The sequence below is a fragment of the Ambystoma mexicanum genome, chromosome 4p (genome assembly GCF_040938575.1).
Source record: "Ambystoma mexicanum isolate Mex_15411 chromosome 4p, UKY_AmexF1_1, whole genome shotgun sequence".
Classification (NCBI taxonomy): Eukaryota; Metazoa; Chordata; class Amphibia; order Caudata; family Ambystomatidae; genus Ambystoma; species Ambystoma mexicanum.
The window spans coordinates 1,254,788,368-1,254,860,456 of record NC_090927.1 but is presented as its reverse complement, the minus strand read 5'-3'; the positions used below and the strand labels follow the sequence as shown (position 1 = coordinate 1,254,860,456).

At 45.6% G+C, this 72,089-nt stretch overlaps 1 protein-coding gene across 1 annotated transcript; it reads left to right on the top strand.

Moving 5' to 3' along the window:
- The first annotated feature begins 14,976 nt into the window (after positions 1-14,976).
- On the top strand, positions 14,977-62,830 carry RHOU (ras homolog family member U). The gene is made up of 3 exons (XM_069606927.1): positions 14,977-15,432; positions 27,989-28,047; positions 61,430-62,830. The coding sequence occupies exons 1-3, from the start codon at positions 15,180-15,182 to the stop codon at positions 61,883-61,885; spliced, it is 768 nt and encodes a 255-aa protein (XP_069463028.1). The 5' UTR covers positions 14,977-15,179; the 3' UTR covers positions 61,886-62,830.
- Positions 62,831-72,089: the final 9,259 nt, after the last annotated feature.

Sequence of the window (72,089 nt, the reverse complement as noted above, 5' to 3'; positions counted from 1 at the left end):
CTCTGTATCCAGATGATGCTAAAAATGAGAACAAAGGAAAAAATAAAAAATCTGAACCAAGAAAATGATATGGTTAAATTAGCATCCAATGTCAATAGTGGCCCTTTTATCTCATACTGGATGGACCAAACTACAAAGTCGAAATACATTGATGCCCACCCTAATAGTACCATCATACGCAACTACTTGCTATTCAAATTCGACCTCTCTGAGGTTCTTGAAATAGTGGGTGCAAAGATGGGTATACAGCGTGATGAGCGATATTGCTGATTGTGTGGGGAGATCACTATGTTATTGTGTGATTGCAATACCCCAAATCTTTTGAGAGCAAATTTTATCCAAGCATATTGAAATACGCTAGTTGATGACAATAAGCCTTCAATGTGTGTCCGATTAATGGAAGGTAATAATGCAAATTTAATACATCATCTGATGAAAGGTTATCCAGAATGCATGAAGATTTTAAGAAGAATAAACTAATGAATAAGGTGATTAAGTTTTAGTGATCAGGTTGTAATTTCTATCAGTGATGAATTGTAATGATAGAAGTTTTTGTAACTGTTCTTAACTCAAGAATATTTTAAGATGTTTGTAAACCGTGTGTTTTATACAAAGTCAATGTTGGCTACATGTATAAAAAACAAAAAACATATTTTAAAAGATTTCTTGAGTTTGCGGGCGACTCTGTTTTGTTGCATTTTGTTGCATCTCTTCGGATTATGTGAGTACAGTATGTTGGAGATGACACAAAGCTTGTAGGTGTTTGGCTATTTGACCACTCATTGATTGACCATGTGTATAAAGTATTAGGTATTTTGCAGGCACTGCTAGAACATGCCCACAATAGTCCAAACTGTTGGCATTTCCAATGCTTGTTATATCTGGCTATGATAATTGAACTTTGCCAACTACTTGGTAAGCTGTTTGTTATTCTTAGATCCTTAAAGAATTTAGTCAGACATTTCTGGCTCCTCCCTAAATAGATCAGTCTGCAAGTAATCTGAGCCAGGGGCTTTGATAAGTTTTTGCTGTTTTAAAGCAAACTCTACCTCCTTATGGTTAACTACCATAGCATCTGCTAAATTATGACAGCCTACCCTCACACACATGAGTATTAATTACATCTAGACAGCAAATGGGAAGAATGAAACATGGACAGAATGGCACTATACAGTCGAAAGGAAGCTGAAAGAACTAAAGAAACAAGCTAGGGACATGAACCAAGGCATGAGAGGAGAATGAAAGAGCAAGAACGTGGAGAAGAACCTTCAATTACACCACAGGAACAAAACAAGGAGAGTACCGAGACAGGCACATATATACAAAGGGAAGATATGAAAATGCCAGATAGAACGAGAACGGAGAGCGAGGACAGACGGTCCCTGAGAATGTGTCAGGTAGGCATGGTTGGACTGGGACAACAAATAGGCCCAGTCACCCAAAAAAAGTGGCCCACCCCTCGCCTCACGGCCCTTGACCTCTGATGACATCACCGGAAGTGATGTCATTTGACCCCACCCCAAAGTGACATCCCAGGAAGCGATGAAACATGATGTTTCACCCCTTGACAAAACAGGAAGTGGCATCAAATAGCATTGTTCCTAAGTACACTAAATTAATGGGAATCCAAGCAGACGTCCAAGGCCAAATGATAATATGTTATTGTATAGCACTTACGCTTAAGCTCTTTTTTATAGAACAAACATGCATACAATATCACTCAACATGTGTTGGTACTCATTTATCGACCTAAGAAGGATGAAAGGCTTTTTGAAAAAAAAATATTAATCATTTGAAGAAAAAAAGATATATTTTTTTCATGTTTTTTCTTCCAAACCGGCCCAGGCATGACCAGAAACCGGTCCCCACTGGCCAGGGATGTTTTCGGCATGGCCACGGGCTGAAAGGCTGAGGGGCCAATCCGACCCTGCAGGTAGGAAGACCTCCAGGGAATTATAAAGACTTTATTATGGATTGACTAATTTGTTGTTTACAAAAGGCAACAATGCAATGTCACTGAGACACTTCTTCAACGCGCATGAACGCCTGAGCTCTTCGTCATCATGCAAGGGGGGCATGAGAGACTGCGGATCAAGGAAAGGGGCCAGAAAGTAGCCAGCGAGTGTAGGAGCAGGAGCTCCACACGGAGTTCTCTGTAAAATCGTGTGTCTGTCTATAAATGTGCACATGTCTGTGCACATATGTATACTTACATTGACATTTATGTGAAAATCTAATAAAGAAGACCTCATCCTTCTCCAGTGCTTGTGAGAGTGTTATTGTGTGACAGCAAATCCTATAAGTACGCCATTTATATGAAACAAATCCAAAAGACGCGCTCTCAGGCACTACTTTACAAATTCCCATCATAAGCGTCCGCGTGTGGGGACATAGTCTTGCGAGACCGGCTCCAGCCATCTTTTTGTAAGACTTCCGTTGATGACATGAGAGGGAGAGCGAGGAACGCGAGTCCCTGCAAGAAAGGCGAGCGCAGCAGAGGCAGAGGAGATGTATGAAACAAAAGGTCTGCTGCTCTGGGGTGAAAAGGTGACACCTCCCGTGGGCATGAGGAAGGTCATACTATGCAGAGCTCACTTAGAACACCTAGGGAGCAACATGACGAGCCATAGAGGGAGAATGTCGTACTGGTGACCATGCATGGTCCAGGATATTCGGACAATGATGGAAATATGTCACAAGTGCAGAAACAGCAACAAGAGACTTAAAGTGAGGCAGGCAGCGCTTATTCCCAGGGAAATTGCAAAAAGGGTATGGCACAAGTTAGGGCTGGATTTAATCAGACCATTAAAAGCTGTTAGAAGGTATGTTAGCTGAACATAGGTAAGGTGGTGATGGTTGACTATCTCTCAAAATGGGTGCAGGCGGAATTTGTGCCTGACATCACAACAGCAACTGTAGTAACATGCTCACATCAGCCTTCAAAGAGCAGGGCTGCCAAAAAAATGTTAATGGACAATGGGGTCCAGTTGGTATCAAGGGAAATTGAGAGATTGATGAGAGACAACAACAAGAAGCAAATAAAGGTGTCCCTGTATCATCCATGAGTCAATGGGCTAGTTGAAAGGGCAAATAGGTTCATCAAAGGTGCCTTCCAACTGCAAATAGGTTCATCAGAGGTGCAACGGGCCATGGCCTCAGGAATGGATCCCCACAAGACAGCGAAAGAAGCAGTGGCTGAACACAGACTGATGCCTAATAGAACTACCAATGTCTCCTCATTTCACATGTTGAGAGGAAGAAGAGCTGCATCCACGCTATTACCTCAGTGATTGTCAAAAGTAAGAGAGGATGACTTCATAAGCATGTAAGACGTAGTGTGGAGAATTAAGAAGAATAAGGAACACATGAAGAAATTCTGTGGCCAACATAGAGTAGCTCAAAGGACTGAAGTAGAGGAAGAAGACATTTTGAAGATTTGTCTGCCACATAAAGACCAGGTTACAGGGTCCAAGTACAGTCAACCCCTCAAGGTTGAGCAAAAAGGTACCAATCATGTATGCATGCAAGATGGGAAACAGTGGAACTTAGAAAGAGTTGCAATGCTTGAAAAGAAGATCCAGGATGAAAGGGAGTCGCTGACACCAATAGAAGCACTGTCAGAAAAGGGTGCAAGTAAGGAAAAGGACACCACTGCAAGAGAGAGTGAACCAGAAATGGATGAGGAGTCGAGAGGGGTAGAGGAAGATGCAAGTGGAGAACAAGATCTATGGGGTGGGGAATGTTTCGACATCCATGAGAAGTAGAGGGCTACGAAGAGGATCTTCGTCATCCTGTGCATCGACTGCGGAAGGGGCGGCCACAGAGGGAGCAATGGTGAGGTTGTCACGGAGTTCCCCCCTTCTCAACTGAGCCCGATCTTTGCTGGATTTCTTGGTCGATGCCTTCTTGCGGACGGATCGGGTCTTGAATAAGGCTGCACGAGTCTCTTCCGACTCCAGCGTACGTTCAAAGTTCCGGGATGCAACGATCCAGGAATTCGGGAAATGAAGAAAGTGCACTACTCAGCACACGAGTCCAGGAAGTAAGAAAGAAAGGAGAGGGACTAGGAATGGAGTTAGTAGGGACAGAATCAGGGAAGCAATACCGCGAGCTATGGAGCACATGTCTGGTCGCTACTTCGCAATAGCATTGAGACGCGCGGAGCCGCGGGGGGCGTGGTCTATTAATAGAACACGCTACGTCCAACGTGTAGAGCGAGGAAGGTGTTTCACACTGGACGGCCATGTTGGGAGTACCAGGGAGTGCATGCCCCGTTGAGATAAGGACCAGGAAGTCCAAAAGGGGCGCGTTCTGTAGGTCATGACAGCATGCCTCCTCCGAAGACCCGTTCCTCCAGGTTTGTCTGGGTGTATGAGGTGAAATTTTCTGAGCAGTCAAGGGGCCTTGAGATTAGAAAGTGGTTCCCAAGTTCTTTCACTAGGAGGATATCCCTTCCATTCAACCAGGTATTGAAGCTGACCCCGTTTATACCTGGAGTCGCATATTCAGGACACTTCATATTCCAGTTGGTTGTCGACCAGCAGAGGAGGGGGTCTGCAGGATTTCCGGGAGGATTGGATGTAGGGTTTTAATAAGGATGTGTGAAAAACTGGGTGAGTTTTCTTCCAGGAGTCTGGTATTTTGATCCGGTATGAGACTGGATTTATAATTTCCTTGATGGGAAATGGACCATAGTACAGAGGGGCCAATTTGTTTGGCCGTAGATGTCGGGGTAGTCATTTCGAGGACAACCAGACTTCATCACCAATTGCATAAGAAGGCCCTGGTCTTCTTTTGGAATCCGCATACCACTTAGTCTGTGTTCTGGCCTTCTCTAAGTATTCCTTTGCCTCCTGGTGTACATTGATGAGGGTTTCGATCCAGGAGTCGACAGTAGGTACCGGTGTGGGATGAGGGAGAACAGAGGGTAGAACCGATGGATGGAAACCTTGGCTACAATAAAAGGGACTGGTCTTAAGTGCTGAATGATCGGAATTGTTGTAGGCGAATTCAGCCACAGGTATCAGGAGCGACCAGTCAACCTGAACCTTGGTGGCGAAACATCGAAGATACTGTTCCAGGGTCTGATTAGCACGTTCTGTGGCCCCGTTGGTTTGGGGATGATAACCTGATGAGAGGGCGCGTTGGATTCCCAAAATGCGACAGAGATGTTTCCAGAATTGTGAGACGTATTGAGGTCCTCGATCAGATATGATCTTGGAAGGAAGTCCATGCAGACAGAATATGTGTTCCAGAAAGATTCCAGCAAGTTCGGATGAGGAACTACCAGCTACCAAGCTTACACAGGGGTGTAAAATGATCCATATGAGTGAACAAGTCAATGGTAACCATGATGGTCATGTATCCTCGGGAAGGTGGTAATTCCACAATGAAGTCTGTAGCAATGAATTCCCATGGCCTTGTTGGCAGTGTAGATTGCAGTAGAAGACCCGCCGGTCTCTTGTTATCATGTTTATTTTGACTACAGATAGCACAAGCTTGGATGTACTACTGTACGTCGGTCTTCATTGGAGGCCACCAAAACTGTCTTTGTATGAGGCGGAGGGTGTTGGTTATGCCATGGTGTCCGAAGTGAAGGGTATCATGACACAGGTTTATTATTCTTTGTTGTAATTTCTGTGTGGGAATGACCAGTGCATTGTCCTTGAATAAATATCCTTCCTTGACTCTTAGATTCCATTGATTCTTCCTTGAAATGTCCTTCCACAGATCAGAGGATTGGGTTTGCACTCCAATTTCTTCCAGGAGATTGGCTGCTTGAGCTACAAAGATCGTGTGGGGAAACATCTTAGGATAGGCCCTATCTTCAGTAGTTACATAGTCAGGACGTCAAGATAAGGCGTCAGCAATCAGGTTTTGTGATCCGGGAACATGAGTGATGTGGAACTGGTACTGGGCAAAGAAGTAGGCCCAACGCGCCTGATGACTGTTCCTACACTCCAATGACTGTAGAATTTGAAGATTCCGATGGTCCGTGCGGACCTGAACTGGATGTCTAGCACCCAGAAGTAGATGTCGCCATTCAGTGAAGGCTTGGCGGATGGCTAACAGTTCCTTTTCCAGGACGGAGTAGTGTGTCTCACTGGGAGTCAGGGTTCTTGAAAGGTAAGCAATGGGGTGTTCCAGTTTATCCTCAAATTCCTGCTTCAACACCGCTCCTATGGCGTAGTTGGAGGCATCCGTTTCCACTAGGAATGGTCGATTTATGTCGGGTTGGGCTAAGATGGGGGCTTGCGTAAACTCTGCCTTTAAACGTTGGAATGCCTTATCTTGCGGTGTAGACCAGATAAAGGGGGTGTCTTTCTTCAAGAGAGCAACGATCGGCTGAACGATCTCGGAAAAGGTGGATATGAACTTCCGGTAGAAATTGGCAAGCCCCAGGAAGGATTGAACTTGTTTCACGGACGTGGGAGCGGGCCATGCCAGTATGGCCTTTACCTTTGAAGGGTCCATACCAATTCCTTCTGGACTAAGGATGAATCCTAGGTAGTGAACAGAAGTAACGTGAAACAAGCATTTTTCGGGTTTGGCTAAAAGTTTGTGTTCACTGAGTCGTTGTAATACTGCCTTTACATGTTCTTCATGCTTTAGAGGATCCTTGGAAAAGATCAATATGTCGTCCAGATAGACAATGACGAAAAGGAATAACATGTCAGAGAACACCCTGTCGATGAAACGTTGAAAAACTGCGGGAGCATTAGCTAGTCCAAAGGGCATGACTAGATATTCATAGTGACCAAAGGGTGTTCTAAAGGCTGTTTTCCATTCGTCTCCTTCCCGGACACGGATCAAATGGTAGGCACCCCGGAGATCCAACTTTGTGAATATTACCGCGCCTCTCACAGCTTCCAGGATATCTGAGATCAAGGGCAATGGGTACCGGTCTTTGAGGGTGCATTGATTTAAGCCACGATAGTCGAGGCAAGGTCTGAGTTTTTTGGTGTCCTTCTTGGGAACAAAGAACAACGAAGCACCATCTGGAGATTTTGAAGGTCTTATGGTGCCATTTTCAAGGTTGGTATCCAGGTATTCTCGGAGGGCCTTTTTCTCAGGTTCGGAAAGAATGAACATTCTGCCGAAGGGGATCACTGCTGAGAGATCTGTATCTATGGCGCAGTCTTCAGGTCTGTGAGGCGGTAAGGCCTGGACTATGGCAGTTGAAAATACATCAGCATATCCCTGATAGGCCTCAGGGACTTGTATGATATTGGAAAGAATGAGTGGTGTTTGCTGGTCTCTTGGTGGTTCTTTAGGTGGTGTCAAGGAGGGATCCAGGAATAGACAGTGAGACATACAAAACTCTGAGCCTAGGAATAGTGATCCTGCTGTCCAATTGATATACGGATTGTGCTTCTGTAACCAGGGCATACCCAATACAATGGGGTAATGAGCTGACTTAATGATGTCGAGTCTAATCCGCTCTTGGTGATGGTTTATATAAAGCTGGATCTCTTTAGTCTGCAGGCTTATGGTCCCTGAAGTGAGGGGTCTTCCGTCGATTGCTTCCACCAGCTGCATGGTGCTTCGTGTTTCGTATGGAATGTGATGACTAACAACCCAATCTTGATCAATGAATATTCCCATAGCTCTGCAGTCTACCAAGGCCAAAATGGAATAGGTCTTATTCTTGGAGGGCGATAGGAAGGCCTGCGGTATCACCAAATTGTTTTGACCAGGAGAGTTCAAGGATGGAATTGATGTGGAGCAAAGGTCTCTCTCCCTAAGCTCTTCTCCATCTAGGATCGGGAACTGGTGTTTCCCGAACGCCGAGGAGGGGCTAGAGGACATTCCCTAACCAAGTGTTTATCTGAGGCACAATACATGCACAACCCCGTATGAATCCTTCTCATCCTTTCTTGCGGGGATGTAGGTCCACGGAAGGCTCCTATCTGCATGGGTTCTGGTTCAGTGACTGAGCCTGGTTTTGTGTCCGTCTTGGTGGTGCTCTCAAAGGACACTTTCGGAGGATTTCCTATGGATTTCTTCTTCTCTGCCTTCCTTTCCTGGATACGAAAGTCTATTTGCATGGCAAGGTCCATTAGTGCCTGTAATGAGTTTGGGCGATCCACTCTGGCCAACTCATCCTTAATCTCCTCATTCAGTCCTCTCCTGAAAAGGGTAGAACTCGCCTCAGGGGACCAATCAGCTTCCTTGGCCAATTGCTTGAATCGGGTTACAAAGGTGAGCATATCCCGGGATCCCTGCTGAAAGTCTAACAGGCGTTTGTGGGCACTATAGACCTGCTCTGGGCGGTCAAACATGGTTTTAAGGGCCTGTATGAACCCATCATAGTCATCTAGGAGAGTATCGCCGGAATTAACGAGGGGCGTAGCCCAGGTTAAGGCATTTCCTGAAAGGTGAGAAATTATGAAACCCACCTTAGCCCTGGGAGTCAAAAAGTAGTAGGGCTTAAAAGGAAAGTGGACCAAACATGAATCCAGGAATCCACAAAGGGTTTTTGCGGACCCATCGTATTTGTCAACAATGCCGCCCAGCAACACACTTACTTTTGTGGCAGAATCACGGGATAGAACTAATTGTTTGAGAGCAGCGTTTTCCGCCTTTAGATTCTGTACCTCGGTTGTTAGTTTCTTGCATGCCACACATCACGTCCTGAACGGCCACTTGCATGTCCATATCGAGTTCGGTCGGGTGGCGTCTCAAACTGTCACGGAGTTCCCCCCTTCTCACCTGAGCCCGATCTTTGCTGGATTTCTTGGTCGATGCCTTCTTGCGGATGGATCGGGTCTTGAATAAGTCTGCACGAGTCTCTTCCGACTCCGGCGTGCGTTCAAAGGTCCGGGATGCAACGATCCAGGAATCCGGGAAATCAAGAAAGTGCACTACTCAGAACACGAGTCCAGGAAGTAAGAAAGAAAGGAGAGGGACTGGGAATGGAGTAAGTAGGGACAGAATCAGGGAAGCAATACAGCGAGCTACGGAGCACACGTCTGGTCGCTGCTTCGCAATAGCATTGAGATGCGCAGAGCCGCGGGGGGCATGGTCTATTAATAGAACACGCTACGTCTAACGTGTAGAGCGAGGATGGTGTTTCACGCTGGATGGCCATGTTGGGAGTACCAGGGAGTGCAAGCCCCGTTGAGACAAGGACCAGGAAGTCCAAAAGGGGTGCATTCTGTAGGTCATGACAGAGGTATGAAGACTTCATAATGGAGTAGAACAATGCTGCTCCAGAAAAGGAGGTATGTGGGGACATAGTGTTGGGAGACCAACTTCAGCCATCTTCTTGCAAGACTTCCGGAGAGGACATGAGAGGTAGCGCGAGGAACGCGAGTTTGCGGGAGAAGCCAGCATAGCAGAGGCATCCTGGTGCTCCTCCTTGAAAGGAGCTAAGCAGCCCAAGACTATAATGAAGATCGAGGACAGAGATATTAACTGTCTTGTGTAAATAAAGTGCAGGATTGCTGAGCTGAATTAAACTAGTAATCAACATTTGTGTGTGGAGTTTTGATTAGAAGGGTGCGTGATTAGATGCTGAGTCGATAGTTTTGATTAGGTCGAAACATGTCTGGTGTTGCTGATGGTACTCCCTCCAGAGGAGATTTGCCAAGCATTTCGGTGCTGGGCTGCCCTTGTGGGCGGGACAAATACAGATATGCAAATAGATATTTCTCCTCTGTGAAGGGTGCAGTAATCTATAACGTGGTTTGTTGTATAATAGTTGTAAGGATGACAGGAGGCGTCTTAGTTATTGTGATGTCCTTTATTCAGCATACGACATCAGTTGTCACTTATAGATGTATATGTGGGGAAATCCAACTGGGCAACGTGCCTCTTAACTAATGTGTTGCAGCTGGGAGGCTGTCTTGTCTCTTGTTAGGCTGAGGGCCTAATTCTCGGAGGAGCTGGGAGGACACGTCCTCACGCGTCCTCTGCTGCTCCCGTAATGCGCGCCGAGCGCGCGGGGGCGGGGGCGGCCCTAGTGGCCCCCTTGCGAGTGTTGCGCTCTCGCGATATCTCTACACACCTCCCCCTGATAATGCAAAGGCAGTTCATTGCAATACATAGACATTGTATCTCACCGGTCTACTGTGTTCTCTTCTTGGCCAGTCACTTTTCTCGCTGTGGGCATCCTGATGTTCCAGTTCTCGTTTCTTTGTCATCATTCTCTGGCTCACGTTCTTCTTCTCGCTCGTAGGCCATTCCTCCTTCCGCTTCTGATCTCTCCGGGGTCCTTGCTCTCTCTTGTCTCTTTTGGAATAGGGCTACTCTTTCCAGGTTCCAGGTGAGCCCGTCTTCGGTGCGGACGTGGTTGGTTCCTCTGTGAATCACTTTTATGGGTCTGCTGAACCGAGAGCCTGTGATTTGATCCTTTGTCGGACATCGTATTTTGATCCAATCTCCCTCTCTAACGTCTGACGCTTGTTTAGTCCTTCTTCTTCTGTCACTCCATGTTTTCATGCGTGCTTTGCTGTTTTCAATTCTCCACACCACCTCTGACATGTCTACTTCTTCATCTTCTCTTACTTTGGTCAACCATGGTGGTATAAGCGTTGAAGCTGCTCTCCTCCCTCTCAACATTCGAAACGGGGATATGTGAGTGATCCCGTTGGGAGTAAGCCTATGGGCCGCTATGGCCTCTTTAGTTGTTTTGAGCGGGTCCATTCCGGAAGCGGTTGCTAGCTGGATAGCACCTTTTATAAACCTGTTGGCTCTCTCTACCAGCCCATTGGCTTGGGGATGATACAAAGCTGCTTTCTTCTGGTGTATGTGGTGCTTTCTCAGGAATTGTTCCATGTCCCTTGAAATTAGTTGTACTCCATTGTCCGTTACTACTTCGTTGGGGAGTCCTTCCCTTTGAAAAATGTCGGTGAGGACTTTGATTACTGTCACGGTGGTGATGTTTGGAACAAACTCAGCCTCAACCCACTTTGATAAGTAGTCCACTAGCACTATGCCATAGCGATGTTCGGGCGCCATCGCCTCCAAGGGTCCTAAAAAGCCTATACCTACTTTTGACCACACCGCTTCTGGTACTTCTGTGGGAATCAGAGGCGCCTGTCTGACCTTTAAGCGCTTGTCACTGTTGAGGCATTCATGACATCTCTCTATCATGGTGCGAATCTCTTGATCCATGGACAGCCACCAGTAGGCTTCTCTCACTCTGCGACGGGTCATAGTGTTCCCTAGGTGGCCCGCATGGGCTCTGCAGAGAATGGTCTTCCTCATACCTACGGGTGGGATTATCTGGTCCGTTTTCAATATTATTCCATCGGTTTCTGATATCTCATCTGCCACCTTCCAATAGGGCCTCATGCCTTCTGGCATCGCTTTTTCATTCGGCCACCCTTCCTTGATCCACTCTCGTATTCTCACCATGGTTGGGTCCTTTCCGTCTTCTTCCAACCAGTGCTTCTCACTGAGTTCCAAGTAGTCTGGTGCTTTGAGATCTGTGATGGATGCCACGATGCATTCCTCTTGTAGAAACGTGGTGGCCTTGTCTTTACCCTCTGGCAATCTTGACATGCAGTCTGCCTGCGAATTCTTCCATCCTGAGATGTGCTGTACTTCAAACGTGTACTCCTGCAGTTTGGCTGCTATGCGTGCCAATTTGGGTGTTGACACTTTAGTGCCTCCTGGGCTGAGCATGTGGATGAGGGGTTTATGGTCGGTTACCAACCTAAATTTTGTGCCCCACACATATGTTCTGAAATGTTCTACCGCCCATGCACACGCTAACATTTCCTTTTCTATGGTGGAGTAGTTCTGTTCGGCCGAGGATAAAGCTTTTGAGGCAAAGGCTACCACATGTTCCGTGTCACCTTTCTTCTGCGTTAGGACAGCTCCTAATCCGTACGCACTGGCGTCTGTGGTGATGACTGTACCCCATTCGGGGTTAAATGGTTGTAGACACGGGGCTTCCATTATGTGGCATTTTATGCATTCTACCGCCTTCTTTTGGGGTTCTTGCCACGAGTACTCCGACCCTTTTTTGAGGAGTTCGCGGAGGGGTGCTGAGGTTTCCGAGAACTTGGGGATAAATTTTGCATAGTACTCTGCCAGTCCAAGGAATGACCTTACTTCATCTTTGCTGGTGGGTTCCGGTGCTTTAATTATGGCTTGCATTAAATTTTGTTTGGGACTTATCCCTTTCTCGGATATTTTGTACCCTAAGTACTCAACTTCTTTCACTTTGAATACGCATTTCTCGTAGCGTAACCTCACCCCCGCTTCTTGCAGCTTAGTTAGGACTGTTCTCAATGTGGCATTGTGTGTCTGTTCATCCCTTGCATAGACAAGGATGTCATCCTGAAAATAGGCCACGTTTTTGACTTTCCGTAGTAGGACATCCATCATTCGTTGAAAAGCCGATGCTGCAGAAGATAAGCCGAATGGCATTTTTGTGAACTGATAGGTGCCAAACGGAGTGATGAATGCTGTGAGGGGTTTGGATTCCTTGTGCAATTGTATTTGATGGTACGCGTTTCTCATATCCAGTTTTGAGAATATTTTGGCTTCTTTCATCATAAGAATCAGTTCATTTATGCTCGGTAGCGGGTAACTGTCCGTAATGACTTCCAAGTTTAAACTGCGAAGGTCAATGCAAACCCTTAGCTCTTGTGAGTTGGGTTTCTTTATGAGCACGACTGGGCTCAGCCACTCCTAAGCTTCAATTTCTTCAATGACGCCATCCATCCTCATTTTGTCCAATTGACTCCTGAGTGTGTCTCTCGCGGTTGCTGGTACTGGTCTCACGTGATGTTTGACTGGGACCGCATTCCTTTTGAGCATTATTTTGTGGACCAAGCCTTTGATATGTCCCGGCTCCTCCGAGAAGAGTTTAGGATAATCGCATTTGACTATTGGCACACTCCTCCCGCAGACAGAGAGTACCTGATCTTCTGTGCTGGGGTCCAGTTTGATTTTCAATTTATCTTGGTCGTCCCATCCTAATACTGCAGGGCCTTCTTGGCTGAAATATACTCTGGTGGTGGTTTATCTTCCTTTAAACTCCACTTTCCCATTGATATAGCCCAGTAGGTCAACTGACGCCCCTCCAAAAACTGTGGGTTTGTGCCGTGTGGTGAGCACTCGAACCTTTTCCGTCCCCAACATTTCTTTGTATGTGCGTAGGGGTATTATGGTGAGGTCAGAACCTGAGTCCGCCATGACTTTTGTTTCCACCCCGTCGATTTTGATTATGCAATGGGGTTTTTCTCTTCTGGCCCGTGTACTGTTCACCATGATGACAGTGGGTCTCTCTGCATCTTCAGAGGACGAATCTCACTCCGTGTAGCGATCAATGTTGACGTTTGCGACTTTCTTGTTTCTCCACCGACACACAATCGAGAAATGGCCAATACGTTTGCAGATAGAGCACTCTTTATCTCTGGCTGGGCACTCCGTGTCAAACGCCAAATGTTTCGTGCTTGTACACCTGTGGCATTTCAGTGGTTCTTTCTTGCTCCATTTTTCTTCTTTCGTGTTCGATACCTGTCTCTCTTTCTTCGGGCGAGACGCCACTGCTTGTATTTCAGTGGAACTATGGCTTCCCGTGAGTTCTTTTAGTCTCCCAGCTGTTTCTTCGACTGCTCTGGCAATCTCAATCGCTTTCTCTAGCAGCAGTTCCTTCTCCATAATGAATTTATCTTGCACTTTCCTGCTGTTGGTGTGAACCACCAGCATGTCGCAGATGAGACTCTCGGCATTGTTACCAAAGCTGCACAGCGCTGCCAATTCCCGCAGCTTGGTAACGTAGTCGTCAACGGGTTCCGAGGCTTCTTGTTTGCGGCTATAGAAACGTATTCTGTGCAGAACCGTGTTCTCTTTACTGGCAAACTTTTTTACAATTCTTCTTACAGCTTCCTTGAAGACGTCATTGTTGTCACCAACCACCGGGCTCGGGGTGAGACTTTCAAACACCCTCTGTCCTTCTACACCTAGGGCGTTAAGTAACATTGCCCTGCGCCGTGCCGCCGAGAATCCTGCACCGCCCACAGCCTCTACGTACGTCGTAAATAAGGGTTGCCATTGCGGCCACGGGATGGCAGGTCTACCTGGAGTTTGTAGGAAGGGCGGTGGTGGTGTCGCGCCTTGCATGGTTCACGTGGGTTGTAGCGGTGATCCTCGTCGCCAATTTATGTTGTATAATAGTTGTAAGGATGACAGGAGGCGTCTTAGTTATTGTGATGTCCTTTATTCAGCATACGACATCAGTTGTCACTTATAGATGTATATGTGGGGAAATCCAACTGGGCAACGTGCCTCTTAACTAATGTGTTGCAGCTGGGAGGCTGTCATGTCTCTTGTTAGGCTGAGGAGCTGGGAGGACACGTCCTCACGCGTCCTCTTCTGCTCCCGTAATGCGCGCCGAGTGCGCGGGGGCGGCCCTAGTGGCCGCGGCCGAGATCTTGCGAGAGTTGCAGCTCTCGCGATATCTCTACATGGTTGTAGATCCTGAGTGGAAGAAATTCCATAGTACAGGTATTTGCCCGTATTTGACCCATGTTCGTTCTAAGTAGAGGGGCTCCCACACTCCTTTTTAGAGTTGGTTAGAGGGTTGCGTGATTGGATGGAGCAGACAGTCGCAAGTACAAGTACTGTAGGATTTGTAAAAAAATACGTGCAGAGCTGCTGCACATTCCTTTGCTTCGTCTGTCCTTCACACCACAGTCCTAGCGGCGGCTACGGTGTATGCAGGCGCCCTCATCTAGGTTACTCTTAGGCTGCACGCAACGGTCTGGCCGTTTCTAGCCTATTTCCCACCTCTTCTACTGGCAGATGTGCCGACAGCGGCGGGGCAGGGCCAGATTTCGTTTTCCTAAATGAATCCACAAAGCCAATCAGGCGGCTCGCCGCAACCTCCATCCCTCCACTGGCAGCAGGGGATTGGCGGGGAAGATGAGTTATCTCAGCGGTGGGAGCGGTGTAGGATGCATATCGGCACGGTGACGTCAGAGGGGCTGCTGCGCGCGCCCTGCCTGTGGTTATGTCACCGCAGTCCGCGCAGCGGGGCCAGTCAGTCTGCAGCTGCGCGCGAACCGCCGCACCATGCCCGTCGCCGGCGCCTGGGCCCGCGAGAGGAGGAGGCGCAAGAAAGCGACCTGCCGCTGAGGGAGGCACCCGCGAGACACCCCCACCCTGACAGAAGCTTCACCCCCTGAGGATAAGCGTGTGCGCGGCCCCCGGGTGGGCCCATGCCTCCGCAGCAGCCGCAGGGTGCAGCGGCCGCCGCGAGCTGCTACATCAGTGCGCCGGGCGAGGCGCCCCCCGTGCCCCCGCGCAGAGTCAGGAACCGGGCGCAGGGGAGAGGAGGGGGACCGCCCGAGCGTCGCCTGAAGTGCGTGCTGCTGGGGGACGGGGCCGTGGGGAAGACCAGCCTGGTAGTGAGCTACACCACCAACGGGTATCCCACCGAGTACGTGCCCACCGCCTACGACAACTTCTCAGGTAAGGCCCCGTGAACAGCGATGGGCACGCTGCAGCCCTTAGGTGGCATCGTGCTCAGTGGGTGGTGCCCCGGGGAAGCCGTCCGTGCTTTGTGCGGATGTGATCGCCAGGAGAAGAGGGGTCTTGGATCAGTGCCAGGCAGGGCTGGTGTGCATTGAAGACCGGGCAGCATGAAGTACCCACACAGAATAACTAGGCGGATCGGATTCTTGGCTGGCCTGGCGCAAAGGAAGGAAAAAGGGCAACACCGGTCAGCGCGACTGGTCGAACATTCCAGCAGGGCTCATCATTGCTAGAGCTCAAGTTGTCCGCCCGATGGATCCCAAAATCGGGTATTTCTCCCAGCACTGACTTCCAAAGTCAAGAATGACCGCATCTCTTACAAGAGGGAAGGGCGATTGGAGGAATCTGCAGGGGGGTGACGTGTCTTAGTTTTGCTATAATAGAACTGTATCACGTTCAAAGACACTGTCCCTTTTTATCCACACCACTGCATGTGCCACCGTTTATGGCACGCGTGGTCTCCGAGTCCTACATCACTGGCACCTTCTACATAGAGTACCAAGTGTTTGTGGGTGTATCACACTCACCCCGCCACGTCTGTAGTCCATCCTCCCTTCTTGCTTTAGCAAATTTAGTCTTGGGACTGTATGCACCCCTTCCCTATCCATCATTAAAACAGCTTGACTCTGACTTCTACACCGGCACCACGTGAGTTTGACGGGAGATGCTGCTAATAGGTGTAGCTAAACCTACATTTCGGGGGTATGGGGGGTGCTAAGTGGTGATGGGAGAGGCCACTTCAGAAAATAGGCGGGGGAAACTTGGAGGCTCCACCTCACTGTTCTGCCCCCTACCCTCCATGGTCTGTTGTGGGGACCAACTATCAAATAGTATATTTTAAAAAATGCAAAAGGCAAAATATCTATTTACACGCTTTATTTTCAGCGCTTTAAGAAACACAATAAAATAAGTTGTGTAATAAAATCACAAACCTCAAGGGTGTTATGTATGGTTTTAAGAACATTCAACTAAGGACATCAAAGCAAACTTTGCTTTTTAGCACATCAAGCATTATGGGTATGAACACATTTTCAAAGGGTGCTTTATTGTGTTGCTTGCTTTAACTGTCAAAGATTTGCAAGGTGACTATTGGTCTCTCAGTTGGAAATTCACCATTCTGCATAAGAAAGACTATGCTGCTGAGGACAGAAGAAACGTGTTGTCGGTTCATTACGGCACTGGCTGCAGAGCCATTCACGCGGGGGCCAGAAAGCAATTCAGTTCTGTAGTGTGCCTTCTACAAGACCTTAAGACATGCCATTAACATGGCACCAGATTCACACCCATTGGCTTCCTGAGACTAGTGTGTGGGGCCTGCCGTGCGTTATTGTGTGAGTAATGGCAGGTTTCCAGAACTGTTACAGGGCCACAGGGGCGTCCACGATGTCTCTCTCTAGTCTTGTGTGTGTTAGGTGGCGTATTTTGGTCTGTGTCCTCAGGAAATGTTCGTGGAATAGACCCCTCATGGCCTTGACCTTGAGTCCTTTAATACGTTGGTTCTCTTCCTCCTTCTAGTCTAAAGAAGAGCACATTGTAAGCTCTTCCCCAGCTCATATTAAATAATATAGGCCCATCTGGGTGGATGACGTAAATGGGTGGTACCCTTGCACCTGTCTTTCCTATATACTCCTGCCTCCATAGTAAAGTGCATGCACCATTGTCGGTGTTCTGCACGGAAGTTCTACAAACTGCTGGAGTAACCTTGGATTGGCGAAAAACTGTTACCAGTTGACTTCTGCGTTTAACCCTGGAAGAAGCCAGTTTCCTTTTCGGTTTTGGGGTTTATGCTGGTACCTTGCCCTGTCCCTTTGACCCAGCCTTATCGCTTTGAGCCTCTTGCAGAGGGTCCCTTCTGTGTTATCAGCGAGGGAGGTGGGGGGGGGTGAGGGCCCCATTTTACATGTAGGCTTATTTAAGGTTTCTTGGCTTTGTCGTTTGCCTACCTTTTCTCTGTGGTACTTTGAAATGTTCACATGCCTCTGGAAATCTTTCTGTCCTTTCCACTCTCAATGTGTTTTTTTCACACTTCCTGGATATATTTAGGGTAGTTGGGAACTGCATAGATGGGTTGCTTTTTTCATGTATTTGCATCCTTGTCATAGAATCCCTCCGTGGAACCTTTAGTTGATGGTGATGGCTCAGTCTTGTGCAGTGTCAATCCCACCAAAAGGTGCGCATGCTTGGATTGATTGTCCAGTTGACATGTGGAGGTGCATATCAGTTTTGAGCTTATCGTTTGATGCTGGAAACGGGTCCTATTAAATCTGTAGCTGTGGTCCTCTTGTCCTCGGTGCAGCATTGCAATTCTGATATGTTTTGATACATTAAAATGCCCATGACATAAGCCACCTGTGGTTTATCATTGGTCATTGTTGCTGCTTGATATGACCTCAGATTATGACTGTGAAGAAGGCTGAACAGCGCTGGTCATTGGGCCGGATCCGAGATCCGGCACCATATGTTTCGCCGGATCTCGGGATCCGGCCAGAGTCAGCCGCCCCAAACCCCTGCTCTGTGCTGGGGAGAAGGGGGGAAAAAAAGTGCTGTGAGCAAACTATAACTTCCTCTGGTGACCCCATGCAAGAGGTCACAAGAGGAAGTTACAGTCCTCAGCCACGGCCCGGTCCTCAGCCACGACCCGGTTTATTTATTTATGCAATGTTTGTCGGATACATGGACCCGGATTATTTATTTATGCATTGTTTGACGGATACCTCTATCTGACAAACATTGCTTAAATACATAAATATACAGGTATCCAACACACATTGCATAAATAAATACCCCTATTAACATCACACACATGCAGCCACCCTACTGCTTTCAGAGGGGAGCTGCAGGAGCTGTGCTGGGTGTGGTTCAAGTAAAAGAAAGCGTTGCTTATGGCAAACAGCAATCACTGTGTTTGAATAGTACCCATGGGGAAGTTTTTTTTTTTATATAAAATCGGATGCACATTGAGCATTTTAAAGAATATTTACTCAGCAACAATGTTGGTCAAAACTATTATCCGCATAGTGAAGTAACTCATCACCAGTGCCATGGAAGTGGTTTAAAGCGGAATTGATAATGTAGTTTGGAAAAGAAGCGGCATGAAAGAAATAGCGTCGTTTGAAACTATTATTTTAGACATTTCCTTTGATCGGAGGTCAACTGCCAGCTCCGCCCCCCTTTAACCTCACCTCCTCGGGCACTGCCATCCAAACTCTGCTCCTACCCCGGCCCTTGTATGATCCCCCACCAATTTTTTTTTTCCATTTCCACCACTGAGGGTGAAGTAGTTATGAATGCTAACCTTAGGTAATGGGAGTGTTTGTCAAAATGCAACAGTTGCAGACCTGTCTAGGCCGAATTTACAAATATGTGTAAACCTGGCTCGGCATCACTGCAGCATCCTACCACCTGACATTAAGAACATTCCAGTAGTGACTTGATTCACGGGTGTTGTGCCGTCGCGCTCTTCTGCCATGATCCCTAATCACCTTCGCCATTGGATTGCATTCCAGTTTGTATCCGTGCACAACCCTACAGATAGTATTTGTTACTTTTACTCCCTAAAAATAGGCAAATATTACAAAAAAAGAAAAGGGTACGGAGAAATAAGAGCATGTCCCTTTGCAGTCACCTGCACAGCTACATGGCTGTTTGGACTAGTGGTTCAGGTAGCGTCACATGAAGACACTTCTGCTATTACTGTCTAGTCTACCGAGGTCACATTGATCTTAAGTTAGGCATGAATGACTAGATTACACACATTTATGTTTTACAGTTAAAACCTACTTTACTTTTACTCGCTTATAAAATACACCAATTTTCCTTCCAAAAAATCATTTTTAGTCTCGGCGTTAAAAAATAGAGTAAAATAATCCCACTTCCACATCTTACCTCGACCACTGGCTGCACAGAGTGAAGAAGTATTGGTCGCCATTAACCCGCTCTATGACCGGCCACACCACCGAGCCGGCTTATATGTTCGATATCGTGACTTTTTAGAGGTTTGTGCTGCTCGAGCAACCACTATGGTTTTTGTATGCTGCTTCTTGGTGAAACGTTTTTGAATTTCAATAAATACAAAGTGCAAACGTCCAGCAGATCTGTGCCCTCCACTCTCGCTGCAAAATGCTGTGATGTTATGACACGTTAGTGTCATTTTTGCGCATGTGCTCGGCGTTTAAAAAAAAATAGGGTGAAAGTTCATAAACACATGACTTCTGAAGCCAAATTGCACTGTTTGTCTCCCAGGAGCCAGGCTCAGGGGTGTACCGCCTAAAGGGCGTGATAGTCGCACACTGGGTTGAGAGCCCAAGTCCACTTGAGGGTTGCATCCAGCCATGATGCCAGTGCCTCCTCTCGACCTCGTATGGGAACATGGCCAGCATTGCTTCCACCCACAGTACATGTTGAGCCTTCTCTGCCCGAAGTGCATCCTAGAGTGCACCAGTGGTGCATACCTTTCTGCATCTCCCTCATGCCCCTCGCCAGAGAAAGCTCTTCCTACTCCAATTAGTGGAACAAGTGGGCGAGTTAGGGGAAGAGGAGGCAGGTCAGAAGCAGGTGTATATTCAGCACATAAAACATTTTTATGTAAAATTCCCCTACAATTATGGACTTGACAATGCCAGAAAGTATTCTTACCCTGGCAGGTGGACGAATAGCAGTCGTCAGATAGCCCCGTTCTTCCCTAGGCATCCGATATCTGGCAGCCGATTGGGTGCTACATTTAAATAAAAGATCGTAATCTCTTTCCCTTAATCACAAGACTACAATAGTAGTCCATGTATGCCGTTGCGCCAGCCTCTGAACAGCATCAGGGAAAGGATGCATTGTGTAGATGGCGCCATTGGCTGCAGTTGCCACGCTGCTGTGAGTAGTTTAGAATGAGCAACTGTAAAATCTTTTTAAAACCAGATTTATGTTGATTACCAGTTCAAAAAGTCCAAACAGCCCAAACCCCCGCTGTGGTCAACATTTACTCCTCCGTGAACACCGAGCACAGCGACACATGTGGGATTTATTTATTTTACTGGGACAGTCATCCCTAGATAATTTCAAGTTCTTTGGGATATGATGGAAGCCAGAAGCATCTGTAATGCAACGTGTCATTCGTGGCTTCTTTCTGCACAATAACGAACGAACTCTGAAAATGTCAGTAGATGGCAAGCCTGTCTGTTGCGATATATTGTGTTGCCTGGTATGTGTGCCACCGTGCGTGGTGGCTTCAGGTGTTAGAACTGGCAGAGTAGTTATCTGCCGATATTTTCTTTATGCTAAAGAGATTCGTCGTGAACACGTACACCACAGGAGTTCTTGGTGGCATGATGATTAGAACAGAGGATGCCCTGGGGAGTTTGTGCAGCAGAAAGCCAGAGTATATTGATTCAATAATTGTCCTGCAGGGACTACAATAAGTGGGAATTGCTGGGCTCCTGCGCATGGCTTGCATAGGAGTGGTTAGCCAACGCATTCTTCAGCATGGAGCGACATTTGACTCTCACAATAGCAGGTGCCATGCAAATCTATTTTAAGATTTCCTTTTTTTTCGTGAAGCTCTTCACACTGGATTTTTAATAGATTTATAGCGCTATCAGAGGAGGGGATAAGGCAACAGAACGGAAGTTCAGCAGGATGCAGGGGCTCAATGCTATGGGATAGGGCTGAGGACTTTAGACTCGCTGGAGGAAAGGGTCAGATTTAACAACTGTACTCAGAATATGTTAATAGTACCTTTTACAATATTAAATTACTGGTGCTATGATAGGGAGGTTCAAACAAGTTTGCCTAGTGCACACCTTTTAGTTTAAGTGAGGTGAGAGCATTACGATACTTAGTGGGGTGCAGGGGAGAATATCAACCCTGACACTGGGTTGTATCAAATTATGTGAAAACAGCAGGTTTCCACAACCTTTGTGGAACACTCCCGTCCCCTGCACACCCTTGTAGTTGAAAATACAACCAAATTCTCTTGAGTAATTTCAAAAATAAATCTTTATGAAGGGATGATATCGTCATCCATGAATTGTGTGCCCCTCATGGGGTTAGTTTAGACAAATAATAATTCAACATGCAATTTGTCACAGTTTATAATCAACATATAAAACCTAAAGTAAACTGATTTTTACAATACATGGTATTCACAGTAACTATTTTTCATAGTCCAGACAACTGAATATTAATATTTGTAGTTCAAATGACTTATAGTAGACAATTTGTACTTGATTTGAACTCCCAATCCAATGTGTATTAGTAGGCAGAGTCCAAGTTTTCAAGGTACTGTATGCTTTACGCGTTTCGGGGCGAATAGAACCCCTTCTTCAGAAGATGTCTACTAAACGTGTTTTTCTTCAATTTATCTGTATTAACAGTAAAAAGTATATTGTTATTTAAATCATAATGATACATCATAGTCCCTGTCTGTCATGACTGGATTTTTCTTAATGTATAATCACCTGTTCATTTCTTAGTGTGGTCTCAGTTGGAGATACAAATTCCATCTTGATCGGTATATCTTTGTCAATCCTAAAAAAATATTTTAAAAAAATTATACAAAAGGGGGTTGTGAGTCCCTATCATTATGAGAAGTGAAGATGTAAAATAACTGCAACCATGTTTGCATTCTCAAACATGTCCATTGGAGAAAGGGTATAGATGTTTACCTGATCAGTAGGTCGTAGTCGGGATTTTGGGTAATCTCCCGCTTTGTTAATGCTCTACGCTCCTATGGTGGATCTTAGAAACGCGGTCAATGACAACGTGGGCCCTGTAAAACGGAAAGAGGTTTATTAGGGGCTAACTTTATCAATTACCGAAATCCTATAAGATAATTCTATGTGGTGAGTGTAAAGTTCTAATTTAGCTTACCTCAAAGAGGGACGTCTTTGTGCATGTATCGTATGTTGAAAATCATACGCACGGCAACTGAACAAAAATGGCCGTTCTGATGTTTATATAGCGTGATGATGTCAATGCGTGTCAACGTCGTGACGTCACAATGTTTACTTTTGACGCGATATGTGGTATAAGCAGAATAGGGTAGAGTCTTCAGTGCGTGTCAACGTCGTGACGTCACAAAGTTTACTTTTGACGCGATACAATGTGTGGTATAAGCAGAATATGGTAGAGTCTTCAATGCTAAGTTAGAATCTATATTTTGAACATATATGCTGGTCAGTAATGTGGGTTCCTTGTTTTTTAACATAAATCTAGAATAATATTGAGAATTATCGTCGACTCGTGATTAGAGGAAAAATCCAGCCTGCTCACAGTCTATCTGTTGTTGAAACTGAATGTCTTTCTTTTATGTCAATTAATTACAAACGTGTAGCATTAATGTGGATGTGTGTATACATTTCATTATTTCAAGACCCAAAAAAAATAAAACAATGAAAATATAAGTCCTATCAAATATTGGTGGTGTTCAGGACACAAACAATCTGGTGGTCTAGGAGTAGAACTCACGGACCAACTGTGGGGGAATATGTGCTCCCACACTAATAGAGTCTCCCTGAACTTTCGATATCGCACCATCCAGTATAAATTGTTAAACAGGCTATACTACACCCCGCGTAGGATCTCCAGGTTTGCCCGCTCTCACCCACGGCTTTGCCCTCGCTGTGGTGCGGAGGATGCGGGCCATTTGCATATGTTCTGGGTTTGCCCGAGGCTAGCTGCATTCTGGAATGAGATCCTGAAAACCCTGTCAGAAATCTGTGATATTGTTATTGAACCTGACCCCCTGGGAGTGCTGTTTGGGGCATGGGGGGCAGAGGAAGCCAGAGGGGCGGCTACATTCCTAAATGTGGGCTGTATAATTGCCAAAAAGTGTGTTCTGCAGAACTGGAAGTGCTCTACCCCTCCTACCTTCCAGAAATGGCTGAATCTATTGACATGTCCCGGAACTGTGAGGAGGACTACCTCAGCACCCTCCTGGCCTGTTCTCGGCCTAAAAACATCTGGAATGCCTATCTTAACGGCCTGGATACCCCCTCCTCGGCAGACAACTCACCGTAATCATGTCTGTTATGGCCACAGCACCGGATGCTCTGCGCTGCTGTATTCCCTTCCCGGCTATCTTTCACAGCTCATATGTACCACTGTATTCTGTTGCTTATTCAGTTTGTAATGCTTGGCTGCTCTGATGTGTGTGTATGTTATTTGCCTCTGCCAACACAAATAAAAATTAAAAAAAATAAAAAATGGGTGTTAGTACGGCACCCATTGGCCTGGGAGCCAACTGTAGCTGTTGCAGGCAAGCCAACCAGGCTCTTTTATACTATAAACAGGCGCTAAATGGCACCCAGCAATTTCGAATCCTGAAGTGTGTTAGAGACTAGACACAAGGTCTTGTAGCAGGCACGTTCCTTTATTGGCTACCAATGGAGGTACTTAAGTGCTGCTGTGATGTCATTGGTCATTTTAGGACAAATGTAAGCCTAGCAGCTGTGCTTTTAGACCCTTTGGAGTTTTCCCATATTTGGGTTGGACGCCACGTCTATATGGAAGCACTCTGAAGCATGTGTCAAGAATGTTGTTATTCTCGATTGGAAATATAGCGTTGCTTGAATCTCATTTTAAGGTTGGATTTACTAATGCACTACAAATTCCATATTCTCCAGCAATAGCTTCTGCTTTAACAGCATATCAGAGCCTTTTGCTGGCTATAGGTTTGCCAAACGGGCATGTAAGATAATCATTTTGCATTGACTTTTCCCAAAATTCAATTGCTGGTAACTTTTGACCCGCTGAATGGATGTGGCAGACATTTCCCCCAAAAAACATCTGCCATGGGGCCCCAAAACTGTAAATGTTGGAGCAAATTTGGGAGAGCAATAAAGCTGTTTTCTGCCTTTTCCAATTCATTTTCTCATGGAGAAAAAATGCTGCCATTGAACACCCTTTGCTTAAAAAACTGCTGGACCGATTTGCACCAAATATGAAACTGGTTGTGCAGAAAGCTTCGCAAAATGCATTTTTTCATTTAGTATAAATCCGCATAGTCATAAAAAATAGATGGGGAAGGGAATGCACCTGCCCCAAAAAACATACTATAACTCCCATGGTGCATTGCAGCCTTGTGCTATTTTAGAAATTAAAAGCTGCTATTTTGTTTTGCTAAATGCAAGAACTTCCTGTTGGAAGATGAACAATTGAAAAGGGTACACAATGATATTAAGGGAAAGTGGAGGTTTCACATGTGGGGAGGGTGGAAGGGGACCACCTAGCTAATTGGAGAGTGTGGTGATGGCTGGATAGCCCGTTTCAGGTCATTTTTGTATCTTACCACTGAAATCTCGCAGGAATGTTGCAACTATGCTCAACAAAATCATCCAAGGAACTGGCGTGTGAAAGGGGGCCAAGGGAGAGGTTCGGGTAGGATTTAAACAGCGGGGCCAAGAAGGGAGTCCAAGAGTGGAGGAGTGGGACACATGGACCGTGGTAGTGGGGATGAGGAAGACTTTTACATGTTCAAGACGTTTCCCATTTCCCCTGTAAGCAGCAAATGCTATGTTGGCTGAGGAATGATTACTGCGATAATACAAGGCGACATGGGGGTGCTGGAATTGTTCGGGGGAAACAACAGTGGAAATGAAAGGAGGGGAGAAAGAGAGGACCTTTGTCTCTGTCCCTGCTCTTTTTATTGCATTGCTGCTGCACTGACAGTGGCCAAGGCCGGTGTGCTCTGGTTATTTACTAGTTGGGGGATACGGGCCATGCCAGTAGGCTGTGGCCACTGGCCATGACTGGTAGGCCCTAGTGACGATCTAACAATACAAAAGCCTTGAAATGCAGTGAAAAAAACTTTAGATAAAACAGAGCTAAAATGATCAGATTAATCGCAACTAAAGCCAGGAAATTTGGCAGGTGTGGAAAATTCCCTCAACCTAAACTCTGAGTCTCCTGCCTGCCATTGCTCAGTCCACAAGCACATAGACCAGGTCACAGCAGGGGCCTACAGTGCCCTAAAAAATGACTCCATAAGAGACGTCAACGAGGGAGGGGACTCCAGGTTAAGATTTGTGTAAGATAGTAGGTACAAAGAGGGGTGCGTAGATGCTTACGCCTAGATTGCTAGCAATCCATTTGGATCTAGTTGGATCAGTTTGGATAAGTCTTTAAGGTCTATGATAATGTATTGCAAGTTTCTGTGAAGGCAATCTTTTCATCTCTTAAGTTAAATGAGTCAAATGTCCACCCAACACAGCATTGCTGTAAACTAAACCTCCGTTTTTCTTTGTGTCGGTATGAGAACCTGAGTAATTGCATTTAAGAGTCCCTCTGCTAAATCCTGGAAGGCTCTTCCTTGATGCTATGTGCAATGGTGGTGTCTTGCCTGTCGCCGCCCTGCACCTTCTCTCAGCTTTGAATTAACAAATCGTTATTTTCTAGTAATGTTATTGTTTTACAAACTGCTCTTCAGTTAAACCGATCCAATTGATCTTCAAGGATTGCGCTGGGAAGTCCAGTCCAGCAAAATGTAGATGTGGCAAACGGGAACTAAGCTGGTGCATGCTCACAGGCCGGCATTTCTGTTTTACCTGAGACATCCTTTAACAATCATTGGCAATGCCAACAGTTTTGGCATTTGTGTAGGTATGGGTTAGGCATTTACCTGCCAGTGCCATAATGGTACCAGCAGACCATTGGTGACAGCAGTTGCAAAATGGAGCGAGTACAGGACATAAAACTGCAGTGCTTGGCAAATAACTAACACCTATACTAATGCCAAAAACGTTGGCTTTGCTAATGCTTGTTTTTATCAAGACTTCAGTGCTTATAAATCAAGTGACTGAGGCTTTTGAGGAAGACTGAAATACCCAGTTGCTACAGAATGCCGACACGGCCCAGTGTAAAGAAATACACATTTTCACTCTCCCGTGATGATTTATTTATTTTTGCATTGATATTTTTATTAAGGCAAAACGTATAAAAATGCCTCTAGTACTAGCATTTGGCAGAAGAGTACAGTTGTCCTGTTAACTGCTGACTGACTGCCGGGTGCTCAGTCTCAAAGGTCCCTGGCACCCCTGCCAGTCCTCCCGCACTGCCTCCGGGCCTGCACTTGCCTCATCGCTACTGCACTGGTCAATGGGCCTCATTCCGAGTATGGCGGTAAGGGATAGCGGCCACCGGTAACGAGACCGGTGGCGGTAATCCCTTACCGCCATACTCCGAGTTCCCTCTGCGCCCTCGCCCCTAACGCCTACTTTGAGCAGGTGTTAAAGTCGAGGGCGCAAAGGGGCCTCCAAGCCAATAACGGTGACCGTAATGAACGGTCACCGTTATTTGCATCTTCCCCATTCCCATTGAGCCCTATGGGGGCTCATTCGGGAATGGGGAAGAGCCTTGGTGAATGGGGAATTACCGCCCCGCCAACCTTGGAATGGGGCGGTGATTCCGCCATTCACCAAGGCGCTGCCGGTCCGGGTACGGCGTCAACCAAGACGTTAATAGCGCCGTACTCGGAATGAGGCCCAATGTCCCATGAGAGTGGCATCTCTCTGCACTTACCTGAGCTACTGACTGGGCATACTTGAAACCACCCTGCCCTTGCCCCCCTCTCCTTTACCATCTGAACGTGCCATGCCTTGAAGATCGTCTTATGTATCGTCCTTGTCTCCCCTCCTTGCATGGTGGAGCCTCAATGCACTTGGAAAAAAACTGCAGAATCGTTGGCAGACCTATTTCCTGTTATCTACACTGTTAATTGTATTATATGCACTTACTCTGCCTGTGCAGACTTGTGTCGTTCAGAAATGAAAGGGCTCTGAATGACTGTTGTTTTTTCCCCCTTGTTCCCTCTCTCCTTGAGCGCCTTGACACACCTTCCTTGTGTATAGGCGCTTTACAAATAAACATTACCATACAATGAATGTCAAAACAGTGACAGGAAATTCCGGTAGATATTGTGTTTTTCTTAATGCAATTTTTCACATTTTATACTCTGAACCTGAGGGCGTGTCAACGTGTTTTTGTTTGAATCTTGCTCATGAAACGTTACTGCTGCCAGGTTATTCCTCTTTGTGGAATTACCATAATTCACACAGTCATTAATAATTAAATGCTCCCCGAGCCGCTGAGACGGCGGAAGTAGAGAAGCGTTATGAGGATATGTCTGTCTGTGTATTTTGTGACTCACCCGTTGGGTGATTCCTTTCGCAGGCCTCTGGGAGGGCAAACGTGACTAGAAAGCCAATGCGGGGGAGCAGCACCCCCCACCCGGTGTTTGTGCGTGCGTTCAAAAGCCCCTTCTCCTTTCAGTTCATTTGTCACTTCATGGGTTGGGAGAAATCAGTCGTAAACCCCCGAAGCCGGCGCAGCCGAGTGTTGGCGACTGATCTGGTTCCAGCTCTCCAGGTCATTAAACCAGAATTAATTGAAAGGACAGAGAGACGAGAGGGCTGGGGTGGCGGGGTGCTATATTCTCACGGAAAAATGTCATCCAACCAGGCCACTAACTTTATTTATTGTTTTCCTTTTTGTGTCTTTCTCTGAAAAGCTGTCGTGGCCGTTGATGGCAAACCGCTGAAACTTCAACTCTGCGATACAGCCGGACAGGTCAGTTGGAAGGTTTCGTAATCTGTGTGGCGCACATTGCCCTGGTTTACTCAGTCAAGCGTGTGATTTGATGTTCTTCATTGTGTTAAGCACATGCTGGTAAAGTGTTTTTTTTGCCAAGCAATGGGAACCCCCTAGAGAAGCATACGCAGGAATGTAAACATTAAACATTTCCTTCAGCCTGAAGATCAAACCGCATTAATCTTTACAGTGCGTGCCCCAAATATTAGAAAATCAGTAACATTTAAAGTAAATGAGAAGACATTCAAGGACGTTCTTCCGCCCATGTACCAATGACATAGCCCAGTTTGTTAAGGTAACTGGTAGAGATGACCCCTGCCCTCCCCTTTAGGCCACGCTAGCACCCACACTGCATCTCCTTGTCCCTCTTCGAAAATCATGGCCACCCTGACTGCCCTCTGTACTCATAACCTTCCCTACTTCCTCTTCCTTCCCTGACCCTCTCCTAGCCATATTGCATGTGTCCTCCAGCCCCTCTCCCAGACTCCATGTAATGAACTAGTTCCCATCCTCGGGGCGAGCACCCATTCTGCACACCTATGGACCCCTTTGCAACACCGCTGAAGGCCTTGCGCCCATTAGCTGCCCCTTCCTCTCCCCACTCAAACAGCCCTCTTGCAACTGCGGCCTTCCCTGCCTGCTACAAAGGGACAACTGTCCATCACATTCTCAAAAGCATCTGACACCAGCCACACTGCCAGCTAGCAGGATGTCTCCCTCGCCTTCCCCACTACTTCACAAACTTTGATCATGTTGCGTTCAACAGAATCATTGGCTGCCTGACTCGATTGAGAGGTCTTGGGTTGGGTGTGATCTTTCTTATCTGTGATTAAACACTGTTAAAAATAAAAATGTGTGGGAAACCAAGGCTTCCCTTAACTTTGGTTTATCCACTTTGCCATTTACTGAGATGCTTTATTAATGCAGCACAACCCTGTACACTTTGCGTCTACTCCCTCAAACATTCACCAGCGTCCACAATAACACATATTGTTGCCCTTCCACGCCCCCTTCCCCTCTAACCTCATCTTTCAACCTCCTCTGCGGAATACAAGCCGTTCCTGCGAGAACATATCAGTAAAGATGGACACCCCGTCCCAGCATTTGCAAGGCTGCTGTTAAGGCATGGGAGCCATGACACGAGACTCTCGTTCTAAAATGACGGGGGACAAGGAATCTTAAAGTGTAATATCAATGTTTGTGAAGAGTTTTTGGGACCGCTAATGTCACTGGTCACGTGTGCCTTCCACTCCCTCTTTCCTCCTTCAGTTTGGATTTCGTAGCAGGCAAAGCGTTCCTAGACGTCGCCAGTTTCAGCCGCTTTTCACAGCGCTCCTCTCTTCGAATTCTCCTTGCATTATCTGCAGCCTTTGGTGCTGTTTACCACTCGTCACCTTCAGTGACCTCATCCAAGGCCTACCACTAACCTGTGTTGGAACTCGGGTGCCTCCACAAAGGCACACCTGCTGTCAGTGTCTCCTCCGCGTTCTTATGTGGGCCCACTTCTTTTCACCCTTTCAGTTTCTTCTACTCCCGTTGTTGACACCCGAATCATTTTCATTTACCACATACAATGTTCCCACGTCTCAGTCTTTTTGCCATACTCGACTAGGCAATCTTATCTCCCCCGTTTCAATGGCCTATCACCTTTCCTTTCCCCTTGCTTTCTCTGGCTGGCTTATGCCATCTCCCAAGACTTGCAACTCCAGGGCATCTTTGACAAAGCTAGGGGAACCTTCTAAAGAGCAGGACAATCCACTCCTTTATCACTCCACTAAAATCTCGATTTCTGTTGGTCTCAGTTCTGGACTTTTGCTCTGGCCTCCTCGTTGGCTTTCCCATCTACTTCTCAATAAGATACAGAACTCTGGTTCTCGCAACCTCTAGAACATGCCTCAATGTTCTCCCAGCTCCCCCAATGGTCTCCATCCCTGGATGGCAGTCCTTGTTTTATCTCTCTTCGAGTTCCTCCTCCTTGCCTTTCAAATCTATCCACGGGACTTCCCTCTTGCTTCTCCCACAACTCTCGCCATTCCACTGAAACGCCCCATTCATAGAAATGAAAAACATGGCCGTTGCCCAAAGATTTCAGTAGTCTCTAAAGAGACTTCTGCTTGACCAGGAAGGTGCACCCTTACCAACCACTAAAAATCATTGCGACCTCTTGGTTCCAGCCCTTTCTTCCCTATATAACCATGCAATTGAACATTTTGTTCTGAAACTTAATTGCTACCCTATATATGGTGCCAAATGTACACACCATTGTGCCTCCACCCCTCGCCTGCTCCTGTTGCCATCTCACCTTATACCCCTGCCATTGTGACAAACTTTTATGGAAATGCCTTGTTCTTGGTGGTTACATTTGCAAAGTGTTTATAGTAGGAAAACGGCTTGCCTGTCTCTATGTAAATGCAAATATTTGTATGCAGTCAACAGGCCAGAGGATCACCCTGAGCCGTTCGTCTTTTTCAGGGTAATTAAAAACGTCACTGGCCACTCCATACACATTCTACATGAGTATGCTTAGTTAAGGATGGGCATACTTTGTAACTGTCTGTGGGCAGTGGTACCTGCTGTGTGACCCCCTCCCAGCGACCTTTGCAAAAGTCTCAAGCAGCCGGAATAGTTCTAAAAGGTACTGTTCATTTGAGGTATAGTAACACTGCGTTATTTACAGCGCTGCGAAGCCAGCATTTTGTAAGGAACTAGGGCGTTTTCTCACTGACTAGAACAAGTGCAGTGTTTGTATCCGAACACATTGTTCTGGTTACTAGTGCTCTATTCTGAACGGCGCCACAGCCGCCTTATGCGTGTGCAGGAAGGAAGTCCCGAGAAACTGTAGACAGCACAGTGGAAGATACAGTCTGTTGGAGGGGCAGTCGCCTCATTCACGGGTAGTTCCCAGCGGCTGCTGAAGCGAAGGCTTTGTTAGCTTGGCCTTGGGCCGCGAAGGGTGCTCGTGTGAATCAGCTGAGTTCATCTGCTGACCCCGAGCCGGCCTGTCATTCTGGAAAGTCAGGGTAAATAGATTATCGTCTGGCGTCCAAAGCATGGGAATAACACCAGCATGCCGCGCAGGACATGTCACGTGTCTCCTGCTTGTAAATGGCCGTTGCTACAACCTCAACCTCCCCTCAAAAAAACAGGCCGTAGACGGGCAATGCCAGAACGTATGTACTGTGTCGGCCGGGGAGTGGCCACATTTGAGACATTCATCAGAAGTGTCACTGTTACATTTTGCGAGTTTTGCTGGCCTATTGATTGAAGAGCTTAGACTGTATTATTCTGTACCGAGAACACAAGGATACCTCGTTAGTAGGTGTACAGCATTTCTGCTACTGAACATCCGTAAATTGGATGCATGTCCTGTTTCCATTTCTGTCTCATAGTTTTTTTTGTGGGCTGGGCTTTCAGAACCAGACCATACAGTTTGGATACCAGTCGTCTAGGCTCTTTACACATAACTGTTGTATCGATGAGCGGATGAGTTTCAGGCTCATGTGGGAACATCAGCCGTTTTTTTACTCCAGCCCGTAACCTCTAATATTGCAGAATAACAATGGAGCTGCTGCCAAGCTTGTCATATCGTTTCACAAACAACCCACCCGAAAAAAGATGGCCCAATGAACAACCAGTGATGTTGCCCCAGGATCTCTGCAAGTCATTGTTGCGTGTGGGCGCCAGCCCCGGGAAACTCCAGAGTGGTACATCCTTATGGTAGAGAAGCATAACCTCCAGCCTGTGGAATAATATTGCCCAAGCGTTATCAATCGTATGGACTGAATAGAAAGTGCAGGAGTCAGTGTATTTGTCGCTGAAAATGACTGCCTTGAGATTAGTGGGTGAGGCTCCATATCTTTCCAGCTCATATGCACGACTTCAGGTCCCTGCGAGAACCAGTATCCTGCATATAGGGCATGGGATTTATTTATTTACAGTTTATTTATACAGTGCTTATACACAGGTGACGTGCTTCAAATCACTTCAAGGTGGGAAGGGAACAAGGGAATACAGTTGTCATTCTTAGGCCTTGAAGATTCCCAATGATCAAAACAGAGATGGAAAACTAGAATACTAGGCCTCACAACATTTCTCTTAGTGTAAGTGCGTGAAGTGTTATAGTTGCGACCAAGCTCGGGAGGGGGAGGTGAGAAACGGTGGGTGGATGGGGGGGCAGGACAGACCATTAACTGGTTCTAGAACATTTAGGTAATGTATACTTGCATACAGTGGTGCGGAGAAGGGGAGGGTGGCAACAAAAACTAGTCCGGTCCAGCAGGGCCCTTGGTTAAGTGCAGAGAGGTTGCCCCACTCATGGAGTGTAAACTGAAAGTGCAGCGGCCTAGAGGCAAGTGCAAAAGACTGGCGTGGGAGCCTGGGACCTTTTGGGCACTGGAGGTGAACCAGTCGACCAGTCAGCAAGCTAAACCTAGGTGAGAGATGGAGGAGTGAGGCCGGAGAGAAAGAGAGAGGAGGTTAGCAAGGGAGAGGGAGAGAAGAGGATGGTCTTGATGAGTTTCTGGAAGTTAGGGAGCGCTCAAGGCAGAGAGAGGCGGGAAGGCTGTTCCAGAGGGAGGCACCTGCAGAGGATATGGATCTACCCCCTGTTAAAGTAAATGCCTGAACCACGTGACAACAAAAGCAGTGTTACTTACTCCGCTGGTAAGATACTGTGAAAGGAAGGAAAATATAGAGAAACATTGAAAAGTAAGTAAAACATGCTGCTTAAAAGTTGAGGACACAATACAAGAATAAATAAATGTGGAAGGCTCACAAAGTAGTCAGAATGCCATCTTAGTTGACAAACAATCCTTGTAAGCAGCAGCGAGGTTCTCGAACAAGGGACGCAAGGCCCCCACACTGGGTAAAGAAGGCATTCTATAGACGGGCCTTGCAAATTCTTAAAAATCCCACTAGACCTGGAGGGCGTGTGCCTTGGTTTACATGCTCGACCTAAGAGAGGGAAGTGCATTTTCCCCATGGTGAGTGGTGACAACATATTTACCAGTGCTTTCTGTAAAATGGTGCATGCCACCATAAACACACTGTGTATCTTGTAAAATGCTGCCACCGTCAGGCCATCCATGCACAGTGAAAATGTATTTACCATTTACTGCAGTTTGTTTTGCAGTACATTTAAAATAAAAGTTTCAAACATCCCCCCCATACTCGCTAGCAAGGTCGGTGCTCGCCCTTCATAATATCTCCTGGCCAATGCGAGTTCCCTAGTAGATTTATGAGCCCTGGCATGTCTTCCCATGCAGCATAAGTGTGAATATGGTGCGGAATGACACAACGAATCTGGAATGCTTGATTAAAAAAAAAATGTACGCTTTGAGCAACAAAGAACAGATGTACTAACGAAAGAGTACAACAGAGTAATAGAAAAACTAGTGCAAAAAAAGTTTAAATAATGGGAAATGATAGGAAAAACAAGGTCCCTTGCTAAATGTCAACCAATGCAATGGGTCATGATCTACATGGAGAATTGTACGACTCGAGTCGAGTACAAATGGGTCATAATAAGCATGCATGCAAAGCAAGGATGTGTGTAGGAAGCTGTGAACGCATTCTACATGTAAAAAATTGTAACAATGAACCATGCACATTGAGATACAAATCGAAATATTTACAGTCCTTCATATTCATGATTTGCTGAAACATAAGGAAACTTCAAACTGTCAGACTGCAAAATAGCTATAACATGATATAAACACGAATAAGCTGTGCTGTGAATGGCAATTACCAACATTTTTTAAAGGAACTGTTTCTCCAGACGGAATGAACGAGGAATGCAATTCATTTAGAGTCCAACATATCAATCCAATATTCCAACTTCCTCTGAAATGTCTATTCTCGTGAAAATGCTCGGCTATTGCTGAGCTGGGACCGTTGCTGATTCCACCTCAATTTGCCCTTTCTTAAAGACAGCCTCTAATGGTACAAACTACCTAAACAACGGATTGAAGAAATGTTTGCAGTCTCACAAGTCGCAGTGTCTAAGATATACTTTTTCACTGGTTTCGGGATGAACAACTGTTTCCATTGGTGACATTGTTACAGTTACTACAATGTAGGCAATGAATGTACCTGGCCTCTTATGTGGGATATTTTTCCTTGGTATATTATGTTGTCAGTACATACTAAACAATCTTTGAGATCACTGCATCGCTTGTAGTCAAAAACCGGTTTATTGTGGAAAATATTTTCTATTTTTACTATCCCATGTTAAAGAGTACCAATGTTTACATGTACCTTTTCGGTTTCTATTGCTCTGCATTGAGTATTTATATATGTAGACTAATGATGGTTGAGTGCATGCAGCAACAGATGTCTAGATTTTAGTGCTACTTTATCATTGGCTGCTGCTAGTTCATCTGTGGGGTAACCGTGGTCAGAAAATGTCTTCATCGTATGGGGGGGGGGAGTTAAAGTTGCAATGTACTAACCAGCCAAAAAAGTCACTCGCCACCTCAATTCTATACATACACACAAGCACACCATTTCTTACTCGCCAAGAGCCTTAAATCGCCAGCCAGTGGCGAGTGCACATTTTGCACCCTGGTCATTTTATCTACTACTTTATTACACTGGTCCTCATCATTAACCATCCTTTTCACTCCAAGCAGTTGACTATATGGCAAACCTTTAAGTATCTCTGGTGGCTGAACACTTGAACGATTTAACAGATTATTCCTGTCTGTCGTTTGGTGAAAGATGTTGGTTGCAAAACCTGATGTCCACGAATAAAGTACACATCAAGAAAACGTGTATCTTTTATGCCTGTGATGGATGGGTTGCGGCTTGGTTCTGCAAGGTGTGGGTTGCTGCAACACAGAGGCAGCAAATCTAACTGGGGATGAGGTGAGGAGCAACACGACCTGTTGGTCAGAAAAGTGACAGTCCAGGAAGCTGGTGGGTTCCAGAGCCAAAGATTGTCAAGAGATCCTGTCTGACAGTGAGTGGCATGGTATTTCGGAAAAGCTATGACGGATGTCAGTTGACTTGGGCTTCAGAACCTGTGGAAGTACACTGCAGAAAGCAGAGTGCCGTGATGCTGTGAGAACCATATTGAAGAATTTGCCGAGAACCCACTGCACACGCCGAGTGAAGAGGACCGATGAGCTGATGCTGGTGGTCTGGTTTTAAGAACAAGGCCAAGGGACAAGTGAAAGAATACAACAATGTTTAAGAGCAAATATTGAGTGAGAAGGCAACATTTTTCAAACTTCAAATCCTTTAAACTACTCAATGAGTTTACAAAAATAAGTTTGTTTTATGGGATTTGTGAATTTACAGCTCCACCAGAGTGCATTGCAAGGATTTGTGAGAAGTCGACGGCCACAGAAGCTCTGACCAATCTAACACAGCACTGCTTGACCAATGGGGATTGCAAGGAGATGACAGGGCTACCTGCAGAGGCACAGGCGAGATCACTGCTTGAAATTAAGAAACAGTATGGCTCCAGGAAGGCTTCAAAGATCATACCCTACATTTGAAACCAGATCATGCCTTAATTTACTGGCATTCGGATTGGCTTGATGGAGGAGGATAACACAGGAGCATCATATATTGGAGTGGACAGACACGATGGGTTGGGGAGGCTTACAACAGAGAGGATGAGAACAGTAGAACTAGAATAAATCCATGGGATAGGCTTTAGCAGATCTGCTGCGAGACAAGGGGCAGTGCTTCTACTTTCACCCAGATGAAACATTCAGAGTGAAGTTTGTTTGAAAATGTACATTTATTCACTCTCTCCTGTCACAAAATGTCCAACATCAATAAAATATTGATAGGAATACGGACGAGGTGATGCGCTACATGGGGAAATGGGAGGATAAACTAGGATGTAAGATTTTACCGGCATCCTGGGAGACCATATCAGCGACCCCTTCATAATGTTAATTAATTCCGACGACTACTGTTCCTTGATCCCTCAACAGCGGAAGTTGTTATCGTAAGTGGGGTACATGATTATTTGACAGCATTCAATTCTGGTTGGATTTGATTTGTATGAACTTTATTCCAGACCTGATGAACTAGATCTTGATGATGTACCTATATGTGCATGTTTCTCCACTGTTTCTTGGTTCTGAATTTGTGGACACATGACATGCTCTCTCCTCGATTGTTACCTTTTCCTCTATTTGAAAATCAAATATAGATACCTCCATCCGGTGATGGCAAGCATGACACACAACACGGGCAAGATAGTTCAAGGGTTTTTATTGTAGCATTGTGGGGCCTAGAGCCTGGGATGGGTGCGGAATTGCGATTCAGGTTTCCTTAACCCCCAAGTTAGCATCAATAGCCTGGTAACTCCTACTGGCTAGATCTTCCTTCCCAAATGTTGGTCTTTCTAAATGCAGGCTAACTTACCTCCCTCTGTGACTTCTATTCGCCGCTACTCTAACCAGGTGTTAGCGTTCTATGGGGAGCTGGGATAGTGCCTTGCATTTACTCAGTGGGGCACAGGTTGGCTTTCGTGCCCACACTCTCCTTACCATTTCTACCTACTCCTCCCCTTCGTGTCTCCCCTACCTCTCCCTTCCTCCAGTATCACTCCTCCTACTCCTCTCCTCCATCTTTTGATTTTACCATTACTTCTCTTACTCCCCTCCTACTCTTGTATCCCTCCTACTACTCTTGCACCTCTCCTCCTCTACTATGCCATCTCCACACTTACCACTCCTACCACACAACTACTTCTTCTCTTACACTACTACAACTCCTCCCACACTACCACTACTCCTTATCACTCCACACGGACTCTTTTACAGCACCACTTTCTTTTCACTCACTCACTCACTGCACGCACTTTCATGATTTTAAACTAATTTTATTTGCTGCACAGATTCACTCACTCATTCTGCAGTACCATTGCACTCAGTAAACCAATACTTCACCTTCTCAAATAACAGCCTCACACTCCACTGCTTCCTCCTTACTCCTGCTGGTGTTTTACTCGTTCTCCACTCTACTGCTGACCTCATCTGGGTAACCCATGCTTCCTATTTCCTCTCCCCTGCTTAAATGTCCCTCCCTCTTTCACAGGATTGGTCCGGTTTTCGTAGCCAATTTCATTCGGTCTTTCTGCAAGGTTGGTGCTCTCCTGCAGGACCGCCGCAGTTTATCAATGGCAGCTCGGGAGTCCAAGGGTTCCACTTCATATTAGGTGGCCAATGTTTGGTGTCCCTGTGGTAAGTCCATTGAGTTTTGGGTTCAGTTCCCCTTCCGGTTAGACTAGGGACTGGGGTATCAACATGCTCTGCAGGCAGACTGGAGGCTTAGAGTTGCTGCCGGGTGATCTGGTCTTCAAGAAAGTGGGGCAGTAATGGCGCTTTGAAAGGCATGCTGTTCCACGTGCTCTTCCAGGCTCTAAAACAAGAAGACACAGACTGACGAGCATCAACATATAGAGGCATGGTGTGAGTGCTCTAGTGCTGAGGAACCAGGAGCGAGTAAAGGGCACACAGCAAATGTACATGAGATGCACACTTTAACTTTTTACCCATTACGTATGATCCGTTATATTTCAATGTGTCCTAATGCTTCTTTATTTACATTCATGAACGCTCAAAGTTAATGTCCCTGATGCGTGTTTGGAAGGCACCAGTTGGCCAGAGCCAAAAGTGGCTCCTAGTAACTATTGGTTTTAAACTAACCAGGCTCTTCTGGGAGAAGCAGGAGCTAAACAGCTCCCACAAATTCCAAACCCTGCAACTTGTCAAATAAAACACACGGGTGAACCTTACCTTGTCCGCACATCGCACCTGCACTCCGATCTGTACTGCTTAATCTGTAAAATCCAAAAGTCAAACTCTTTGAAAAGGGATTAAGATTACTGTTTTTTATTATAAAAAAGGCTTAAGGTGATGTCTTTTTATAGAAAATATGAGCAGTAGAAAATCTGCTTAGATTTGAAAGAGCCTGGGGCCCCTCTGGACCTCCTTTGGTCCCAATAGGGGGACTAACCCCTAGGTGGGGGGCACAGAAGCAGTATTTTTACTTAAGAGGGGGTGGGGGACTTGGTATGAAAAAGTTTGAATACCACTGTGTTAACAAATTATTTGGCTTGCATTAGTTCTTGGACCTCAAGGAGCAGTTAGGAACTAAAAACGTAACAAAGTTCCTATCCTAGCAACCTCGCCATTGATAATTGAATCTTGGCGAGCAAGACATTGTGTGAGTATGTGATGTGAAGAACTGAGGTGGATAGTGACTTTTTATGCGTGGCCTTTAAGCCGGAAATGCGACCCCTGCATGCAATTTTTAAAAAGTCTGTTTTTGGCCCTCGCCTTCATGATGTTCTTTTGCTAAGTAGTCTGGCATCATTCCACCAACACGTGCCTACACCCCACCTCCTTCCTGCATCCATTCTAATGCGGTGGTACAGGTGCCCAGTTGTTCACGGACTTCATAGCAAACACCTGCACCAAAGGGTTTTGAAAACAATGGGGCTGTTAAAAAAAAAAGGAAAATGCTCCCAATGGGGGGTAGTACATATGGGATTGTAATAACTTTTAAAGGATTATAGCACTTCTTCATGAGCAGTGATTCAATATCTAAAATGTGATCACATTAATTGAATCAAATGCAACATGATGTCTTTCTGTTTCACTTCCGTAATGTTCCCCCCCCCCCCCAGTCCGCCTTCATCATTTCTGCGTGAGGAGTCTGAGGTGGTCAAGAGGTTCTCTTTCGTAGCCTCAGCCTCTCATTGTGCAACCTTTTATCTCCCAGAAGTGCTTAGTCCTTGTCTCCTCCATACCTTCATTCTCGCAATAATACATATACCTAGGTTCCCAATTGATGTTATGCTTTGCCACAATGCTCTCTACTCTTGTATAAAACTTGTTTTTGAACAATGACTCATAATTAGTTAACAAGGCTTCTTTTGTAAGTAATCATTTTATATTAAGACTTGATTGCCAGAGCAGCCCTTAGTCTTTTGTCAGAGTGTATGCTAAGTGTTGATAAGGCTGTGTTCAACCAACAGTGGCCCTTGGAACCAGTCTGTTTCTCCACATGCATCAGTTTAGAGCCTCACATTTGACTCTTAGTACTTTAATATTTAGAAGCCGCAATAATGACTTTTGCTCTTCGGTAGAATTGGTTTCAGCATCAGGTTGTCTTAGGTTTATTTAGATACTGCTTCATTTCACAACACGCATCATCTCGACTTGGGGCCTGATTCACAGTGCGTTTTCCTGTGGGATTGTGCCATTATACACCGCTCCTGTGAACCAGGCCCAAGTTGTGTCCTCGGATACATTTGTATTAGTTTAAGGACTTAGTTTCTCAGAAAGCCTAATTGGCATGACTTAGTTTTCATCATCACATTGAACTCTTGGTCTTGGGTAAAGCTTTGTTTTTGAACACCCGTGACACTTCACTTCGGAGACTTTATTTCCCAGCATGCATTGTGTTTTTCTTTTTTGCATGGATCAACTTGATCTGGGCAGTTTTGGTTTTATTGCTCAGCTCATAGGGAATGTTCAAGCTCTTACATATAGCTGAGCTTTCTTACCAGCATACATAACATACATCGGTCCTCCTTGCTTACTCAGAATTGTCTTTGGTATTTAGACGTCATTGTTCAGCTAATAGCAATTCTTCAAGTCTTTTGGTTTCCTCTTTTTCAGTGTACAGCTGGGTTTTAGACTACGTATCCCAGCATGCATTAGTCACTTTCACTATTGGTATTCCTCACAGATCACTTTCTATGTGGTACTGGACTTATTTCCTCTCTTGATACCGGTGTCCACAGCATGCAGTCCTGTTTTGCGTTCTCAATCATGCATCTAAGCCGTCATACACATGCCTGCTCTAATATAGCCAAGGCAGCCATGATTTAGGTTGTGAGTGCTAACGAAGCCTCCAATGTTGGATCAACACCCAAAACTGTTCATATGTGTCTCAAAGAAACATTGAACCTCAGTCAAAAACCACACTAACGAGTCCACTTTTATCTATGCTCAAGCCCCTAACAAGCAAAATGAAGAGTTGAATTGAGGCTGCTCTCAATAAGTATCCATACTCGCACAAACCGTGCTCGAAAAAATGAGATGGCACTCGTGGTAACTGAAAAGAGTTTTGTTGAAGGACGGGAGGACAGCAGTAATTGAAGGCGCCTTGTGCTTGTGTTATTTTGTCTTTGTGAGTGTGCCGAGAGAAAAAGCAATGGGCGTGGTAAATAGAAAAGTGAGAGCGCCAGGTTTAAGAGACGGGGCGGTAGCGCATACAGAGTAACACAGTTGAGCAGTGCATCTACACCGAGGTCAGGGAAAAACATGCAGTGGTACTTCATGCAGGTCTAGTGCTCTGAATATGTTAATTGACCATTTGTTTATTTTGCGACATTTATGTGCTTTCTTCTGACAGCCAACTTCCACACTAGACATCCATGCTTTTATGAATACTGCAATCTCCACACAAAGAATGCTCTCATAATACCATCTACCATTATTCCTTGCAGCGTTTATCAGTGGTAAACCTCCTGCCACCTTCTCTGGTTGTCATCTGATTGTATTTATCATTTGTACAGTACTTGCGTCTCTGGGGCTTTTCAAAACTCTAGTGGATAATAAGGGGTAGAGTGCAAAGCAGTGGGTGTTAGTCTGGTTTTCATAGGTGGTATGGAAAGGGGAACTTTTTTGGAGATCTTCATGTGGTGGGACTGAAGGTAAAAAAGGAGCACATTTCTCTGGGAAGAGCCGAAGTGGTTTTGGCGGTTTCTTCCGCCATGTGGTTTGATGAGTGGCAAGGTCATGTGGACGTTTGATTTTAAGCATTTTGTGGATTTGTAGTGAGTTAACAACATTGGTCATGTAATGGGGCGCTTGAACAAGGCTAGGATTGTGTACCGAACATTCGTAAGGTTGAGCATCATTCAAGCCACTTTTACTCGCTATGATAGGTAAATAACACTTACGAATAGGGGTTAAAATACTCTCAACAAAAAATATATAAAACAACTGACCCAGGTATAGATATGCGTTTATAAATGTACATAATCAACACACAAGTGACACTTCCCTGCTTCGACCCACACAGCACCACATTCTTCTTGAGTGCTACCTGGGGAGAGAGGTCTTGAATCAGTTTTTAATTGAGCTATATAAGCAGCCTAAAAACTGACTAAATGTATCTCTGTAGATGGAATTGTAGGAGTGGACTAATTGAAAGTCAACATACAAAGGTTTCTCTCATTTTCCGGATTTCATCTATACGACCGTACCCACCAAATATATCAGGTAATTATTTATCTGATATTAGCCTAATAGTCAATTAAGACTTTTAATAGTAAATTGAGGCTTCATAGCTCACACTATTACGTGTGCTCTACTATCAACAGTTCGCAAGAATCAAAACAAACATAGCATTGAAAAGGGGAGACCTCATTGGATCTTCGCTATAGTCAAGTGACAACAAATTCTCCTCCTGATGAATGTTCCTTATTCAAACAGTGAACAGAAACATGTTGAGCCTTTTCCCTTATCAGCTGTACTAGGATTTGAAAAGAATAGACTATTACTATCTCACTCTTTAGGATAACTGGAGTGTTTGTGCCCATCTATCCTCCTATTCACTCTTAGTCAAAAGAGCTCCACCAATAGGAACAACAAGTCACAGACTATTTTTAGAATAGTTTTTATGTGTATTAAGATATACATTTTTCAACAATTGTATTTTTTAAATTGATTATAATAAAATTGAAACACTTTTGTAATTTGTGTTTGTTGTTGAACTGTTGAATCGCCCATCCACCTTTTGAATCTATCCAATATATGCGAAAAAAAGGTAGGGATATCACTATCCAAATAGTGAAAATCAGGATCCCCTCCTAATTTAGTGTGACCGGCAGAACTGTGCCACAGGAATGAGGTATAATATTACTGCCTGTTCATCCTCCTTATCAGAAGACTTTATTCTGAGCATAAATCCCATTAAAGCAGCATAATAAGACATGTACACATTATAATTGCAGATAAACCCACAAAATATTTACATCTAAGAGTATTCATTTTATTTATTGGAAATGTGTACACTGCCTAAGTGTTTTCAGGCGCCACAAGACAAAATGGAAGGCAGGGAGGCGGAGGGGGGGGGGAATAAGAACAAAACAAAAGACAGTTACATTGGCCATGTGACAATCCTATCATGCAAATGCTTGAGAAGGTGGTGAGTGCAGGGGGTAGAGGGAGAAGTGCAGGAGTGGGGCACCCCCAGGGAACCAGGCAGGAAAGTGCCAGGGGGAAACGGAGGATGAGTGCAATGGACAGGGTGGACCAAGTTGGGTAAGTCTGGGAAAGGGAACCTGAGGGCAAGTGCTGGCAAAGGATGCAGACGGAGACTGGTTGGGGATGGCCTGGCCCCTGTAGGACTCTAAAGGGACCAGTCCCCAGTCGTAGCGTCAGAGGGAGAGTTATTGGGGGGGGGGGGAGAGAGAAGGAAGAAGAGAAAAGGAACGTTTTTAAATTTTTCTGGAACTTTAGAAGATCTGGCTCAAGTAGGAGGGGAGAAGGAAAGCCATTTCAGAGGGAAGAGCCGGCGGCAGAAAGGGATCTACCTCCCACTCTGATTGGAGAAACGTGTGTCCTGCAAAGAGTTGGAGCCAGAGGACCAAAGGACTCTAGTTGGGGGGTATTTAGGGAGGGAAAGCTGGATGTAAAGAGGTCCCAGGCCCCAGACCGCCTTGTGGATGATGCAGAGGGTCTTGAATTTGATCCTTGCGGTCACCGGGAGCCAGTGGAGAAATTTCAGGGCAGGAGCGATGCAGTCCCTGGGCTTCAGGCCAAGGATAAGTCTTGCTGTCCTATTCTGGATTAATTGGAGGGGGCGAAGGGAGGAAAGATGCAGATTGAGGAAGAGGCTGTTGCAGTAGTCAAGCCTAGAGAGAACCGGGGCTCTGGAAACATTGAGCTTCTGGGGGAAGGTGAGAAAAGTTAGAATGCCCCTGAGGAGGTGGAGCTGAAAGTTGGACTTCTTGGCAAGGTCTGTGATGTGTGGAGAGAAAGAGAGAGAGGAGTCTAAGATGATCCCAAGGTTTTTTGCCTCACAGGTGGGTGAGGAGATGGCACCCAAGGTGTCTGGCCAGAGGGAGGGGGGAAACTGGGAGCACACATTCCAGTGAGTAGGATCTCTGTTTTACTGGCGTTAAGGGAGAGATCACTGTCAGAGTATCATGCCTGAATAGCAGTCAGTCAGGTATGAGGCAGCAGGAGGAGGTCGAAGATAGCAGCTTGAAGGAGAACTGTGTGTCATCTGCATAGCACTGGAAATGAGTATGATGGAATTCATGAAGCTCAGTATTACCATTATTTGGACTCCTAAAGTATATGCAGAAATGTCTAGACCGATTTTATCTTTTTACAGATTTCTGAGCCCACATTCCAACCCTGCTCCGTTTCTTCCTAATCTGGTTTTAGACTACACCTCAATCCTTCCCCAACAGCATGTAAATCGCAGCACAAAAGCGTGATTCTTGATCTGCGGCGCATGGGCGAGAGAGGAATGGTTATTTTTCTGCCTTCTGTAGATGCATGAATGGGATACAGAATTGCTTTTGTGTTTGCGCTGTATGTGCATACTTGTTTAGAATGTATGGTGATTGATTTGTTGCGTGATCGCAGTCAGGTGGCTTCTGTTCCTTCTAATTTCAGAAGAACCTCTGTCCGAGTTGTATACTTCACTGACCTTTTCAGTGCAAATTTGAAGCAATGCCCTCTGTGAAGGCCTCCTGTCATCCTCCCTTGTGCCTCTGAGAAGTGTCTTACACGCTGCCTCATAAAGGGTCTATGCAAATATGACCACATGACCCTAGCCCTCATCGACCTTCACTAGCTCCCACAAATCACCTTCAAATCTTGCTGAATCATCTATAAGGCAGCTGCCCTCAAGTCACCCATCTACCTCTCTGAGAAACTGAGCATCTCCGACAGACAGTGCACCACCAGAAGCCAGGACACATGCAGACTTGAAATCTGCCGCTGCTAAACAAGCCTTCTCTGCCTACGCCCCAAGACTATGGAACCTCCTCCCCATCAGCATCAGACTCGCCCCCATGTGCCTATAATTCAGAAAAGAAGTCAAGATCCACCTCTTCAAGGAGTCTCTCCTCAAAACCTAGGCCATCACTTTGCCCCTGCACCACCTGACTTGCTAGACACTGCCTGCCCCTCTCCTCCCCACCACATGTACAGCTGTACCCATCCTCTGGGGCCCTCTGTATCCTACCCCCCACTGTATATCTGTTCTGTATTTACCTCTGAATATCACTCTGTTGTCTATCTGTATAGACAACAGAGTGTATACCTCTGTAAAGCACTCTGTTGCTTCTCCAGCATTGGATTTTTCATGGATTCACATGCTTTGAATATTCCCCGCCGACGGGGCTAGGAATCCTCTAACATTTTATTATAGCTTTTAATAGAGCTTTTAGGCTACCTTTAGGAGCGCATCCATGTCATTTTGGGTGTATTCTGCCTCAGCCAATGGGATGTCGAGTGATGAGCCTCACCCAGGAAGTTATCTTCAAATTCTAATCGCACATTGGGCTCTGGAGTCCTCGAGGCTTTCTCTCCTGGAAAAAAAGGCCAGAAAGCAGCTTATTTCTTCAGAACTTTAAAACACCGACATTGATCCAGATAAGTGCTTTTTTACTTTCAAAATATAGAAGAAAAACAAAAAGCTCTTTTCAAGGCATGTCAGTCATATGGAATAAATAATGTGTATGAGGGAGACACGCATTCTGAATGTATCTACTGTCTCTATTCACATCACATTCAGGAGGATTGTGAAATTTGTGCAACCTTTAGCACAAAAACCCTCAAGGATAGAAAAAGGACACTAGCCATTTGGCTTACTGAGGGCAGATACCCACCTTCATAAGATGAATCATCTAAAAGTGTGGTGGAGGACAGAACACACAGGACATTACTCATAAGAGGGCCAGGTCAGAGGTGAGGATGTCTTTTTCTACCTTCAAGAGGAAAAAGGAGGGAAAAACAGAAAAATCTGTCAGACGACCTCGATGACGAGGGACCCGCTGAGAACAAAACACACAATGGGAGCCGCCTTAAGCAATCTAAATGAAATGATATTTTATTTATATCGCGCTCGTACACAAGTGTTTCAGAGCACGACCAGGCAAAGGGAGAGGAACAAAAACAACAATCTTACTAGGCCCAGTGACATTGAGAACGCAAAAGTGCATGGAAGGGGAAAAGGGGTAAAGTGCATGGAAGGGAAAGAGGAAAGTGCGGAACACAGGAGAGAACAGAATAAATAAATAAAAATAAATAATTAAAGGTGGTAGTGCAGCCAGCAAGTGGCAAGTGCTAGGTTCGGCAGATAGGGTGTATCTGATAAGTGCAGAAGAGAAGTGGGTGGGGGACTGTATGGGTACAGATAAAGACCCCAATGCAGGGGGTGGCCAGTAGGCAGTGCAGGAGGGTGGCAGGGTGAGTTAGTACCTGTGCCCAAAGGACAGAGGGTGGCCAGGTGAATGCTGCTGAGAGAGAAAACAGATCAGCAGGGGAGAAGAGTGGAAATGGCAGAAGCGAAGAGGGGGGCCTTGAGGTGCTTTCGGAACCAGAGGTGGTTCCCCTCAAGTTTCAAGGTGGCAGGGAGGCTGTTCCAAAGGGAGGCCCCAGCCAAAGGCAGAGATCTACCCCCAGCGTGTTTCTTTGCAAAACAACTGACACTAAGGGAGTTGGAAGTAGAGGAGCGAAGTCTCGAAAGGGGAGGTATTTACGGAGGGATAGTTGAAGGTATTTTGGACCGAGGCCCCATAAAGCCTTGTGGACAATCCAGAGGGTTTTAAATGTAATCCTTGCATCCACTGGGAGCCAATGAAGGGAATTAAGAGCGGTAGAGATACGATCCCAGGGCTTGAGGCCAAGCACAAGTCTCGCAGTCCTATTCTGTATTAGTTGAAGAGGGCAGAGAGTGGAGGCAGGAAGATTTAGAAAGAGGCTGTGTAGTAGTCCACCGTAGAGAGATTCAGAGCGTGGGAGACAATAAGCTTCTGAGGGAAAGAGAGGAAAGGCAGAGTACCTCTGAGGAGGTGTAGTAAGAAGTTTGATTTTTTTTTAGAGATGTCTGAGATGTGTGCAGAGAAGGAGAGTGTGGTGTCAAAGATGACACCAAGGTTCTTGGCCTCGCAAATAGGGGTAGGAGGTGGGCCAAGGGAGGCCAGCCAGAGAGTGAGGGGAACGCATGGTGCAGGTGTACCAATGAGTAGGATTTCGTTCTTGTTGGCATTTAGACAAAGGTCGTTGGTGGCACACCAATTTTGAATGGCGATTAGGCAAGTTTTCCTGATTTTTGGCCCCTACCCAAAAGCCATTGCTGACGGCTCCACGATCGTCCACAACACAAACTTCGTCATAGTCGACGGGAAAACCAAGGGAAATAAAATCTTTGTCAACGACAACATCGTCAACACGATCGTCGACAATAATGCCCTCGAAGACCTCTTCATCGGCAGTATCGACTCCTTCTCTGTCGATGCCGACGGTACCGTCCACGGAAAGCCCGACAACAATGGTACACATAGTCACCAACACCGTTGATTTCTGCTCCGTCAACCGGGGATGGGGGATGCCGAAAAAGGAGATTAGAGCGTCCTTGTCTATGGGCATGCAGAAAATCTCAAAAATCAGCAAAACTGAGGGAAAATTGGAAAAATGAAAGCACAAACATAAATCTGGAGACAAACAGATGCCTGATAGAAAGGAACAAGAGCCGATAGAGGACTAGGACTCTACACCAGTGCAACAAGAGCCAATAGTTATTAAGCTACCTCTCAGGCCTCTGCACTCGCCCAACGTCATGGAAGACCAGGCCATAATATCAGGAAGTGGGGAACATCACCTCCTCATTCACCCAAGGGAGACTCTGATCAGCCTATAGCATCCAAAGGTCCATCCCTATCTCCGGTCCCGTCCAATCGACCGGACCAGATACTGGAGCACTATATTGATTCAGAATTTTGAACAGGGATACTCGCTCCAGTCCTCTCAGGAAGACCAATCTTCGCCACAGGAAACCCCAGGGGGGCAGAGGTTGCAATAGTTACTGGAGCCTACGTTGCCAGCGCCGGTTGCACCTCCCCGACCAACAGAACCTTTACTCAACCCGCAGTCCCTGTTATCATTACAATTCTTATCTACTCTCCAATCTCTACTTCAACAACTGGATACTAGGCTACCAGTGAGCCAGCTCCACCCACAGGTACCAGGCCCCTGGGGGGGAACCCCGTAGGCCTGGCAGAACAGCTCCATGGGGCCAGGTGGATGAACCAAAAGGTAATACCCCCACCAGCCGTACACCGTCGCTGCAAAGGGAGCCGCCTGTCAAACCTATGAGGCACACAAAACTGAACAGGACCAGCAGCCCCACCTGTACAGAAGGGGTTTCCCCAAGGCTGCAACATTCCCCATACAGTCAGGAAGGGGGAGACCTCCAATCCTCTACCACGGACGATGAAGGAGGTAATAGAGACAGTGATACCTCTACCTCAAAATCACCGCAGCCAGATAACTGGGAGGACATGGGTCTGAACCAAGTCTCGGAAGAACCATCGTGCCAGTCACCACCCGGCGACATAACAGCATTCACAATACGGTCCAAAAGGCATGTGATGCATTCAGCATAATACCCTCTGAGCAGAAAAAGGATTGTTTCCTTTTCGATTTAATGCACAAGCGCAGAAAGGTGGTAATGTCCACTCCCATTCTAGACCATGGTTGTGAAGAAGGACTGTTACCCATGAGAAACCCCTTCTCAGAGCCAGCATTAAAAGGCTGCTTGGAGAATAAATTTAAGATGGCGGAGGTATCCCCGAAATGCCTTACATCCCACCAACCCCTGACTCCGTAGTGTCAGCAGCAGCCTGCAGAAAATCAAAGGTTCAAGGTGAGAAATGAGCATTACCACCTGACAACGACATATGCTGTGCACCAACATGCGCAGTACCGCACAACTTTGTCAAGCATTACTGCATGGAGAAACAAGGAGAAGCTGAAGCAAGGGTCGGAAGAGCCGTTGTTCAACGCTTGTTTCAATGGTTCGATGTGTTAAAATTGCGTCAAAAATGGCTGTGGACACAAAATATTGTGGCAAAAAGGCTGTGGTTTTGCCGCCACAATCCATGTAAAGGATGCGGGGAACACGCCGCAATCCCCGGACCCATACTCCATTTAAGGGGAGCAGTGGTCCCTGCTCCCCTTAAATGGTGTAATGGGGTACACCTTTAACAGGTCAAACCAACTTATTATAGGTTATAATAACATTTTACTGAGGATTATTCAAAAGCGTGTGAACCCATGAAAGATACCAATCCCGGAGAACAGGAGTTACTGGTAAGGAGTTACAGGTAAGCAACATAATCCTTCTCAAAGCTTGGTCCGTGCTCAATAAGTGCCATAACAGTAATAATAATAATACAAGTTTGTTTTGTGCCCATATTGCAAAAGTAAACATTTTTTTGTGTGTGCAGGATATTTTTAGTCATGTCATTGTGACCTTTGTGTGCATATCTTTTTCTTCTTGTGCATGCAGCTGTGCCCACTTGGCATTCCTTCTACTCCTAGGACAATACTTCATGTGTATGCTTCTGCCCAGCAGCGTGAGGGGAAAATAGGGCCCGAGAAACTGTTGCAGCGTTGTTTCTCATCTCAGAAAATATATATATATTGTTGCAAACCATCCCCTGACCCTCGCACACAGGACTTCAGAACTCTTTTGGAGCATGTCCTTGAAAATATCTTTTCAGATGTTAAGAGCTATCTGTGGACAAGCAGTTTTCTTCGCCCGAAAATAGTTTAAGAATATTGTGAGAGTATTGCTCCATCAAACAGAGGGCAATGGCTTTTACTATCTTCCTGTTCTCCAGCTATTTTCTTCTGGTCTGAGGATTTAGTCGCTTTCACAGCACTATAAACCATGCATCTCCATCCTCTAAACATTGTTCATTGCTTTTTATGTCTTGTGTTCACAAAGGTCAAAAACGGAACCTTCTTAGCTGATGAAGGTGCTGAATCACACAAGATGTGTCCCATTGATGAAAGCAGGACATGGAATTTAAGGTTGACTGGACAGTGATGTGGTTGTGCAGAAATACATGTTATTCAGGCATATCAAGGCTCATATTAATTTATTTCTTAATCGTTAAGGAAAATCAGTCAACAGCACTGTATTTCAGTTGGGCCAATGCCCTAGATTTCGCCTTACACAGATTTTAGGGCAGGCCCCAATGCACCAGGAAGGTTTAAATTCCACCCAACGCCATCTTGTTCCCAGTGTTCAAATCCCAATGTTGTTCGCTCAATTGGTGTCCACTTTTTGCACACATACATGTGCAGGGAGATATTATAAAGGTTATTTCATTCATAACTTTTCTCCCTAATGATAAAAAGACAATTGTATGAAATACATTTCGATACGTATGCCAGTTACCATATTCAATGGTCTTGAAACTGGGTTTGACCAGAAGGCAGGCCCAGACTCTTTGAAAAGGGATTAAGATGACTATTTTAATATAATAAAAAGGATTAAGGTGCCTGCTTTTAAAAGAAAATAGATGCAGTAGAAATTCTGCGTATATTATAAAGAGCCAGGGGCCCATCTGGACATACTTTGGTTCCCAGAGGGGGCCATCACCTAGGTGGGGTGCCCAGAAACAATATTACTCAAAGGGTGTTTCGGTATGAAAAGGGTTGAATACTGTTGCCATAGGGACATCTGATTTTTGTGCAACCAGTTAATCCTTAAAAGATATAGAAAATCACATACAGCCTATTTAGCAAATAGGAAATCATCCTATATAAACAACTTAGAATAGAAAATCCCCCCTCATAACTCATGAATACAAATCTCTCTCTCTAGCTCTATCTCCGAGTCACTAAACTTCATCACCAGAAAAACTGAAATTTAAAACTACGCCAATTAGAGGTATGAATGGTTTGTGAGCAATTCTATTCGCGAAACAACTGCCATTTGCACCCTGGCTAACAGCTTAAAATTTGGATTTTTGCAACGGAAGGTCTGACTAGGTCCCAAAAGTGTATTATGTTAACTAAGGTGGGATATTTCAAGGTGGGTAAATAACAGGTGTGTACATGAGTCGTCAAGACAGTGTGGTTTACCATTGTTTTGTCTTGGGCAATTTATAGCACAAGACGGCAGTGCATGTGCTACCCAAGTAGCCGCCATAGTGTGACATGTGATATATTGTGATCTTGTCGATGCATGCTACTGCATTCTGAGATGGGATGGCGAAAAATCATGTGCAGAACCCAGGTCCATTTGGACACCACATGGATTGTAAAAGAGCTCCATCTGCCATAAAATGAACGGTTTCTCAATAAAAGTGCTCTTAAGCATCGGGGCTTTTACTGTGCTGGCTGCGGTAGTCTGTCTGCACTTCACAACCCAGTATGGTCTGCTTCCCATTTTTACTAGAAAAGTGTCTTGGATCTATTAGGTCAACATCATATGTTTTCTGTTACACTGGATGACAGGCTGTCTTTTTAAAGAGACGTTATGTTTCATCCACTGCTTTCACTGTTCTATAATTACATATGGCATTGGTATAGTGGTTTGCATAGTAATGGTAAACTGGCCGGAGACTGCTCAGTTATGTTGATTGGTTTACAAGGGGAGGGCATCAGGTATAGGCATCAAGAGAAACATAGAATAACCACCAAATACTTGTAGATGTGAAGGCTGTTAGCAGAGGGCGGCAGAGGCTCAGCAGGGAGAGGGTGGGTTTGCGTGGGCATAGAACACCAGTGTGTGTTCTGTCTGCTACTGCAGTCTGGGAATCACATGTTCTTTATTGGCACCTAGAACGAGGGAAAATCTATCCTAAAGAGGCCCTGGTAGAAGACCTCTGGCAGAAAGACTAGTAAGAATTATGGCTGAGGAGGGGGACATATTAGGCGATGAGCATGGAGCATTCAGGTAAACTCGGATCATTCGCGGGGCCCATGGTGGGCCATTAAATAACCTGTTACTAATGCACTGTTCAGTGGGCCCATACATTCCTGGTATGCCAGAGGTATTGGAATTACTCCAAACCCAACCCAATGACGAAGTAGACAAAATGCAAGGCAAAGTTCAGCTTTATTATCATCTAAATAAAGCAGGGACAGCATACAGTCTCTACCCGAATTCATACAAAACAACATCTTCAATACTGTTGATGTGTCATCTCTTGCGTCATACATCATCACAATTTCACAAAACCTATGTGGATTGGTTAAGGGATGTGGCTACATATAGAGTTTATAGGGGTTATACAGTTCATTGGGTAAATGATATCTGATGGCGCCTGCTGAGACCATCCAAATATTGATAAAAGTACAAATATATTACTGGGTGGCATGGCCCTAAGGGATTTGATTGATTGGCTTCTTGCTAACCAACCTTGGACATTTTGAAAGGTTGTCAAGATGTGCGATGGACGGGTAGTAAGCAGATAGGCCCATGAACTGTCTTCTAATCATTAAAGAAATTACCATCCGTCATTCCTTAGACCATGAGCTCAGGCAATCTCTGTCTGTCACGCTCCCATCTGGCCGTGATCATTCCTTTGTTTCACCCTCTCCCCGGCAGACATGTTCAGTCCGTTTCTTCCAGTCTGGGGTCTCCCTTCTTTCGGTGTTGGAGATTGCCATGGCGATTCACTGCCCATGGAGCACGTACACGCCTCTCCACAATGGTGCTTTCCACTGCACCACGGCTTGCGGTTCGGAATGGTCATGTGACCGCCCGCTCCGCAATGCAAAGTCTCCCCCATTTCGCTCCCATAAAGCAACTTCCGTCATCAAGCAAGATGCTTCTGATTGAAGTTAGTACATTCATAGAATTCCGCCTGAGATTCAAGTTTTCTGATCCTGCATATTGTCGCTGTGGACTGCCTCTCCCTTCTGAATTGCTCTTTCTGCTTACCGCACGGTATTGAACCCTACCTACCTCCCTGTCCCACGGAATGCCTCTGCCTTCTGAATTTGCTCCATCTGCTGACCGCACGGTATTGCACTCTACCTTCTTGTCCCACGGATTGCCTTTGACGTTCCCACTAGTGGTGCACTATTATTTACCCTTTGCTGGAACCCATATGCGAGAACACTCTAAGTGCAGAGAACTATGGACGCCTTGCAGTAATTACCTTGTGCACCTTCCCATTCCTAGTGCGTACCTCGTGCTGCCCGGGTTTCTAGTTCCTTACTAACCTTTCCCTCCTTTCCTTAAGTATTCGGTTGCTACATGGAAACCTGGACACCCTTCGCCTTCCTACTAACTGCTCCTTCTACGACTCTCTCGGTAAGACCCCATGTTTGGTCTAACTTTCCTTCTTTAATTGATGTCATAGGTAATTATATAATTTTCCTGTCCTTGTGTTTCATAGTGGCGTGAAGTATGGCTTACAACATCCATAAATAGACAGTTTGGTGCATAAATTAGTAAGGTTAGTTCCCCTGCCATGTATTCCGGTTATACTTGATTCTGTGACTTTCATTCTAGGGTCTGTTCCTTTTTCTTGCAGCCTGGCACACGTCTGGTGGTGTTTGTACTTTCCCGCTCTTTCAATTGATTTACTCCTCTGCTCTTGTCTATTCCCAATGAATAGGGGCATATCATTGGAAAGCTCTCCCTCAGTGAGGAGACTTGGGCCAGCTCTGGTTCAAGTTACACTACACAGCAGTACCCCGTCCACCTACCTCCTGCTCTAGCATTGGTGAGTACTGACAATGTCCTTGGCTGTGGGTCTGTGTGCGCTTTTAGGGTGTACCACAGGTGTCCCCTCTTCTGCTGGCACCTAATGAAAAGCCAGTGGTTTCCAATTGTAAGTCACATGTTAGAGGACCATGTATGAAGTGGAATTGCCTCCTACTTATTGAGATTTTAGCTGTTATTAATTTGTGTGTGCCATGTTTTCTGTTGCCTCTGGGAACGTTCTTGAGTTATTCTCCATGGGGTCCTTTTGGTTTATTGTGCTGTTGCCTTCGGCTAACAAAGGTCAGTTGTGCTCTTGTACAAATTAATTAATTGGGAGTATCCTGCCTATGTCCAGGGAATCACTATCTTGTGCATTTAATCCGCCGTTCTCATCCAATCTATCTCCTGACCTTGGCACTAACTGCCAACTAATGCCTGAGCACTGCAAAGTTCTGCATTTCTGCAGATACGGCCGTTTGAGTTTTTGAGGCTTTTGTCTATTTTAAAGCATGCTGCAGTGTCCATTTTACAGAAGACCGCTGCCTTTATTTCACTCTTATTTCTATATTTAGGAGCTATACTTGCGTGTCGTTCATGTTGCATTCAGCTTATACATTGATTGTTAGTGTTCTTCATGTCTTGTAGTTGCTATGTTACTGTTTTTCATGTGTAAGTGCACATTTGACCTAGTGTACGTGTTAATTTGGAGTGGATATCTACTTCATGTCTAGTGCGTGTGCCTATTGATGTTACAACATCAGGTTGACTGCTTTTGCCATCTTCAGCTTAGATTGTCTCTGTCTTCTTGTACCTGCCTGGGATAAGGGCAGTATGGTTGTCTGAGTGCATAATGTCTCTCACCAGTGCAGTATTGAATTGGGGGAGTGGGGCAGAAGCTAGGGGCGACTTATTTGTCTGCCTCCCAAAAGCACAGTGTCCAATCTCAATTCGAGACCAAACACAGTAACAATGCCAGTGACAACAGGCCATGCTCACTGATCTGATTAGCTATGTTCAACTCGTATGGTGTTTTGATTTGTTTATTCATTAGCCTGTTTTATTGGTTTTACTTTACCGATCAACATTTATATCACAACCTTATAGAGGTGGATTCATGGAGTAAAGCCCTCAATCTGGAGAGCAGACCCACTCGTACATTTTCCAATGCTACACAGAAAATTAGGCCATTGAACAGTCTTTTTATATAAAGATAGCCTTGCATGGTTGAATTGGAAGTTGTGAAAGGTGTGTCCCCAATCATTTTTTTTCTTCCTCACAAGTAAGCGTAACATGATTATCCGATATCCATTGCTAGATTGTATGTTTGTTGACTGATGATTCTTTCAATACCTACATGAAATGCATTCTGTCCCTATCTTCTGAAGTTAACTCTGAAAACAGACTGTTGTAAGCATAATGTTTCCACTGGTGAAATACTATCTGTAAAAGTATTACACTGCTCCTATATAGCTGTCCATGGTACACAACAAAGAACATGGTCATCCCCTGCTTTGCATGCTAGACCTGGGGCTGTAGAATGCATAATAAATGCCATGCTGTTGTAATGTGTAGTATGATATATTTTATTTATATCGCGCTCCTACACGTGTCTCAGAACGCAAGTATATGCCAGTTGGTCTTTAAGACCAATAACCAGTTTTGAATAATAAAACATTGCTTTTGTTGGCGTGGAAAAAAATCATTTGAGCATTTGATGGTGGGGCACATATCCGTCAGCGAGTCATAATATGCATGCACATTATAATGGATTCCTTCCTCCTATTGAGTTTTAATCTATGATATTCTTATCCCAGCGCAGATTAACTTTGAAAACCTTTTCTGCCACCAGGGGGTGGAGCACGGTTCCGCGATGGCTCCACCCTATGCACCCCATGACCTAAGGGCTAGTATATATTGAGACGCTACAACCTGTGACCCCAGTTCCTTTTTTTTCCACACACTGTCTTGTGAACACGCTATCTACTTTGTTTCGACTATGTGCCTAAACCAACCAAGGCCTCAGGCTTTGAGTCTTGTGCGGATTGGGCCAACAAATGTCAGTATTCAACCCCCATAGGATTTGTTATACTGCCTAGGGGAAGACAACGACATGTAGGACTGCAGGTTCCTTTCCTCTCCTTCCCCCAGAAGCTCACTGTCTCTAGAGCCCTGGTTCTCTCGAAGCTGGACTACTGTAACAGCCTCTATCTTAATCTGCCTGCCTCTACTCTCCGCCCTTTTGCAACTCATCCAGAACAGGACTGCGAGACTTGTCCTTGGCCTCAAGCCCAGGGACCGTATCTCTCCAGGACTGAAATCACTACACTGGCTCCCAGTGACTGCGAGGATCAAGTTCAAAACCCTCTGCATTGTCCACAAGGCCTTCTGGGGCCTTGGGCCAAAATACCTTCAACTCTCTCTTCCTAAATATCTTCCTTCTCGAGCTCTTCGCTCATCCGCCTCCAACTCCCTCAGGTTCAGCCACTTCTCCAAACAACGAGTTGGGGGCAGATCTCTCTCTGCTGCAGGGGCCTCCCTCTGGAACAGCCTTGCTGCCTCCCTGAAACTTGAGGAGAACCATCTCCGGTTCCGGAAGCACCTCAAAACCTTCCTCTTTGCCTCCGCTTTCTCTCCCCCTCTCCCCTGCTAAACTTCTGAAACTGCACTGAATCTGCAACTGGGCCACTCACCGTTCTCGGTCCTTGGCCCAGCCACTTTCTCCTGCACTGCCTCCTTGGCTACCCCCTGCACTGCGGGACTGTGTCTGTATCCCTACAGCCCCCCTTCCCAGCACTTGTCTGCACGTATCTCGCACTTGCCACTAGCTGGCCCTTGTTATTTATACTGTATGCTATTAACCATGTACTGCGCTCTTCCCTCTCCACTTCCCCCTTGCACTTTCCCTTCCCCTCTACCCTTGCACTTGCGCGATCTGAATGACACCTGGCCTATTAGGATCGTTGTCTGTCTCCCCTTGTCCCTTCCTCCCCCGCCTCGTCGCACCTTGAAACACTGGTGTATAGACGCGTTACAAATGCCATCTCATATCATATCATATCAGGTTGTGCCAGTCCAAAGTCCATGCACCCTAAGACCCTCCGTGAACTTGTGGCTCAACATTTAACTTTTATTCACAAGGAGAAAGGTGATTCCAAGCGGTCGCAGAGCGTCAGTTGGAGGACCTTTCTCCAGAGAAGATCTGCTCACCAGGCAGTTTCTTCCCGTATCATCGTTCCTTCTCCTCGAAGAGTCATCACAGAACGCCCCAGAAATGACCCCACTAGTACCGTTTCCAACCCAATCATCCACTCCAGAGGATTGGGAGGGTTTCAGGCTGAAGATGCTTGACCTCTTAATCAATGCATCGGCAGCTCGAGGCCCAACATTCTTGCTCAGGGAACCCTCTGGAGACCACGACCAGGCGGTTAAGCGCTTGGCTCAGCTTCTCTTTGTGTACACCCACCCTGGTGCCTTCTGGCATCGAGGCATCTATGCCGAGGCAACCCACGAGTATTTTCCTCTACCAGTGCAACCTTTCATGTGGTAGATGGACCTTTGGGATGGAACCTTTGTGCCAGGGTGAAGAAATAGAATCTGGTGAGGATTTCTACAGAGAGTGAGTGTATGTGTTGGCATTGGCAATAGATCTCCAGTGGCCTAGATATTTGTCCGGAACTGGGCATTCTCTCCGTTCCAACTATGGGAAGGCTCAGTTGTCTTTTCAGCGCTTAATGGCTAAGGTGGTGGACACCTTGGGGTTGTTGGCTCCATCCAGGACCAAAGATCCGGTTTGAGAGCACTGAGATTCTGAATGAGGGGCCCAAGAAAGGGACACTGCTGCCTTTCAATATAGCAGTAGAGACCTTGGTGCTGGAAGCCTGGGAAAAACCTGCCACAGGTCTGGCTGCACTGAAGCATTGCCCAGCCCCCTAGGATCCGGCTTTGCTTTCCACTCATGCCTCCCCCGAGATCTTGATATTCCAAGCAGCTACTGCTAAAGTGCGTATGTCGACTTTCAATTCCCTACCTCTGGACAGGGAAAGTAAGAATATGGATACTTGGTGAAAGGTTTTCGCCTCAGGCAGCCTTGCCCTCAGGGTGATTAACGCCTCCTTTGCCTTGTCCAAGTTCTCTTTTTGCTTTTGGTTGGCAATGAGTGGTGCGACTGAGCACCTACCCGGGGCTGGTGGGCTAGTGGGGTGTGGGGGGTATAGGCATGTTTGAAAAGGGTTTGAGGGGATTGTACACAATAGCTGCCAGATCCTACAATTAGGGCTGGATTTGGGTGACTGCATTGGGTGTGCCATGGTGACTGGCACAATTCTGAGACATTCTCCTGGATGAGAATGTCCTAGTTAACACAGGTTGTGCTAGTAAAGCTCCTAGATGTGCCATTTGGCAGGGATCTTTTCGGGGCGAAAGCTGGCAAGTCTTTGCAAAGGTTTTAGTCCTCTAAGATGACGGCCACGTTTTTGGGCATGACTGTTTAGCAGCATCCAGTGACATCTGACAGGGAGCGTGGTTTTTGGCCCACCACCTCCTTTGCCTTTCAGAGAAAAGGCCAAATGGCTCCCGGTAGACATCCAGGTCGCTGTTTTCCTAGCTGTATTGTCTCTGATGCAGTCCCCTCAGTCGCCCTGGGGGCAAAACCCCTGTGAAGTTTATTTTCTTCACCAGTGGGAGGTTGAATCTCCCAGTTCAGCTTGGAGTGATTCCACACCACATCCGATGCTTAGGCCTTAAACGTTATGATATGGCATTTATAACGCACCTGTCCACAAGTGTTTCTAGATGCGACAAGACCAGGAGGGCGAAACAAAGGGAAGACAAAGTAACAATCTTACTAGTCCCTTTGTCATTCAGATCACGCAAGTGCAGGGAAATGGAAGTGGTGAAGTGCCGAGGGTGGACGTTGGGGAGAAGTGCATGTAAGTCAAAAGTGCATCCAGCGTGTGGCTAAGTGCAGATAACTCAAAAAATTGCTGCCAACGGGTGGCTCATAACTGCAGTGTTTTTCAAAAGGGTTATTGCCTCCCTTTCATTCAAATCCCTCCAGACCATCCCCCTCTTCATAACGCTCTGCCTCCAGAGAGTCTCCTCTTGCCTCTTGGAAGAGGTCTGTCCGCTTCTGATCAATAACACAGTACTTATCCCAAGATTGATTATTTTTCTGCAAAATGAACACTATAAGTGAACATATTCTGAGTGTTAATACTAAATTGGTCACAATTCCTGGTCTTCCTTTGTGATATAATTCTAAAATACATACTTGTCCCCTTTTTAACCTCATGCACTGTTTTCTTAGGTACCATACTCCACGCCAAAGGTGTACAGCCCCTGAAGAAAATCCCTGCACTTACTCAAAGGCCAGTGGTCTTCAAACTTTTTTTTATGGGAAGCCCCACTTGAGAAAAGGATTGTGGGGTAGTGCTCAGCCTGATCAGTGAGATTACTGGATGAGATACCTACAGTTTTCAAGAGATCCCCTCTACCCATTGTTGCAAGCGGATAGTTCTCAGCAGGTTTCATGCCAAGTGCCCACTCACTCATACATTCAACACTGAGTCTTCAGTGAGAGTAAAGTGGGGACGGTCCCATGAAATCAAGATCAGGCATTTGTTGTCTTAGTACTGTAAGCCAATAAGAAGAATGCTTTAAAAAGAAGGGAGAGCTGAGATCTTTGCTTTTGTGACAGGATTATTGGGGGCTGAGGCCTGCTGCATCAGCCTAACATCCAGAGGCCTGGAGAGTGAGCTCACACATCACAACCAGTAAACGTTATTGACTGTCACTCTTTTAAATTTCTTATTATTACCTTGTTGTCAATCATTTCCTACTGTCTTGCCCTTCTTGCTAACCCAGCTCTCCGCTGCAAGTCTGTTTCTGCTGTTCTCTTTTCCTTATTCTCTGCACTTGTTCTGTCTCCCTTCTTACTGGTTGTCTTGACTAACCTCTTATTCTGTCCTAATCTGACTCTCCCTGCTGTTTTGTGTCTCCCTCTTCTTTTGTAATATGTCTCTCCCATGTATTTTGTGACTCTCTCTCGTATTCTTTCTCTCTCTTCCTTGTGTTTAGTTTCTCACTCTTATTCTCTCTCCTTCTGAGTCTCTGCCTCCTTTTTTGACTCTCCGTCCTATTCTGTCTCTCCCTCCTGTTTTGTTTGTCCCTCTTATTCTGTCAACGTTCATAAGTGGTAACCTAATGTAAATTGTAACGACTGCAACCTCACACAATATGCAACTAACGGTATACCGTTGTAGATACCGTGAACAGCTTAATTGAACTATAATAACCGTCACGTTGTTTATACCGTTTTAGGGCCTGCAGCTATTGAGTGAGCTTTTCAATCCGATTTGGAGAGGCTGCAGTAAGCAAGTGCTGCGCATTCTGGATCTTGCGCTGTGGGATGTGGCGTTTGGCAGACAAGAGCATAGGGAAAGTGAGGCCACATTAGTAAATGCAGCTTTGATGCTGTGACTGCTCTTTCTCTGTGATAAGTTGAGTCGGTTTAAAGATTTGCAGTTTTCCCACCAATTTGAAAGATCCCAGAATTCAAAGGGGAATTAACTGGATGCCCTTCTGATGCATGTCCACAAAAATCGTTAGCTCTGTAGACTGTATGAACACTGGGTCTATCAGTACTTTGTGCTAGTATATAAACTGCCCCCCGCCCCACTGTCCTCCATGTAGATTTACACATTGGCACTAGAGTTTTTGCTTCGCTTGATCCTTCACCTGCCTTCTGCATATGGCACTGGACTCAAGCAGGCAGGACAGATTTTACATTCACTTTGAAGTATCCAGAGCAATGGGGTAAGATATTTCTCAGGTCTATCCTCGATTTGTGACACCACACATGAAAGCATTCCTCCGTCTCAACTCACATGACAAGGGTCCTAATGTGCGCAGACCTGGGGAAAATGGTAATGATGGGGCTGTGGTAATGTGGTGATTTAGGCCATATTTGTGCTGATATGTATTTAAACTTTGTCATTTCCAAAAAGTTTTTGTACCACTATCTTTAAGAGGGTAAATGAACATGTATTGCAAAGATCAAGAAAGATTTCAACAGTGCCCACTCAACACTGTCCTGTTAGGATTACATGGTCAGTGGTGACTCCAACATCACACCTTTATAATACACCAGGCAGATGTTAAACAAGCTATAGTGATTTGATCAATATGCAACTTTTGGTGAGTGTGTGTTGTCTATGTCATTTTGACAAAAGAAACACAATGACATGGGCTTTCAGACCTCACATGAGTGACTTTTCTCCCTTTTAATGGGATAAAGCGTTATCAAAACAAACTTTTATGACTGATCGCAGCAAGGGGTCATGATGCCCATGCCATGTGGTTCCAAAATAATGCAGGTCGATGCCGATTTACAAAGCGATGACCTGTGACTGAGCAGCAAGCTCATTGCTTAAAATGTGCGTTTTAACCCTTCCACTAGTCACTCTTTCATTCAAGGCGATCAACGAGTGAGCGCCATGAGTGACAAAATCTACAACCGCCTTAGATTCCTGGAGGACCAGCTATAAAAGTGCAGAGACAAGTTTCAAAATGCTGACAATTTATGACCTTTAAGAAAATATTTGTTAAGATTAGTTAAATCCACCTGCTATACTGCGATAACCGTGATATACTGTCATTTGGCAAAAAGGTTATCATACTGCCATAAAACCAATACTGTGACACCCCTATTAAATGCAGCTACTGTAAACATCTTATGAAGCAACCAAATGTAAAGAGCAACTAATGTACCCATATGACAACATGTAATTATAGTAACCATCAACCTTATGCAGCAAGCGCCTAGATGCCTCTGGGTTTGGTGCACTTTACAAATGCCAAAATAAATCAATCCTTGTAGCATGTTCATTTATTTGCCTCAGACGGGGAAGTACTTGGTGATTTTCACCCCACCCACTTATCAGTCTCCTCCAACCACAGTAGAGTCGTTGCCATAGTACATGTTCACTTTTACTATAAACAGCTCATGGCATAGGCTGCTGACGCTCACACGCCACTTACCAGCCCCGATACCTTTGCCAATGAGTTTCCATTGAAATGTAAGATCCAGGCATGTGGTCGGTCTTACATACTTGTTATGAAATCTATGCCTGTGTTTTTATCGTTAAAGATGCTTTTGGCAGATGTTTTTCCACAGTTGCTATGATATTGTACTCATGGCTATTTAGCTTCAGCAGAGCACTAAAACAGAAAGTGCTTGAGACTTGCGGAGGCGTTAAACCACCTGTTACTATCCTTGTAAATGGTCATTGCTAGGTTCCCTGGTATTTCAGAAATTGTACAATTCTGAGGGCTGGCCTTGTAGTAAAAATCAGTTATATAATTTAGGTAGATATTGATGTGATATGTATGTAAACATTGATGTGGTCTATACCTGATCCTCCACAAGCTCGTCTAGAATCAGTTATTTTTGAAAAACCGGAACTGCATATGTGCTTATGTCTTAAAGATGTCATTCTACTATGCTATAAGTGTAAAATGTTTGTGGACGTTTTAGCTCCTAAAAATGTCTGCCAGGCCAACACTGTCATTTTAAATACTAGTGTATTAGTTCCTATTTTACAATAATCTTCCTATTGGACTTTTTCAGGATGAATTTGACAAGCTGAGGCCCCTGTGCTACACCAACGCTGATGTTTTTTTGCTGTGCTTCAGCGTGGTCAGCCCCTCGTCCTTCCAGAATGTTGGCGAGAAGTGGGTCCCTGAGATCCGGCGGCATTGCCCGAAGGCTCCGATCATCCTGGTGGGGACCCAGTCTGACCTCCGAGAGGATGTCAATGTGCTCATTGAGCTGGACGCCTGCAGAGAGAAGCCTGTGGCAGAGGAGGCTGCCCAGCTTTGTGCTGAAGAGTCCAAGGCTGCGGCTTACATGGAGTGCTCTGCCTTGACTCAGAAGAACCTTAAGGAGGTCTTTGATGCAGCCATAATGGCTGGCCTTCAGTTCTCGGACAGTCAACAACATCCCAAGAAATCCAAGAGCAGGACTCCTGACAAAATGAAGAACCTCTCAAAATCCTGGTGGAAGAAGTATTGTTGTTTGGCTTAGTACAGCTAAATGGAATCAATTAGGAGCTATATTAGCTTGTTCTTTTTATCGACCACATTTGCAAATATGTACATAGATGCCAACAAAAAAGAAATGTATGTATATAAATGCTTTGAAGTTCTCAGAGAGCTTAGCAGTCTTTGCTGCAAACCAGAAAGTACTCAGTTTCCATATTCTACTGAGCTCATTATTGGCTCTTCTCTGCTAGACTGCTAAAATGAGGGCCAATAGCAATTGTAGCACATTGAATTTTGCAAAGCACTTGGATAATATTTAGCACTATAGAAACTTAAAAATTGGTGGGAAATGAGTGCTCAGACCATCTATTATATCCATCACATATTTGATTTAAATCTGAATATCAACATAGTCTCTGATATTGCCTTAAAGGTGCTGTCATAAATGTGGGAGCCTCTGAGATGTAACTGTGAAGCTGTCATTCATTTAGTAGGTGCTCCTGGATCAACCTCATTATCAACCTGTATGTGGGAGGCTATTCTGGGAAGGTGCCTGCTTTTTGATGATGTGCACCCTTAAGTTATTTAAACCACTGTGTAAAGACCCGTTCCTACCCTTCTGTCAGGCAAGAGTGGGAAGGGGCCAGTGGGTAGGACATCGACTATTCCCTTCTAGGCATCATATTGCAGACTGTTCATTGCCTTTGTGTGGCTAACATGTGAAATCACTCCAGATGGTGTAACTTTGGGACTAGGCACAATATTCAAAGGTGAGTGGTTCTCCAGGACGATTTTCGCAGGAACGTTCCGGGGACTTCTATTTTTCCTGACCATTTTGGTATTTTGAACATTTATGCCTATTTTGGACCAATGATTGTATTCGAATCTACACGCTTTAATAACTTTTTTTATTATGAATTATGTACAATGCAAAACTCTGAATTTGGTTGCCTAACTGTTATTAAACACAACATTCTATAAAGTTCTAGACCCGTAGAGCTGGACAGTCCTTCAGATTTGTGACTAAGAATTGACAGTATATTTGCTACAAGCACTTGAGCAAAGTAGATTGTTTTAATTATTATTATTGGTTGAATGTCACGATTTGATGCTTGGTATGGTCCGGTTAATGGTACATTCAGCTCGCCACTGATGTAAGCAAAAGTTTCCCATGCCTCCCTGCGCAGGCAGTGATCTCCTGTGCCAGGTGGCTCGGAAGCCCCAGTGCCTGGTGCCCGCTGTAAGGGGTGATAAAGTGAAGCATTCAAAAAATCGCACTCACAAACAAACCTTCACAGGCGCGTCGTTTAATAAAATGGGAAAGTATACCTTTAAAAAGGCTAACGCCCATTTCAGCCTGGCTAGGAAAAAGCGAGCGGCTTCGGAAACAGTCAATAAAAATACCAGCAGTTTTCTTTGTGCTGGGTAAATATAAACGGTGCTTTGTCAGATTGCCGGTGTGGCGTCCAACATATTCTTAAACAACGTTATGGATGCAGTCGGGGTCAGTTTCTGGAGACACAAATGTTGGAAATGATTTCTGATTGACTAGTCGGTTTTCTTTCAATTTCCTCATTTCGCTGCTACCCCACTGCTAGGATAAAAGATGTATGTGTGTCTTGTATCTGTCTCTTGAAATGCCCACTACAGTGTAGCAAGTTGAAACTGGCATTTTCTGACCAACCCATGGTCCCCCGATCAAGTGGATATTTAATACTTGCTCAATATCTTTGGCATGAAAGGAAAATGATCTGGGTAGACTAAATAGGTTGATCACTCCCACACAGGCTCAATAATGAAAAGGCAGAAATTCAGAAACCCCTCCCAGACAGTGAGTGTTCCTTTAACACGAGGAGGCCAGACATCATCTCACTAAGTGGAAAAGCTATTGCATATGGAAACTCCCTATTTACAGAGAACGCCCACGTGACAAGCAAAGGTGCCAAGTCTAAACAATGTCTGACCAGTGTGGTTGCACTTCACTAACTGCCTACCCACAAAGCACATGCTGGCTTTCCAGAAAGAAAGCACAGTTCCCCTACTTCACAAGTTCTGTCAGTGCCCCGACGTTGGAAGTCTCCGTATCCACGTGCTTGCCAAACGGGAAGGGTATTGGTGAAAGGCAGCTGCCAGGCGCCTCATGCGCGCGAGGCGAGAAGCCAATGGGGGTGTGGAAACGCCTTACAGGAGCAATTGGCGACTAGTCTACCTTACTTTGAAAGCCCCTTGCAAACTTTCTGCTCCGGAAAGGGAATTCGAACACCCTGCTCGCCACTGAAGGCAGGCGTGGCTTGCCTGTCAGATTGCACGCTGTTTGCATATATCATGTACTGCGACGGCGAGCATTGTATCATGTTGTCTTCCCGTGCTTCATCCAACGTGCATGCCACTTGCTCTGAGCAGACACTATGCTTTCCCCAGTATGCATTCCTCCCTCCTCTCTTCGTCGTTCACGATTCTGCCGTTGGTCATGCACCTGGCCTTCTTTTGTACAAAAGACGATGTAAGTAAAGATTGGATTGACAGTTTTGTAAAGTTGCCAGAGAGCTGTTTTAAATTGTGTGGGATTCGTTGTGCACCTTCCACCAGGTAGGTGCTTTTTTTTTTGGTTCAACTTTGTGAGCCGCTTCACCCACATACCCAGCTATGTTGATGAACCAAAACTAACTTTGGCAAACCGTGTCACTAATGCATCACCCAGAGACCCTTCAGATCAATTCCAGTGCACCCGAGCCAATGTCGTCTTTGCCCATTCACGCTGTAGAGTCCTTCATAGAACTGTGCGATTATCTGAAGTTCTCTGCATCAGGACATTTGGCATTTTGTAATCCTCAATGCTAACTTTGAGACTAATTCCCTGGTACCTCTAGCTCTCCGGGCCGCACAGTAGATTGTGCAAATGCTTCCTCTTTGTTGGTGCAAGTAATAACTGGAGTTTGTGGGTTCCCAACTGGGAGAAGCATGAAAGGGGTAAACTTAAGTTTTGCCACGTCTTCCTCCGTCAAGGACCAAAACTGTCTAGAATATGGGACTTTGGTGGATGAAAGAAATGTACTGCTCTTTCCTATTAAGTGAGTTAGGAAATTGATTGCTCTTCCTGACATACCAGTGATTCCATACAAAGGCACAGGTCATTTAATAGGCAGGCGTTTTGACTTGCTAATAGTCTTGGCGCTGCTTCACATGAGTATTCCCGCCAACTGTTCGTGAAAACATGGCGTGACCAGGAGCTTTCTCAAATCCCGGTAATGTGCGTATATGAACCAGATGTGACTGTTAATGATGCTCCTGTACCCGCGCTGTGGGGCCCCAACACGGCTCTGTCCATCCATCACCGACATTAAAGGGAACCAGGAGGCAGCCTGCTCCTTTGGTTGGAAGTTGAATGTGCCTTCAAAGCAAATGCATTGTCAAGCGCAGCCTGTAACACCATAAACATGTTATGGAGAATGTAAACTCTGTATGTAATAAATCCACTCCATACTGCGTATTTCTAACTCCTTTTGAAACAATTTCATTGTATTTCTAGCCAATTGACCCCAAACCCCTACTGTACCTGGCTTTCTGCCATATTGATTCACATCAGCTCTCACAGTGCAATGTTGCACAAACATATGTGTAGCTTGAGGCAAGAAATGAAGGGTTGTGTTCGTCCAGCATCAGCCGCAGGATGACCACCAGCAGAAGAACACTGTCTGATGGTGCAGGAGGGAATAACCCACCTTCACTGAAAATAATTTACTGACGGGTCACCTTTCCAGAAAGGTGTCTTGTCAGGATTACTACAACCGAGACCCGGATGTGGCGTTGGTGTCAATCCAACAAGGTAAGCAGCGGGCTGCTGGGGTGAGGCTAGGGGTGGAAGGGTTGGGGAGATGGTGGAGAGGAGGCAGAGTCAGGGGACTCCAGGGAGAAACGTAGACTTGGGGTTGCGAAGATGTCTCACCCATGAGAAGAAAGTTGTGTGGGGGAAGGGAAGCATTAGACATATTTATGCATCAACCATCAATGCAGAGTATTCCTTTCCTCCCCATCAAAAGTGCCACACCAATATTCCTTTTCGGTTCAATGTAGTCCTGCCACATATAAGCCAATTATAGCAGGCCAGTGTGCAGAAAGAATATGTATTTATTAATGAATACGAAAATTACTATTTGTACAAAATCACAAATCACTTGCCCACACTCCGTGGCTCAAATGCTTTTCTTTCCTAACAATTATTTTTCTACACAGTAGTAGTAGTTGGTTCAGGATAACACAGATCAGACTCTTTAACCCCACATGCACAGTCAAAACTCTTTACCTGGGGTTTGCTTTACTATCATGAAGTGCCTTCAAACATGACAAGATCATAAGATCGGCCCTCAATATAAAGTTTAATTTAAATGATATGTAACACTTGTCTATTGGCAAAATCAATTTCACACAAGCGGCACTTTTTATTTTTAATTGCCCTTTCCACTTGAAAATGCTCACAGTTTTGTTTCAATAAATTAATCACATGTCATAAGAATTTTAACTGGAACTGCGCTTTTGGCAATGCTGGCAGTTTTATAACACAACAAGCTTTTCAGAACTCTTGTTTTATATTTTCAACCCTTTTTTATTTCCCCACTATGCAAATCAAAATCTCCCTTCTCCTAGGAACCACTTTCTCACTCCATTGCAAGGTGTACTTTTAAATCAGTGACTACACTCTGTTTAACTTTCAGAAGACACAGTACTGTCCCAGCATACAAACAAGTATTCAGTTGATCATTTGGAACCCCTTTGCTTTAAGGCGGAGTTCAAGGGATTGGGAAACAGTAGGGAATTTATTTTTTAATGTACCCCTCCCTTTAGGGAATTATGGGGTTGCCAAAAGGAGTACCCAATTACTTTACAGACTACATTTTTATCCACACTGGAAGCAATGTTGTTGAGTTCGAATTTCAACAAAATCACCATGTGTAATTTGGCTGTGTGGCAAATAATTAAATGATAGCTTAATAAAAATACTAAGGATCTAATTTGTGTGCCCACTGAATCAATAATGGGAAAACTATTCAATCAAACAGATCCCCACCAAGCTTGGTGCGGATGGACAATTTACCTTACTGAATTAAGGTAGGGGAATTATCAATCTCCCTTATTACTAGCAAGAGGAACTGGGCCGATAAAATTCCCTGCACCAGAAACAGAAGAGTCCAGTCATGCGACAAAGGTTTTACTGTCTTTATTCAAAAATAATCAACATGAAACGAGACATGAACAATGCAACATTCTCCAGTGTGCTCTCGCATCGATCACAAGTCTGTCGTTCAGTTTTGAGGCTGAGTGACGTCACAAAATAAACACACCCAAAAACCTAACGAATTAGGATTGGTTAGTGAGGTAGTCTACATATATATTACATAGGGGGTTAGTTCATCAATTGGGTAAGACATGTCTGGTGGCTGCTCCTGCGACCACCCTCTAAATGTTGCAACTAAGACATTTCAGGTTTGTGTGCTGTAATTGGGCAATGCAACCAAGTGTGAGCTTAGCGTGGAAGGTGGATAGGAATTGATCAAAGAGGGTCTTCTCAGTCTTGGAGCTTAGGAAAGTTACAAAGCCAAGTGCAACTATTCAAGATGGTGAGAACGGGCCAGAAGGTGCTGCATGTTCGCAACAATTACCATTTGGTTGGATGGAAACAGCCCCCTTAACCTGGCTCGAATGAATAGTTGTAACGGTTTATTGAGAAGTCACTTTCAACTCGGAGAGTCCCTTCCCTCCCCAATCAAGGTGTCACACAACAAACTGTTAAATGTCAGTTCTTTGCTCAGCCCTGTTTCAGCCTCATATTATGCCCCTTGCATCCCTCCCTCTGAGCTACCAATGAGCTAAGAACCAGGTCTGGTACAGGCAATATATTTGTATTTATTTGAATTATAGGTAATAGAGATCACACTAAAACAACACACGCCACCTTCTTTGTGGCTCACAATTAACTTCTAGTTACACAAATAAATCGCACCAATTGGTTGGGAAAAACACAAATGACAATACTACTCTTTCAACAGATTTCATTTTAAGAAATGTTAGCGGTGGTCAGTGAACACACTCAATTTACAAATGTAGTGATGTGCAATTTCAATTTATTTTCCTGTGTGCTTAAATGGCTAGCAGTTAAGTTTACATATTTGGACATATCCATATGGCAATTACTATTAAACCCACACCTTTGCTCAAAATAAACACGGGGTGATTTAGCAGTGGGGTTTTCAGGAGCCCCATCCCCCTTACTTTGGTCTGTGTTAGGGAAGTCGAATAGAGAAATTGGGAAGATTGAAGCATTGTAGATTTCAAAGCCCTCTCCACTTATTTTATTGCATATTTATAAGGCACTTCTACAGCAAACAGTGTTTCAAAGCGCCAGATGGCATAAGGGAGGGGAACAAGGGAGCAAATAAACAATGACATTGACAATGAGTAAATAGAAAGGAAAATGGTCCTACTAGGCCTTGTGACATTTGGAGCGTGCAAGTGCAGAGAAAGAAAACGGGCGAAAAAAGGGGATGGGGTGGGGGTAAGTGCTATTAGGGTCCCCTAGGGGAGAAAGTGCCAGATGTGCCCAAGTGGGAGGCAACAGGTAAGTGCATGGGAAGAGAAATCCCAGGCGAGGGAGGTTTACCGCCAAAAGGTAAGTGCAGAGCGGATGCGCCCACCTGACAGGTGGGTGTGGGCCCAGAGAGGGTGCTGCGGACGATTGGGCAGAAGGCCAGGACCCTATTGGACTCTTGAGGGACAGGCCACCAATCTCAGCAACAGAGGGGATGGTTGGCACGGGAGAGGGGAGGAGGAGAAGAGAGAGGTCTTGAGTTGTTAGCGGAACCTGAGGTGTTCCGGTTCAAGACAAAGAGAGGCTGTTCCATAGGAGGGAGCCAGCTGAGGAGAACTGCCTCCGCTCTTTGATTGGAGAAGCATTGGAGCCAGAAGAGCGAAGAGATCTGGAAGGAAAGTATTAGTAAGAGAGGGTTGCAGGTAATGTGGTTCTAGGCTCCAGACAACCCCGTGGATGATGCAAAGGGTCTTGAATTTGATCCTTGCAGCAACCGGGAGCAAGTGGACAGAATTTAGAGCTGGAGAGATACAGTGCCAGGGCTTGAGCTCAAGGATAAGTCTCACAGCCCTAATCAGGATTAGTTGAAGAGGACAGAGGCAGATTGAGGAAGAGGCTGTTACAGTGGTTTAGCCTGTACAGGACCAGAGCTCTAGAAATATTGAGCTTCTGGGGGAATGTGAAGAAAGGGAGAATGCCCCTAAAGAGGTGAAGTTGAAAGTGGGCCTTCTTGGCATGTCCAATATGTGAGGAGCAAAGGAGACGGAGAAGTCAAAAAATGACCCCAAGGTTTCTGCCCTCAGTGGAAGAAGATGGGGGTGAGCCTATAGAGGAAAGCCAGAGTACAGGATGGAAAAGAGGAGCAGGTGTTCCGATATGAAGGAGCTCGGTCTTACTGGCATTAAGGCAAAGATCATTTGAGGTGTACCAAAACTGAATAGCAGACAAGGAGTCAGGGATGATGGAGGAGGAGGAAGAGGGGAGTTTGAAGAAGTGTTGTCTGTCATCTGCGTAACACTGGAAATGAGGAGAGAAGGCAGAGATCAAGTGAGCAATAGGTGCAAGGCAGATGTTGAAAATCCAAGTCGAAAGGATAGAGCCCTGGGGAACACCAAATGTAGAGAGAGTGGTGGAGGTGGAGAAGGGACCCAGGAGCACATGGGTGGGGCGGTCGGTTAGGATCCAGTGCCCAGTCTGAGATACCAAGGGTATTGTTGAGCTGCTTTATGATGTTCGAATGGTTGACCGTGTCAAAGGCAGAAGAGAGAGGTCAAGGAGACTGAGAACAGTAGGAGAGTGAGTCAAGATTTGTGAGCACTTCTTCACGGGTGTTCAGGAGAGCAGTTTCTGTGCCTCTGGAAGCTCGGAATCCAGATTGATGGTCATGTAAACAACCAACGAGCTCAGTGTGTTGGGTCATTTGGGGGATGACCAACTTCTACAGGAGTTTCCCAAGGAAGGGTTTAGTAGAGATAGGGCGGTAGTTGGCTGGACAGGAGGGGTCTGTTTAAGGCTTTTTTGGGAGGAGTGGTGCACAAGGGAGTGCTAGAGAGAAGAGGGGAAAGAGCCAGATGCTCGGGAGTGTTTTCAGATATCCACAAGGGCCGGAGCGAGGGAGGAGATGTTGTCCTTAATGGCTCTGGAAGAACAGGGAGACACCTGTTTGGATGAGACCTTCATATAGCAGACTACTCATAGATCTCATCAGTTGTGATAGGTGAAAAGGTGGAGAGAATGGGAAGGGGTAGAAGAGCAGCCAAGGGTGGCAGGAGGAATGGAGGGCGAAGAGCAGAGAGAGGTCAGAATGTCCTGAGTTTTAGAGGTAAAATGGGTAGCCAGTGAAGTACAGACTACCGGAGAAGGAAGAGGTGGGTGGCGACTGCAGATGGATTTGCTAGTTCCTTGCAGGTTTTGAAGAGTTCAGCCGCGTTGTTCGAGGCTCCAGAGATACAAGCCTGGATGTGAGCTCTTTCTTGGGGCAGATAGAGAGATGGTATTGCCTTTGGAGTAGGCAGAAGGCCAGTTCATCAGAGGATGAGCATGTGGTCTGCCACTTCCATTCAGCAACTCTGCAGTTCAAAGCAACTAGATTGGAGTCGTACCAGCTGTTAAGCTTGGAGGGAGGTTTCAGGCAGATCCTCATGATGATGGGGGCAAGAGTGTTGGTGATGGCGAGATGAAGGTTGGCAAGCACAGAGTCTGACGAAGAATCCAGAGGGGGGGGAAGGAGGAGTGATGGAAGATGGAGGCAAATGCAGCAGCTGACACTTGTTTTTTTCGGTCAGATGACCCTGAAGGAGGCTGGCAGTGCTGGTGGTGGTTCGGTCAGGAGGCTGAGAGGTCCCAGATGAGGAGAAAGTGATCAGACCACGAGAGCAGGTTAGTGAGAGTGCTTGAGAGTGGGAGATCAGCGGGGATGAAGGCATCAAGAGTGTGTCCGACAGTGGGTAGGGCCGGAGGGGAGAATATTGAGCAAGAGGGAAGTACAGAGATCACGGAAAAGAGAAGTTTGAATTTCTCAGAAAGCACACAAATGTTATGTTATTTTGCATTTATATAGTGCTCTATATATCATCGGTATGTGCTCAAAACGCATGTAGGTTGAACGCCCTCGGGGACCGTAGTCCAGATCAGTTGAGAGAATAAGGTGTCATAGGGTGCTTGGGTGCACCAGTTATGTGTGCTGCTGATGCAATTGCCTGATGGTAGCTGCATCCTAGCATTAGGCGTGGTGGTATTGATATCAGTTGAACGTGTGCAGTCTGAAGGATGGACACCAAGAGTTCTGGCTGCGTTAGGCCTGTGTAGGACGCTTATTTGTGTAGCTAGGCCGGTTTATAATGGGATGTAGCTGTGTTTTATTGGAATGATGAGGTGTTCATGGTGTAATGTTTGTATGTGAGCAGCCAGGCCAAAATTGATCGAGGGGTGTAGCTGCACTCTAATTGCGCGATGGTGTAGAGTAGAGGGTAAGCATAGTGATATTGGAGGTGAGTGTTTGGGTGGAGTTATGATCTAAGGAATTAGGTATTCCAGATTTCAAGCGTGCGATTGCTTAATAGTGACTTATTAAGCATATTCAGTGGCGTCATTGCTCGGGATCTCATTGAGTATTAGTCGTCGGGTTGCAAGGTTCAATCACTTCAGATGGTTGTGGTCGGCATTACAGAAAGATGCATGTTTTTATAGCTTCGCGGAACATCATATAGTCTTGGGTGTGTCGAATATGTGGAGGTAGCGAGTTCCAAAGAGTTGGAGCCAAGGTTGAGAAGGCGGATCCTCCGATCCTGACAGAGTTAGAGGGTTGAATCACTAGAAGGAGGGCAGTGCTTTATCTTAAGATGCGTGATGCAAGGTATGGTTTTATCTTTTTTTGTAGGTACAATGGGCAGATCTTGTCCACTGTTCGGTGAGTGATGCATAGGGTCTTGAAGGTGGCCCTACGTCTGACTGGGAGCCAGTGGAGGGTTCAGAGAGCTGGTGAGATATGGTCTCTTTGACCCAGGGCAAGGAGCAGATTTGCGGCAGCGTTTTGAGCTCTTTAGAATGTATTGAATTGGTATGCCGGAGCTCCTAGGTATAGGGAGTTGGCATAGTCCAGTCTCGACATCACAATAGATATAACTGCAGCAAGTCTGTTCGGGTAGGAGAGGTGAGGAAAAAT

Coding starts and splice junctions, on each gene's coding strand:
- RHOU (XM_069606927.1), top strand. CDS start 15,180: ATGCCTCCGCAGCAGCCGCAGGGTGCAGCGGCCGCCGCGAGCTGCTAC. Junction 15,433..27,988: donor CGCCTACGACAACTTCTCAG/GTAAGGCCCCGT, acceptor TTCTCTGAAAAG/CTGTCGTGGCCGTTGATGGC. Junction 28,048..61,429: donor TCTGCGATACAGCCGGACAG/GTCAGTTGGAAG, acceptor GGACTTTTTCAG/GATGAATTTGACAAGCTGAG.